At 46.6% G+C, this 70,905-nt stretch overlaps 3 protein-coding genes across 5 annotated transcripts in view; all 3 read left to right on the forward strand.

The window, feature by feature from the left end:
* Positions 1–3,085, forward strand: part of LOC120637967 (killer cell lectin-like receptor subfamily F member 1) — an 11,741-nt gene extending 8,656 nt beyond the window's left edge. The window contains exons 4-5 of the mRNA XM_029082921.1: positions 1–71; positions 2,117–3,085. The exon at positions 1–71 is cut by the window's left edge and continues 42 nt beyond it. Coding sequence (XP_028938754.1) covers positions 1–71; positions 2,117–2,225 — 180 coding nt within the window. The 3' untranslated portion in view covers positions 2,226–3,085. The remainder of the gene's footprint in view (positions 72–2,116) is intronic.
* A 10,659-nt stretch (positions 3,086–13,744) lies between these two features.
* Positions 13,745–41,454, forward strand: LOC103170991 (killer cell lectin-like receptor subfamily F member 1). Of its 2 annotated transcripts, XM_029082920.2 has the most exons (8): positions 13,745–13,931; positions 18,755–18,867; positions 26,621–26,736; positions 29,650–29,760; positions 32,293–32,400; positions 33,110–33,267; positions 37,146–37,258; positions 40,619–41,454. In XM_029082920.2, the coding sequence occupies exons 3-8, from the start codon at positions 26,664–26,666 to the stop codon at positions 40,722–40,724; spliced, it is 669 nt and encodes a 222-aa protein (XP_028938753.1). In that variant the 5' UTR covers positions 13,745–13,931; positions 18,755–18,867; positions 26,621–26,663; the 3' UTR covers positions 40,725–41,454. The 2 variants fall into 2 exon arrangements, with proteins under 2 accessions (XP_028938753.1, XP_039770527.1); XM_039914593.1 differs by lacking the exons at positions 13,745–13,931; positions 18,755–18,867 and having other exon boundaries at positions 26,464–26,736.
* A 6,323-nt stretch (positions 41,455–47,777) lies between these two features.
* LOC103165706 (killer cell lectin-like receptor subfamily F member 1) lies at positions 47,778–58,829 on the forward strand. 2 transcript variants are annotated; one of them, XM_007657629.3, is made up of 5 exons: positions 47,778–47,913; positions 51,620–51,718; positions 54,035–54,195; positions 56,199–56,308; positions 58,181–58,829. In XM_007657629.3, exons 1-5 carry the CDS (start codon positions 47,826–47,828, stop codon positions 58,287–58,289), a joined length of 567 nt encoding a protein of 188 aa, XP_007655819.1. In that variant the 5' UTR covers positions 47,778–47,825; the 3' UTR covers positions 58,290–58,829. The 2 variants fall into 2 exon arrangements, with proteins under 2 accessions (XP_007655819.1, XP_028937970.1); XM_029082137.2 differs by lacking the exon at positions 56,199–56,308.
* The last annotated feature ends 12,076 nt before the right edge of the window (positions 58,830–70,905 follow it).

Consider the following 70,905-nt stretch of genomic DNA (forward strand, 5'->3'; position numbering starts at 1 on the left):
ATTGGGCTGCACATTCCAAAATCTAGGGGAAACTGGACATGGCTGGACGGCTCTGCTCTTGACTGGAGCCTGTGAGTATTTCCTGGAGTTTGATCTCTGATCAGGGATGTGGGAATGACTGTGCGTTTCCATGGGCTCTGCATGCCAGTTTCCTTCCGTCTTTAATAATAATAATAATAATGATGTTGGTATTTGTTAAGCACCTACTATGTGCCGAGCACTGTTCTAAGTACACTGGGGTAGATAGAGGGTCATCAGGTTGTCCCACGGGAGGCTCACAATCTTAATCCCCTTTTTACAGATGAGGTAACTGAGGCACTGAGAAATTAAATGACTTGCCCAAAGTCACACAACTGACAAGTGGCGTAGCTGGGATTAGAACCCATGACCTCTGAATCCTAAGCCTGTTCTCTTTCCACGGAGTCATGCTGCTTCTCTTTCTTTGCCCCTAAGCCTTCCCTTGTGTTCCCTGCAGCTTTTCTCCAGCTTTCTTCCCCTCACCCAACAGCACTTATGCATATATCTGTAATTTTATTGTTCATATTAATGTCTGTTTACTTGTACTGATATCTGTCTACCCCCTTCCCACCCCCGATTGAATTGTGAGCTTGTCGTGGATAGGGATTAACTCTCTTTATTGCTGCAATGAACTTCCTCAAGTTCTTAGTACAGTGCTCTGTACACAGTAACCTCTCAATAAATACCACTGAATACATGAATAAATTAATGACTTTCTTCTCAGAGTCATTGCTAAAGGCACAGCCACATCTCCTCTGCTAAGCCCTATCCCTTTTTTATATCGACTCCATCCCATCTTCGATCCCCAAACTCATCTCCTTGACTCCAGTGCTACAGAAGATCCTGATCTTTTCCCCTCAGCCCCATCACACTGTTCAACCCTGTCCCCCCTGACTCTCCCTGCCTGCCCAGACCTTGGCTGAGCAGCAGCTCAGCTACCCTGGGGCTCCCCCCATCCCTGCCTCTCTGCACTCAGAGGGACCTAACCAGTGACTGGACACTCTGGACACCTAGAACCACCAGCAAGGGACCCTGGACTTGACGGATTCCGGGTCAGTCTGTCAGAAATCGTTTCCTCTCAAAATGATTTTGAGACTTCATATTTGCACATTTTCTAGGGAAGTACTCTTCCTTCCCCATGGCCCAGCCTTCCCCCTTGTCTTCCCGAACCCCTGTATCCATCCATTCATTCATTCAATCAATAGTATTTATTGAGCGCTTACTATGTGTAGAGCACTGTACTAAGCGCTTGGGATGAACAAGTCGGCAACAGATAGAGACAGTCCCTGCCGTTTGACGGGCTTACAGTCTAATCGGGGGAGACGGACAGACAAGAACAATGGCAATAAATAGAGTCAAGCCAAACATCTTTTCATTCCCCAAATTCCTGTCCTGGCTTCCTTCATTCCTCTGATGAAGCACAAACTCGCCACACACTCTTTCCCAGGTCATTGGCTCTCTTCAGCTCTCTCAAGCTAATAGTCTTACTATACCTCATTCTCTACTTCCCTACTTTCATCCTTCTCCCACACCCTTCACCCAAAATCCAACAGACCCCGGAGATGCCCAAATTTAACAGTCCTCCTAAAATCCCTCCTCCCCCAGTGAGTCTTCCTCTATTAATTCTCAGCACCCTGAATCATACAAACCCAGCCGTTCTTAGCCCTTATTTATGCCCTTATTTATGAGACCCTGCCCTAGTTGGGCACTTGCAGAAAAGGGGAAAATGGCAGATGGAGGAGGGGAGGAGAGAGATGAAGGTAAGATCCCCTTCCCCAGTCACCGGCCGAGGAAGAGGGGGAGACAGCTACAAAGCCTCTCCTAGCCAAGTCCACCTCAGTTTCCTCCTCCCTGGATCTCAAGGCTGAACAAATAAGGATCGGCCTGCAGAAAAAAACCCTCCATTTCTGCATACACAGACCCTAGGGAAGCCCAACCAAGATGGGAAAGAAAGGAGAGGTCATTCATTTTATTGGGTTTAGGCCCACTGCCTGATTTCACTAAGACAGGGTCTGACATTCTGGTTTTGGTGGCTTGTGGCCATTGTGGTTTTGGGGGCTGGCGTAAACTCACAGGGACTGTCTCCTTCTCTGCACAGGTTCCATGTAAAACCCCCAGGTGGCATGGACACATGTGCTGCACTTTCACGGGATGGGATTTACCAAAACAATTGTAGGGGTGAAAATCCCTGGATCTGCCAGCAGTAGAGTGGCCCCCTGAGTCCCAATAAGGTTCCTGCTCTCTGACTCTGGATCTGACAGAGGAGCACAGCCGGCATGTGCTCTCCATCTGTTCTCTAAGGTCCCAGCTTGCCCTGGACCAAGGAAATGGGACCAGGAATGTCCTTGGGTTTCATCCTTTTCATTCGGCATTGAGATGGGTGGTGACTAAAAAAAACCAGACTGTTCCAGCAAGAGAAGAAAATTGAGTTTTCAGTCCCATTCCTCCTTCTCGCTCTGGCATCGGCAGGAAGAACCTGAATCAAGAAAGAGGATGAGAAGTATTTGAATTCAGATCCTTGAGCTCCCCCAGATTTGTCTCCAACATCTCCTGAGCCTATTGGTGATTCTTCGGTGGATACATCTACCCAAAGAACACGGCAGGACATTTTAGTAATGAGAAAAAGACTAACAGATCTGGCCTATGGCTAAGTAGGGAAGGGCTAGCGGCCTCATTTTAATTCTAACAAGAGTAGACTTAGCAGGAACTTGTCAAGGAAGAACAACCGCCTAAGGCATTTATTTTTGCCACGGAAGTTGGTCTGGGAGTCTATATGATTTACAGCTGCTGTCCCGGTGTTCAGGCTGCTGTATGCTTCTTCCAGCAACACTGTCAACCTGAATCCTGAGATCTGCCCTGTGGATGCCCAAACCAGCAGTGAGGAAGGGATGGAAATTCCGGAACAATGTCTCTGAAGGTGAAACCAAACGTTCCTCGGCCGAGATGGGCGATGGGACCAGCACTGTAGAGAACTCTGTGTGACCTGTCCATAACATTCTATGGTTAATATCATGTTCTGTCAACTTGGCTTATAGAGACACGATCAATGAAGTACTGCTTAATTTCAGGCCTCAGTACGTGTAAAGAAGACAAGTGAAAACAAGATCTTCTAAAAGATTGTTACAGGTTGCCTGTAGAAGTATGCAGCTTCCAAAAGAGCCCTTACAGGTCTGCTACTGGACAGAATTTGTGGGTTTTGTTCAGAAGGCATAGGCTGACAGTACGATTTGTGTTGAGAACAGGGATGTTGGCATACTTTCCCAGCATTTTATATCTCCCTCTTCCCTTTTAGTCACCTATCCCAAGTCTACAGAGATCTAGGGTGTCTTTAATCGATGTCCCAGAATGAAGACAACTGCAGTGGCTGGACACCAGAACCTTAAATTAGATCCAGAGTTAGCTACCTCTCTCCAATCTGGTACTTGATCCCAACTGAACAGCTTCACTAAGGTCACCACTACAATTCCTTTTGCAGTTCTTCTGTGGAAACATTCTCTATGGGGCTCCCAAGTTACTCTCCTTCCCTAGAGAACCCTGGCTCCACCCGACTCCTCTAGGCAGACATCCAGTTGGAATCCACACCAATACATCCCTTTCTCTCAAATTCCTAAATTCTACCCTTCATGAACGGCCGCCCCAGCCAGGCAGTCAGAAGCACAGGTGGGAGGCTGGCCAGAGGGTGGAGGTGGGGACTTGGGTCAAGACTGGTCCTGCTGGTCCTTCCTGATCCAGGTCCTCTTGGGCCAGACCCTGGGAAGCAGAGCCACCATCCAACCGGAGAAAGTCAGGCAGCATGGCTTTGTGGACAGAGCATGGGCTTGATAGTCAAAAGGACTTGAATTCTAAACCTGGTTCCACCACTTGCCTGTGCAAGTCACTTAAATTCTCTGTGTCTCAGTTTTCTCATTTGTAAAATAGGGGTTAAGACTGTGAGCCCCATGTGGGAAAGGGACTGTACCCAACCCTATCTGCTGGTATCCACCCTAGCTCTTAGAACAGTTCCCGGCACATGGTAATTGCTTAACAAATAGTGCAATTATTATTATTATTATGAACAAATGTTTTCTGCTCCTATCTTAGCACTGATTTTCCTGCCCTAAGACTACCACAGGACTGGCTGAGTTTCCACTGATGTTAGGAGGAGAATGACACCACATGCAAAACAGCTTCTCTTTCTTCTAATGGCTGTGAGGAATGAGCTTAGTTCTCTTTTCAGACCAGCACTAGTATTGGCTGAAATCCCCCGATGACATCAAATGATTGACACCACCCAAAAAGCAGCTTCTCTTCCCGGTAAAGGCTCTGCTCAGTGAGTTTCTTCCTTTTTGCAGACCACTGTCCTCATCTTCAAAGCCCTGTTGAAATATCTCTTCCAGGAATCCGTCCCTGACGAGTCTCTGGTTCCCCACCCTATGCACCCTCACTTCCCCACTGCCTTAGCACTTGGGGGTATAACCTTTTAAGCACTTCAATAACCACTCCACCCCAACAACATTCATGTACATATTGTTATACTCTACTCTTTCCTCTTTGTAATTTAATGTCTACTTCTCCCCAGACTCTAAGCTCCTGAAATTAAGCAGGGCTTCATTCATCATGCACTGCAGCTATACATTCATTGATTCATATTTATTGAGCACTTATGGTGTGCAGAGCACTGTACTAAGTGCTTGGGAGAGTATAACATAACAATAACAGCACATTCCCTGCTGCAGAATTACGGCAACAGAAAAACAAGTTGATAAAAAGCAAAGTTAAATGAAAGCCCCCGATAGAGCAGTTATAGGCAGGCTGGGCTGGGAACTGAGGCAAGACAAGGGGAAAGGGGAAGTCTTATAAGGAAGCTTTCCAAAATCTTTAAATACCAATAATAACAATTGAGGTATTTGTTAAGCCCTTACTATGTGCCAGGCACTGTACTAAGCGCTGGGGTGGATACAAGCAAATCAGGTAGGAAGCAGTCCCTGTCCCACGAGGGGCTCATGGTCTCAATCCCCATTTTAAAGATGAGCTAACTGAGGCACAGAGAAGTAAAGTGACTCAGCCAAGATCAGGCAGCAGACAAGTGGCAGAGCTGGGATATTAAAGTTGGGGGAAGGTGGGTGGGAGCACAAAGGAGATTGAGAAAGGTGGGGCTGCAGATTTAGCCAATCACCTACACCAAAGTGTCATTCATCAGGAAGCAAACCCCAAATGTTTACATTTTCCATGAGCAGTAGAAGGAAATCCCCTCGAGTCTGTAAACTCATTGTGGAGAGGGAATGTGTCTGTTTATTGCTGTACTGTACTCTCCCAACCATTTAGTATAGTGCTCTGCACAAAGTAGACACTCAATAGAATTAAATGAATGAATAAATAGTAGGGCTATTCATTCACAATTTTAGTAGGGCCGAATAGTGATCTGTTGGACGTGAAGGGAAGAGAGTTCCAGCAGGAAGCAGGGGGTGAGCAAGGCGTCAAAGGTGAGGCACAGTGATTAGTGTGAGAGCTGCGCTGTAGTGGAAGAGGAAGGAGTAATGGTATTTACCGAGTGCTGACAGCGTACAGAGCAACCTACTATGCACTTGGAAAAATACGATACAGCATAGGTGGAAGACAGTTTTCCCTCCCACAACGAGCTTACAACCTAAGCAGTAACTCAGAGCACTTATGTTGAAGTGGTAATAGCCCTTATGAAGCACTTACTGGGAGAAAAACACTACGCTAACTGCTTGGGATGTACAAAATAGGGCAGTGAAATGTTTTCTAACAACATGGAACTTACACTCAAAAGGGGGAGACAAACGTAAAACTGTTCAAATAGAGTCATAGAGGTAAATAATGGATTGTAGATTTGAATAAGCACATATACAAAAGTGCTCAGTATAGATGTAAGTACGTTTGTAAATGCTGAAGACGGCTGGTAAGTTTCTTTGACTTGGGATGCAGGCATTAATCGGGGAAGGCTGTTTGGAGGAGGTGGGATTTGAGAAGGGCTTTGAATGTAGGGTCTGAGAACTGTCATATTTCATGAGGAGTGAATTCCAGGCTGGGAGGAAAGTGAGGGAAAGGGGACAGAGACAGGAGAAACCAGAATGAGGAAGATTTCTAAGGTGAGCTTGGGAGGAATGTAGCCAAGGAGCTGGGGAGTAGTGGGTGAAGAGACCAGAAAGTTGTTGGGGAGCCTTTAAAGCTGAAAGGGAAGAGTTTCAGCCTGATGTTAAGGTATGCAAGAAGCCAGTGGAGAGTTTTTTGGAGCAGAGAGATGTACGCCAAGTGGTGTTTGAAAAAGATGATTTGAGGAGCAGCATCATGGAGTATAGGGAATCGAGGAAAGAGGGTGGAAGCAGAAAAACCAGCAAAGAAGCTGATGGGAGACCATGGCTGTGATCTAACCAGAGCTTAGAATTGGGTGGCAGCAGTTTGGGAGGAGAGGAAGGAGCAGATCCAGGAGATGTTCTGTAGGAAGAATCAGCAGGATGTGGGCATCGACTGAATGGGAGAATTGAAGGACAGTGAAAAGTTCAGGATTCATTCATTCATTCAATCATACTAATTAAGCGCTTCCTGAGCGCAGAGCACCGTACTAAGCACTTGGGAAAGTACAATACAACAATAAACAGCAACATTCCCTGCACACAATGATCTCACAGTCTAGAGGCGGGGAAAACAGACATGAATACAAGTAAATAAAATGACAGATAAATATATAAGTAAATAAAATTACAGATAAATATATAACTGCTGTGGGGCTGGGAGGGGGGAAAGAGCAAAGGGAGCAAGTCAGGGCAATGTAGAAGGGAGTGTGAGATGCGGAAAAGTGGGGCTTAGTCTGAGAAGGCCTCTTGGAGGAGATGTGCTTTTAATAAAGCTTTGAAGGAGGAGAGAGTAATTGGTAATTATTCAATTCTTGGTCTAATCAAAGGGGAAAATGCATACACATACACATGCACACTCACATTAGCTCTCCATCTGACTATTTTCCCCAAGCTTACGTAGATGGTCCCACATCGGAGGAGTTCCAGGAGTCGGGCTAGGTGCAGTATGGCATCTCAGGGCAGGTCTTAGGTGATTTCCAGCAGCCATAATGTAGGCGTTTCGGCGTGGGTCTTCAGTGGTCTTTGCCACTGCCTCGGGTATGGTTCTTTCCCTCTTTTTACCCACTCATGACAATTTTGGCGGAGGTTTGAGGTGGGTTCTGTTTTGTTGCTTTGATTATCTGCTGTCTCAAGACCATTATTGGGTAAAGCCAAGATCCGCCCTTTCCTCTCCACCCAAACGGCTACCTTACTATTACGGGCTCTCGTTATATCCCGCCTAGACTACTGTGTCAGCCTTCTCTCTGACCTCCCTTCCTCCTCTCTCGCCCCACTCCGGTCTATTCTTCACTCCGCTGCCCGGCTCATCTTCCTGCAGAAACGATCTGGGCATGTCACTCCCCTTCTTAAACAACTCCAGTGGTTGCCTATCGACTTCCGCTCCAAACACAAACTCCTCACTCTAGGCTTCAAAGCTCTCCATCACCTTGCCCCTTCCTACCTCTCCTCCCTTCTCTCTTTCTACCGCCCACCCCGCACGCTCCGCTCCTCTGCCGCCCACCTCCTCACCGTCCCTCGGTCTCGCCTATCCCGCCGTCGACCCCTGGGTCACGTCCTCCCACGGTCCCGGAACGCCCTCCCTCCTCACCTCCGCCAAACCGATTCTCTTTCCCTCTTCAAAACCCTACTTAAAAATCACCTCCTCCAAGAGGCGTTCCCAGACTGAGCTCCTCGTCCCCCTCTACTCCCTCTGCCATCCCCCCTTTACCTCTCCGCAGCTAAAGCCTCATTTTCCCCTTTTCCCTCTGCTCCTCCACCTCTCCCTTCCCATCCCCACAGCACTGTACTTGTCCGCTCAACTGTATATATTTTCGTTACCCTATTTATTTTGTTAATGAATTGTACATCGCCTTGATTCTATTTAGTTGCCATTGTTTTTACGAGATGTTCTTCCCCTTGACGCTGTTTAGTGCCATTGTTCTTGTCTGTCCATCTCCCCCGATTAGACTGTAAGCCCGTCAAACGGCAGGGACCGTCTCTATCTGTTGCCGACTTGTTCATCCCAAGCGCTTAGTACAGTGCTCTGCACATAGTAAGCGCTCAATAAATACTATTGAATGAATGAATGAATGAATTCTTCCTCTATGCCCATCCCGTGGGATGTTTTTGCAAAATAGCTTATCTATTACTATAAATCTTTCTTCTGCCTGACAGCATGGTAATTCAGTTCCTTTTCAAATTCCTCCTTTGACGTTGTTGTTCACGGAATCCAAGAGCAGTGTCTTATAAAATGGCTTCTGGATTCACTCTTCCTCACCACACGCCCTCATTTCTTCTTCACCCACTCACTGGGACATCAACCTTGTACTGGGATTTGCACCCTTTATTCACACCTCCATCAGCCCTCCAGCCGCCTCTAGACTTTAAACTCACTGTGGACAGGGACTGTGTCTACCACCTCTGTTATATAGTATTCTCCCAAGAGCTAATTACAGTACTCTGCACATATTAAGTGCTCTATAAATGCAACTGATTTATCGATCGACTGATTGAATGGGAACACTGATGTCAAGGTGAGAAGGCAACAGAGTCACCAGTGGGTTGATCGGCTGTCCAGTGGTGAAAGAGGCTTTAGGCAGTCTCGACCAATTTGTGTGTATGTGTGTGCATTTGTACACACTTATGGTGCTGACTGGATATAGAAGGTTTTGGAGCTCTGCCATCCCACTCTGTCACCTCAGGCCCACGGTCCCCTCAACCCAACGGGGTCAGGAGGCTCACACCCTCCCCTTAACTCTCCTCCATCCCCCCACCCATTCAGTAACTCAGGCTTCTCCCCAGTTCTGCCCCAGTTTCCTCTACTTGGACATGACTTTGGGATGGTCTCCCCGGGATGCTCCCCGGTCGAGAGTCTATGAAGCCCCGGCGAGGTGTCATGCCCAGCTCATCTGCATCGACCTCCATGGCTGACAAGTGTCCTTTAGCTGACCATCTGGGAAGGGTGTCCTCTTCCTGTCTGGGAAGTGCTCAATAGAAAGCTCTACATATGGTTGACTAACCCTTCCAGTTAGACAATCCTCAGCCCTTGAGCATTCATGGGTAGATTCAATATTTCTCTGTTTCTCCTGAGAGAGGATGAGCTCTCTGTGGACAAGGAAAATGTCTGTGCTTTGGTTGGCATTTCCAAATGTTTGATTGAGTGATTGGCAAACTTCATTTACTTAATAGGCACTCAGTAAATTCCATTGCTCCTATCAAACAATCAACCAATCAATTGTTCATTTTTATTAATCATCTCTTGGGCACAGAGCACTGTGAGGTACTTGGGAGAGTGTAATAAAATTAGAAGACACTATGATATCTCCCAGCTCACAATGACTATGGTGAAACAAATTGAATCCCCAGGAGAATGAAACCTTCTTGTTGTAGAAACTTTAAGCAGTTAAAAGCCAATCCATTTGAAAATTTGTTGAAACATTTTCATTTTCTGGTTTTGAAAGAGCAAGAGGAGGGACTGCTGATGAGGTCATTAGTGTTTGGACTTCACAAAGCCCTCATTGTGGTTTCCATTTTCAGTTCCTCCTAAGTGGAATCGGTCTGTAGGAGCTGCGATCAGGCATCCGCCACAGTGTCTGCTCAGGCTCCCCTCACTGTGGCTGCAGGTGGTGTCCTGGGAGACTCTCTCTCTTTCCCTAGGTGACCCAGGCCCAGCAAACCCAACCTGAGGTGAGAGTAGGAAGATGCAGGATGAAGAAGGCTACAGAGTGCTCCATCAGTGGTCTAAACAGAGGGAGTTTTACCGCCTGCCTCCAGGTACTGCCAGTTTTCTCCCACTCTGCGCAAGGCATCTCAGCTCTCTCACACTCCAGGCCTGGGCTGCCGGGGGTTCGAGAAAAAGGGAGAATGGGGAAGGGAAAGAGGTGGTCTCTTCTGTCTGTCTTTGACTGTGTGATAGGATGGTTAAGTAGCACACACTGACCTGCAGAGCTAAAGCTCAATGTCAGCAGATGGGTATAATCAATCAATCAATCATCTTCAATGAATGCTTGTCATGTACAGAGAAGTATATTAAGGGGCTGGGCAAGTACAATATAAGAAAGTTGGTAGAATGGATGAGCATACAGGCAGAACAACAGTGTATTGTGTGTGTGTGGGCACACAAACACTCGCTTGTGTGGGAGGGAGAAGTATCTGTAAATCAAGTCCAGTGTAAAATACATAACGCTAGATATAACACCTTTATAGTGGGGCTAATGTATCCTTCGTTTTTCCAGGTGGAAGGATGGCAGTGAGGCAGTTTTGGCTGCAGCTAGAGGTGTTGGTGGGGACCCAGATTTGGGCTGAGATCTCTGGGGTTTCCTGTGAGTGTTTGGACTGGGCTTGTGGCCCTGGGAGCTGGTTGTTCCACTTGTCTCTGAAATGGCCACAAGGTTGCCTCTTCACGGAGTCTTTTCCTGTCCATCCTTCCCTCTTTACCTTTGAGTTCTTCTTGTCTGTGATTCCCCAACTGCTGCCTGCATTCTTCCAAAATCAACCTTCTAACTGTACTTTGCTCTTGACTCTCCCAGCTCCATCCTCTCTCTCTCACTCTGTTCCTCCTGCTTGGAAATCCCTCTGCCACACATCGGACACAACACAGCTCCATATCTTCCAGAAGATCCTACCTCCACTTACAAACTTTCCGCAATTAGCTTTCCAGTTCCCTGAACCATACCATCTCCAGCCAACAATCATGCTCATAAATGTATTTACACTCTCCTTAGCACTCATGTAAATATAATACTAATTATGGTATTTTTTAAGCACTTACTATGAACCAGACACTGTTCTAAGCACTGGAGTAGATACAAGATAATCAGGTTGGACAAAGTCCCTGTTCCACATAGAACTCAGAGTCTTAATCCTCATTTTACAGAGGAGGGAAACGAGGCACAGAGAAGTTAAGTGACTCATCCAAGGTCACACTGCAGATGAGTGACAGAACTGGGATGAGAACACATGACCTACTGCAGCCTGTGCTCCATTTACTGGACAATGCTGCTTCCCCTAATATGTCCATTTAATTCATTCTTAGAGAAGCAGCGTGGCTCAGTGGAAAGAGGCCGGGCTTGGGAGTCAGAGATCATGGGTTCAAATCCCGGGTCTGCCACTTGGCAGCTGGGTGACTGTGGGCAAGTCACTTCACTTCTCTGTGCCTCAGTTACCTCATCTGTAAAATGGGGATTAACTGTGAGCCTCACATGGGACAACCTGATTATCCTGTATCCACCCCAGCACTTAGAACAGTGCCTTGCACATAGTAAGTGCTTAACAAATACCAACATTATTATTAGTATTAAGACCCCCACAGCTGCCCATCCACCTCCACATCAAACAAAAAATCCTTACCATTGTCTGTAAAGCACCCAATCAGCTTGCCCCATCCTAACTCACCTCACTTGTCCCCTCTATAGCCCAACCCATACACTCTGCTCCTCTAGTGCCAGCTTACTCACTGTGTTCCAATCTTGTCTATCTCATAGCTGACCCTTTTTCCATTTTCCATATCCTCCTCCTACCCTGGAATTCCCTACCTCTCCATAAACACCAGACCACCCCTCTCTCCACCCTCAAAGCATTATTAAGGTCACATCTCCTCCTAGTGGCCTTCCCCCATTAAGACCTCTTATTCCCAGCTCTCTCTCCCCACTGTGTCTCTTCGATCCGTGACCTTTGGACATTCGGTATTCACCCCACCCCGAACTCCACAGCACCGATACACATATCTTTAATTGCTATATTATGAATTCCTTTTTCATAGTAATGTTTGTCTCCCCTTCTAGACTGTAAGCTCGTTATGGGTAAGGAAAGTGTCTACTAATTTTGTTCTGTTGTTCTACCCCAAGCTCTTAGGACAGTGTTCTGCACATAGTAAACACTCGATAATATCTCTCCTTATTTTGTACTACCCAATGTTTAGTACAGAACATTGCAACAGCTGGGCGATCAATAAATGCTGCTATTGCTTCTATTATTACTAATAGTACTGTGGCTCGATCCCCATTTCCATGTTCCTCATCTCATCTCATCTATCTCATCACTGACCCCTCGCCCACATCCTACCTCTGGTCCGGAACGCCTTCCCTCCTCAAATCTGACAATTGCTCTACCCCTTTAAGAGCTTTCCTGAAGGCACATCTCCTCCAAAAGGCAGAATGGTTTAGTGGGAAGAGCCTGGGTTTGGGAGTCAGAGGACATGGGTTCTATTCCCGGATCTGCCATTTGTTTGCTGTGTGGCCTTGGGCCAACCACTGAACCTCTTGGTGCCTCGGTCACCTCATCTGTAAAATGGGGATTAAGACTGTGAGCCCCACGAGGGACAACCTGATTACCCCATATCTACCCCAGTGCTTAGAACGGTGCTTGGCCCAAAGTAAGCACTTAACAAATACCATTATTGTTGTTATAATTCCGACAGCCTTCCTTTCCCCTTCTCCCACTCCCTTCTGCATCAACCTGACTTGCTCCCTTTATTCATCTAGCCCCACAGCATTTATGAAATATCTGTAATGTATTTGTATTAATGTCTGTTTCCCCTTCTGGACTGTAAGCTTGTTGTGGGCAGGGAATATTGTCTGTTTATTGTTATATCGTACTCTCCCAAGTTTTTAGTACAATGCTCCGCACCCAGTAGGTGCTCAATAAATTTGATTGACTGAACAGATGAATAACACTATTCTTGCTACTATTACCCCTATTATCACGATTACTGCCTCTATCACCATTTTTGGGAGAAGGACATGTTATCCAGTCATTTCTGAAAATGGAACGGACGATCCTGGGGCTGTCCACTGCCCAGGGCGGTGCTCATCCCCCAGGATCCATAGTGGCTGTGAAAACTGAGGTGATTTCTCTCAGGGCCCCAGACAGGAGAATTCCCCCCACCCACCTGTCGGAATGTCAACATTAAAACTCACTGTGACTCGAGGACTTCGGCCCTTCTGAGACTGCATTCCCATCCCCAAGCTGGTAAATGTTACACTTTAAGTTTCACACTCCTCTTTTCCCCTCCTGTCCTGTGACCACAGGAAAGATTATTCAGAAAGATCCCACACTAAAACTTCCCCTCTGCTCGTCTCCTCAAACTAGCAGAACTGGACCCAAACAGGAGCTTCAGAGCCAGAGAACTGCCATCCACCAATCCAGCTGGCCTGCTGATCTGTGGCAACTATTCAGATCCCTTTCCAATGAGAAATGTGTGGTCAATAATCAATTCTCACAAGGCTGAACCGTTTTCTTCTTGATTTGGCAACTCATGGGCTTGGCCTTCACCACTCCCCAGCCTTGTCTAATTGGTATAATTCAGATAAGGAGCTGCTCTTTTCCCTAATCCCTTCAGAACCCAAAACCTATCTTCAAGGCAGGGTCGCTTAGATTGTGAGCCCCATAAGGGTCAGGTACTATGTCTGACCTGATGATCTTGTCTTCCCCAGTACTTAGTGTAGTGCTGTGTGCATAGTAAGTGCTTAACAAATTCCAAAATTAATAGTAACTATAATTATTGGCACCAAAAGGGGAGTGGCTAGCCTAAACCTCACTGATGAGGTCATCACTGGTTGATTTTGTTGCTGTGAAACTATTGTCTGCTTTCAAATCCCAGGACACCTTGCTTGGGTTCAGAGTCCAGGACTTTGGTAGGCACTCCAGTATCTTTAAGAAAGATTTCCAGGACTCCAGGTCAGGACCCTCCAAACAGGATTTACCCCAGGAAACCCATGACCTGAGGACAGGCTGTCAGCAAAATGTCTCCTGTTGCAGATTCCCGTGGATGCCCCCAGTGGCAGGGGACCCCTCTGAAAGTGGCCTACACGGTGATCCTCATTCTCCAGGTAGCGATGTTGGTGCTGATTTGTTTAGGTAAGTCATTACTTCCTGCTGAGTTAGGGATGCCTGTGTGAAGGGTGGGTGTCCTGAATAATCCCCTGGTACCCTACTTCAATTTCTTTTAGTCTCTAAGTGACAGTGACATGATGTGTCTTGACTTCTAGCCATGTTTCCTGTAAAAGAGAGGTAAAAACTAAAACCTCCAAAATAATGGTGTATATTTTCCATAGTCAATAACCAGTCATTCAAGTAATGGTATTTTTTGAGCAATTACTGTGAGCAGGGCGCTATACTATGCACTTGGAAGAATGCAATACAGTAAAGGTGAAAGATGGATCCCTGCCCACAACAAGCTTACAGTCTAGAACAACAAATCAGAGCACGTATTTTGAAGGAGCAATAGTTCTTATGAAGCACTTACTGGGTACAAAAAACACACTATACTAATTCCTTGGGATGTACAAAATGGGATGGTGAAATATTTTCTGAAACCATAGACTCTACACCCTAAAGGGGGAGACAGACATAACATCTCTTCAAATAGAGTAATTAAAGTGAATAATGGATTGTAGATTTGAATATGCACATATACAAACGTGTTTAGGATAGATATAAGTTCATAAGTAGTGAAGATGGCTGGTAGGTTTAACTTGGGATGTGGAATTAATCAGGGAAGCCTGTTTGGAGGAGTAGGGATTTGAGAAGGGTTTTGAATGTCCGGTCTGTGGACTGTCTTATTTCCTGAGGAGTTAGTTCCAGTCTGAGGGAAGAGTGAGGATGAGGGGACTAAGACAGGAGAGGCAAGAGTGAGGAAAGTTAAAGGTGAGTTTGGCAGGAATGTAGAGAAGGAGCTGGGGATTGTGAGTGACGAGATCAGATGTTGTCGGGAAGCCTTTAGAGCTGAATGTGAAGAGTTTTGGCTTGATGCTGAGGGATGTGGGAAGCCAGTGGAGGGTTTTGAGGAGAGGAGAGATGTATCCACGTGGTTCTTCAAAAAGATGATCTGTGGAGCAGCCCCACTGAGTATAGAGAGAGGGGAGGGTGGAGGCAGAAAAACCAACAGAGAGGCTGCTGGGAGAGCACAGCTGTGATCTAATCGGACCTTAGATCTGGGTGGCAGCAGTTTAGGGGGAGAGGAAGGAGCAGAGCCAGGAGCTACTGTGTAAGAAGTACCTACAGGATTTGGGGGCAGATTGAATGGGACGATCGAAGGATGGTGAAGAGTTCAGGATGACACTGAATTTACAGGCTTTTGGGAGAGGAAGAGTGTTGGTGTTACTACTGGAGATGGGGAAGTTGGAATAAGGAGCATGGCAAGGGGGAACAATGGGATATCTGTTAATAATAATAATAATGATAATAGCATTTGTTAAGTGCTTACTATGTGCCAAGCACTGTTATAAGCACTGGAGTAGATACAAGGTAATCAGGTTGTCCCACGTGGGGCTCACAGCCTTAATCCCCATTTTACAGATGAGGTAACTGAGGCACAGAGAAGTGAAATGACTTACCCTAAATCCCACAGTTAAGTGGCGGAGAGGGAATTAGAACCCACAACCGCTGACTCCCAAGCCCGTGCAGCCCGTGCACTTTTCACTAAGCCAAGCTGTTTCTCTAAGTTTTGTGTGTATTATGTTTTAGACATAATAAGTTTGAAGGCCTGGTGATGTTTTGCAAGCCAGATGAGAGGTCGGGGCTAGATAGGTAGGTTTGGTATTTTTCTATAGAGAGGTGGTAGCTGAAGCCATGGGAGAGGGTGAGCTGTCTAAGGGAGGGAATACAGACCTAGAAGAGAAGAGACCAATAAGAGATCTTTGCAGAACACTCACAGTTAGAGAAGTAGAAGAGGAGCCATAAAGCAAAACTGTGAGCAGTCTGAGTCAGAAAACTGGGAGAACCAGGGGGCTCATTTTTCAAGAAAACTGAGGGCAGATATTGGGTCGAGGATAGAGGGAATGGTCCACTGTGTGAAAAGCAGATGAGATGTACTGTGGCCTAGAGGAACGAGCACATGGGTGTGTCAGAGGATGTGGATTCTAATTCCAGCTCTGATACTTGCCTATTGGATGACCTAGGGTAAGTCACTTAGTTTCTCTGTGTCTCAGTTTCTTCATCTGTAAAATGGGAGTCCAATACCTGTTGTCCCTCCCCTGTAGACTGTGAGCCTCATGAAGCAGAGCATTTAGTAGAGTGCTTGGTATGTATGAAGGACTTAACAAATACCACGTATCATTATTAGGTGGATTAGGACATAGTATAGCTCTGTGGATTAGGCTTCATGGAGGTCTTTGGTACCCTACATCGTGTGTTACTTGTGGATGAAAGAGTCAGGAGCCTGACTGTAGTGGGGAGACAGGAGAGTCGATGGAGAGGAAATGAACGTTGGGAAGCAGCGTGGCTCAGTGGAAAGAGCCGGGGCTTCGGAGTCAGAGGTCATGAGTTCGACTCCCTGCTCTGCCACTTGTCAGCTGTTTGACTGGGCAAGTGGGCAAGTCACTTCACTTCTCTGTACCTCAGTTACCTCATCTATAAAATGGGGATTAACTGTGAGCCTCATGTGGGACAACCTGATTAGCCTGTATCAACCCGAGCGCTTAGAATAGTGCTCTACACATAATTGCTTAACAAATACCAACATTATTATTATTATGTAAGAACCATTCCAGGAGTTTGGATAGGAATGGAAGTAGGGAGATAGGGTAGTACCCGGAGGAACACTGGGGGTTAAAATATGGCTTTTGAAGTATGGGGAAGCTTGAGCATTTTTGAAGGCAGAGCCAGTAAGCCATGAGAGAGTGGGTGGTTGTAAATAGAGTGGGGAGAAGAGGAGTAGTACCTGCTTTTGGGAAATGAGCTGGGACAGCCAGAGATGAGGGTAGTGGTGGATTTAGAGGGCAGGAGGAAGACAGAGGGTCAAGTGGATCATCAACATGGAATCTACCAACTCTGTTGTGTTGTACTCTCCTAAGCCTTAGGTATAGTGCTCAGTATATAGTACGTGCTCAATAAATACCATTGCTTGATTGATTGACTGAAGTTCCCAAGTTTCAGAATAGGAGAGGGAAGTGAAAGCGGAGGTGAGCACAGAATATGTGCTCTCTCTTGGTCAAAGGGAAGAGTTCTCTGGGGTAGGTTTACTGACGAGAGGTCAGGGAGAGCGGGGCCTGAGGTCCACATCTGGGCTGGGGGAAGGTTGTCCCACTTGTACCCCGAGCGGCACTGAGCGGTTGTAGTTGAATCAGCAGCCACAGACAGGTCAGGCAGGGCCCTTCGTGGTTGATTCCTCTCAGTGTTGGATTCATCTCTGGGCTTCACTGCGAGCCCCACCTGCTAACCACATATCTGGTGGCTCCTGGGACACTCTGGCTCCAGCAGTCGGCTTTCTGCAGGCTTGGACTCCCCTGGGACGGGCTCGTTGTCCAGGGTTTTGATCCCTGCTGGGGGAAAAAGGCATGCCCCCTAACCCTGCCATCTTCCAGCCACCTAGAAGACATTGAGTCTTGGACAAGGAACCAGGACCCAACCAGAGAAGACCATCTAACAGAACGCGCCTTCTCCCTTTTCCACTGTCTTATTTTCAATTCTTTGTCCTCTGAAAAACTCCATGAGTTAGGTTCCTTTTTTCCCCAACAACCCTTTGGAGGGATACTTGTGAGGGAAAATTGGCATGTGTTTTCTTCCCTTAGCTGATCTACACTTATCCATTTCAGAAATCAAAATTACTATTACGTTGTTGGATCAGAAAGAAACACACAAAAAAGCCTTCTCGGGAAAAGAAGGAACAAAACATTTCAGTGCTGTGTTTCTTGGGCAGACAATCTTTTTGACAGGGAACATGTCTACCAGCTCTATTGTACTCTCCCAAGTGCTTAGCACAGTATTCTGTGAACACGAAGTGATCACTAAATATCTTTGATTGTTTGATACTAGCAACAGCAGAAGTAGAGCTGTGCTAGACACTTTAAACTCTGAATTCATTCATTCAATCGTATTTATTAAGCGCTTACTGTGTGCAGAACAGTGTACTAAGCACTTGCAAAGTACGAGAGACATTCCCTGCCCACACCGGGCTTACATCAATAACTCTTAAAGGAAGATGTCAACAGATACCATGAGGAAGGTCAGTTGGGAATCAGTGATTTCAGGCAAATTACAGTGTCTTCATCCCTAATGCTCCCTTTAATCGCTGTTTTTACTGAGCTCTTCCTGTGGTAGAACACTGTGCTAAGCACTTGGGAGAGTATAGTACAACAGAGCCATACTGTCCACAGTGAGCTTATATTTTCGAGGGAGAGACAGAGTAATATAAATGAATGATTTATAATAAAAATGAAATTAAAATGTAATTAAAATATATTTTTCAACAGAAAATCATTTCTGAATGTTTCCCCATCAAATCCCTGTCTCTCTAACTCACACATGGATAGGACAGAACTCAGGGGTAATATCTGGGATTTGCTTAACTCTCCCTGTGACATTAGCCTTGGATCCTGAACACTGTCAGTCTCCTGAGTTTCCATGACAACTTGCTGCTTCTCTGGCATCCCTCAGTATCCGGGTGCCTATTCAATTTCCCATCCCTTTGCCCCACAATTGGATTACTGTAAATGACACGCTGTCTCTCTCATGTGCAGATGCCATTTCCTCACTAAGAATTAAGCTCCAATATCTACTCTGCTGGTGATGGGAGGAGCTGCAGTGGCTTTTGCCAGGGTATGGGATTGGGCATTTGGTCATTGTCTCCTGGGTCCAGAAATTCCCCTGTGGAGGTCAGGGGACTTCAGGGAACCTGTTTGTGCAAAGAGAAGCCACCAGAGTCTCAAATTTCCACTGACCCTTTACTATTCCCTCTCCAGAGCTGCATCTGGACACAGATCTCACCCTCAATTGATTATTGGCTCGGGTTGCGCATTCCAAGCCCTGGGAGCAAATGGACCTGGGTGGACGGCTCTGCCCTTGAGTGGAACCTGTGAGTACTTTCTGGAGTTTGGTCTCTGAACGGGGAGGAGGGAATGATTGCCCATTACCACAGGCTCCACATGCTGGTTTCCTTCAATCTTCCTTGTCCCCTGGAGTCTGGTCCCCTGAGAACCCTGCAGCTCTTCTCTGGCTCTGAGGGGCCACTGAACTGCTGGGGTCAGCAGTGACAGTGACTTTTCCCCACACCAGGCGTCTGGGCCAGGACACAGCCTGGTTGGGTCTTAGCCCCACTGGCCCCGTCCTGACTGGCACAGGGATTGGGGAAGAGTCAGCAGCAAACCCACAGAACATCCTGGTCCCCAGGGCCAGTAGGAACTGGATTGGCTGGGATGTTGCCTCCTGCCAGATACCACTGGGGACAGGAATAGTGACCCTGTCACGTTTCCTCTCAGAGTCGTAGCTAAAGGCACAGTCCCATCTCCTCTGCCTGACCCTGTCTTATTTCCAAATCACCCCCAACCCATCTGTGATCCCCAAACTCATCTCCTTGACTCCAGTGCTCAAGAAGAGGCTTCTACTCTTCTCTCAGCCCCACTTCACCTCTCATCCCTGTCTCCGGTAACTTCCCCTGCCTGACTGGGCCTTGCCGGGAGCAGCAGTTCAGTTGAGCTGGGGCCGTCCCCATCCCTAAATCTCTGCACTCAGAGGGACCAAACCCCTGAATGGACACACTGGTCACCTAAAAGCATCAGCAGGGATAGCTGAGGGTACTTTGGTGGCCCTTTGGAAACCCTGATGTGTCACCACAGTTGTCTGTCTGGTCCAGAGGGCTTATTAAAGAGGGGCCACTGCGGCTCTGGTTCTATCATTTCTGGTCCTTCTAGATCTTCTGCCCCCTTTCCAGCCTAATGGCTGCCCTTTGACCTGAACTGTGAACTCACGTCCTACTGGTGGATTTCACTGTACCCCACTTTTACCCTGTCCCACTGTCTCAAAACCCAACCCATTACTCACCCCACTACCTCCTCAAAGTTGGCACTAAGACCTCCTGGGGCAGGGTTGGCTTCCGAAGGCGAGATTAGCCATAGCCCCCATGCACCTTGCCAGTGGGAACAGCAGTGCATCCCCCACAAAGGTGGGGGTGGCAGCAGTGTTGCCCCTCACAAAGATAGTGACTACCCAGGGGTTGCCAAAGATGGCTGCCACTTGGTCCTTCTCAAAGATGAGAGCTGTTCACTTCTCTGAAATTAAAGTGGCTCTGCTGTCTTTCGAAATGATGGCTTTGGGATCAAAATGACAATTAGCAGGGCAAACCTCATGGTCCCTGACCCAAACCTGCCCAGGGTGTTTGAAACCAGACCTTCCCTGGGGCTGTGTCAGCGAGGGATCTCTGAAGAGCCCCAGCACTGAGCACATGGGTCAGAAGTCCTGCCCCATAATGGCCCTTACCAGTTCAGCTGCAGCAGGGAGGGGCCGAGGTCAGAGCAAAGGGGGTTTGAATGGTTTCCCTCCACTCCCTCCCCAACCTTCCTCCACCTCCCCTCTTCCCTGGCTCCAAATGACTCTCCCTCTCCATTGCCAGAGAAGCAGTTTGGCCCAAGTGATAGAGCACTGAACTGGGAGTAAGAAGGATTTGGATTCTAATTCAAGTTCCACCACTGGTCTGCTGCGTGACCTCGAGCAACTCGCTTAACTTCTCTGTACCTCACTTCCCTCATCTGTAAAATGGGGATTAAGACTGTAAGCCCCGCATGGGTCAGGGACCGTGTCCCACCTGATTGTCTTATATCAACCCCGGCACTTAATACACTGCATGGAACAAAGTAAGTGTTTCATAAATACCATAAAAAAGGATGGTGGGCAGGAAGGGTAGAGGGATGGATTCCTTTGCCCACTGGGGACCCCTTGGACTATCACTGGGACACCCACCTCTCAACCCAGCCTCTTTGGGCTCCTTTGCTTCTGAGCAGATGGACCTTTTGGTCTCTGGCCCCTCGCCAACCTCTCTGTGGGCTTAGAGACTGATTGAGGGAAGATGGGGAGGAGGTTCTTGATGATTCCCCCCACCGACCTGGCCTCTCCTGGGTTACAGAAAGAAAGGCAGGAATGTCAGGAGTAGAATTTCCTCCTGGAAACAGGGCAAGGGAGAGAAACAGAAATAAAATCTTTTCCAATTGTCCCCCTGCCCCCACTTTCTCCTGCTTCATGAGTAGAGGATCTTTCTTACCAGACCCTCACCATTCACCTAAAGACAGATTCCTATTAATACAAATCCAAAGGATAAAGAAAGTAAAGCTTGTTAGTTTCATTGAGTTTGGGCCCGTTGCCTGATTTCACCTAGAAAGGGTCTGATGTTTTGGTTTTCATGGCTGTGGTCATGTATGGTCTGGGGGATCAGTGTAAACACTAAGAGAGATTTTCTCCTTCTCTGCACAGGTTCCTGGAAAAAGGTTCAGCTAGAAGGCACACATGTGCTGTGCTCTCGCGGGATGGGATTTACCCTCTAATCTGTGAGGATGTAAATTTCTGGATCTGCCAGAAGTAGTGGGACCCCCTGAGCCTCTGTGAGTTTCCTGCTCTCTGACTCCTGATCTGACAGAAATGCACAGGCATCACCTGGCCTTCCCCTGAGCCCTGATGTCCCAGCATGTCCCGGGGCTTGGGTGAGGGGATGGGGCCTGTCCTCTGGGTTCTTCCTTTGCATTCTGTAGGTGAGTTGGGTGATGACTCAGGAAAAAGATTGTTTCCCTAGGAGGAGAGAATTTAGTTTCCACCCTTGTCCCTCCTTCTTCCCTATCTGGCATCAGCCAGAGGAGGCTGAATCCTGAGGAAGAGGACTGTCCAACTCTTTGAATTCTGACAGACTTCTCTTCAACCATTTCCGGGCCTGCAGGTGGGAATGAGATGGACACCTCTACCCCCGGAGCACTGGGTGCTGTAGGATAAAGAGAATTAGAATTCATGGATCTGGCCTCTGGTGAAGTGTGTAAGCCCTAGAAGCTTCAAGTTCATCCTTAAAGTATCCCAGTGTGATTTAGGTTTCACACAGTCTTGTGAGCTCCACATGGGACAATCTGATAACCTCGTATCTATTCCAGCGCTTAGTATAGTGCTCGGCATATAGTAAGCGCTTAACAAATACCATCATCATCATTATTATTATTATTAGTCTAACATAGCTAAACTAGGACCCTTAGGTTGATTTGGTAGAATTATGTCTGGAATTACTGTCATGTTACTGGTGATTTGTGGTTAGCCTGTCCCAAGCAGAAAGGAATCCAAAGCAATATTAGAATAGAAAATGTATCTGTCCTAAACATCCTCTCCCCTTGCAGATAAGATCAATGAAGCCCATTTTAATTTTCGAAACTTACAGAAATTAAATTGAAAACAAGGTCATTTCCAGGGGATGGTTACTTAACCTGCTCACCTCGATTACCAGTTTACTTAAACTGCTCACCTCGATTACCAGTTTGAATAGACAGTGCTTTTTCCATTCTTCAGAAGGTGCCTTTATGTGTCTCAAACTGAGCAGTTATGAACAATTTTGCCTAGAATGTATAGATTGACTGTGTTATTTGTGGGGAGAGAAGGGATAGTGGAATCTCATCCCCAACTTCTTTGCTCTCCTCTTTCCTCTCCATCTGGGAAGGCCCTTTGCTGTGTCCCAAATGCTTTGGGGCCTGAATCTGAGCACATTATGAGTAGGGAATCAGTTTGGGTAAGGATATTCAAGCATTTAAGATGAGCAAGATTTAACATGACCAATCCCAGCTCCCTGGGATATTTATATAATATTCAAATTATGCAGGACACGACTCCACAAATGTGGAGTAGCTCTCTGATGGACCAGAAAATGTGTCCAGGATTCAGGGAAGGAAGGTTTTTGCCAATTATATATTTACATATTTTTTCCAAAATTTATACTTCTATCTATAGATGTGAACATTACTTTTTCTGATCCTAGAGAAAGAAAATATTAGCCCCTTGACTTTCAATCCTTTCTTTTCTGGCCCATCCCAACCAAATTGCAAAATCCATCAGGTAGTTCTCAAGAAGTCCTTGGTTTCAGTGGTTTTTTTTGGTTGCATTAATATAGCATGTTTGCCCTGCACCTCTTAGCAGTTTCTACTCAAAATTTCTACCTGAAATGGTACCAATTCTTTTAAGCATAATTTTCAAGGTATCCCTTTTTTCTACTTGCATTCCACCTTCATCACTTTGCATATGAGATAGGGGTATTTTATTATCTGCATTTATATTTTAATAGCTGCAGAGAGGAATAGTTGCAAACTGAATTTAAGATAATAGATGGGGAGGATTTAAGGATCCAATAGTGGCCACTGAACCCTAGGAGTGGGAATTCTATAACACTTAGAACAAAGGGATGATTGGGGTAGTTTTAAACCACGATCTGTTGTCTTGGAGCAATGAGAGACCTAAATAACATCAACTCCTTCCAAGTACTGTTTAGCAAATATCTTTTACCTGGAGATTCTTGATTGTGAAATTTCCCTTTATTTTCATTATGCCTGTCCTCCCCAGTGTAGGCTGGGGGTCCATTGTGGGCCAGGGGGCATGAGTCTCAGACAATTTTCCTGCAGTTATGCTAACACTCTGTACCGTGGTTTGTAAACTATCTTTAATAAATGACAAACAATAAAAATAATGAAATGCCAAACTGTGTTTTTAAAACCCTGTTGTCATAAACATCTGCTATAATTGATTCTCACCTGTGTATTCTCTCCTCAGCTGCACTGACCTCCATGACTGGTGAGCTCCCTTTACTGACCACCCAGGGAGGGAATCCTCTTCCTGTCCCTCCAATAATTGTCATAGTCCTCAAATCCTTCCCCATCAAAGATTCTTTCCCATGGACTTTGAAGCTCTCCACCAGGTCAATCCACTTCTCTTCCTGGCTGTCCTAACCTGCTATTCCCCTGTTCACATGTCCCTCATCTCAAGTCTGCCTCCTTCCTATATCTTGTTCTCATTTGCCACCTCCATCTCCTTACTCCCTTGGTCCCCAGGGCCAGAAACTCCCTTCCCTTCCAAATCCTGCAGATCCCAGCCCTCTGCACCTTCAAAGCCCCTCTAACATTCCACCTCCTTCCCAATAAGCCTTTCCCAACTCTCAGCAGTTTAAGGACCCTTTAGCATCCTCTTACAGTTAAGCTCTTCCTCAGCCCTTAAGCACACCTGGGTAGATTCAATAGTGCTCTGTTTCTCCCTATAGAAGATGAGCTCTTTGTGGGCAAGGAACCTCTTGTGCTTTTGTTGAACTTCCCAAACACTTGTTGGATTGTTTGGAAAATTTCATTGCACTTACTAGGCCCTCAGTAAATTCTATTGCTACAACCAATCAATCCACCAAGCCATTGATCATGTTTATTAAGCATCTTCTGGGGACAGAGTGTTGTGAAATGCTTGGGAGAATGCAATGAAGATAGAAGACACTATCCTATCTCTCAAGAAGCTTACTATGACTGTGCTAAAACATTTGAATCCCCAGGAGAATAAACCCTTCCTACTATAAACCTTAAACTGTATAAATCCAACTTAGTTTGGAGATCTGTTGAAACATCTTCTGGCTTTGAAACAGCAAGGGGAAGGACTGCTGCTGATGACATCACCAAGTGTTTGGATTTCACCAAGTCCCTACTGTGGTTTCCATTTCTGGTTCCTCAGGCTGACAGCCTCTAGGAGCCATGATCAGGCATCTGCCACAGTTTCCCCTCACAGCAGCTGCAGGTACTGGCCTCGGGGACCATTTCTCTCTCCCCTTCCATGACCCAGGCCTGGCAAACATACTCTGCCACGGGGGCAGGACGATGCAGGATGAAGAAGGCTCTATCTCCGTTCCAAACAGAAGGTGTCTTCCTGCCTACCTCCAGGTACAACCAGTTTTCTCCCTCTCTGCAAAAGGCATCCCAACTCTCTCGTACTCCAGGCCTGAGCTGATGGAGGCTCGAGAGAAGGGGAGAATGGGGAAGGAGAAGAAGGTGTTTCTGATAACAATAAGTTGGTAGTACTCAGAGTCCCAGTTACCTACAGCTCAGAGTAAGGAGAAAGCATAATCACTCAATAAATCTATTAGAGTTACTGAGTGCTTACTATGTGCAAAGCACAATATAATAGAGTTGGTACATATTCCCGGCCAACAACAAGCTTACAGTCTAGAGGGCTAGCATATAGTTAGGGCTGCATTGTGTGTGATTGCTTGTGTGCATCTACACACACACACACACACACATATGCTTGTGTTGTTTGGGAGAAGTATCTGTAAAACAAGACCATTTTCAAATACAAAACATCCAGATCAATTCTCAGTGGGGAGAAAATATCCCAGGTTTTCTCAGAGCAGAAGGATGGCAGTGAGGAGGTTCTGGCTGCTTCTACAGCTATTAGGGGAGACCCGAGGTTGGGATGAGATCTCCTGGATTTCCTGTAAGGGTTTGGGGTGGGTTTGGGGCCTTGGGAGCTGGTTGTCCCCCATGTTCTGAACTGGCCTTGAGGCTGCCTCAGTGACTACTCAAGGTATCTCTTCCCATCCCTCCTCCACTCTTTACCTATGTGTTCTCTCCTGACATTCCTCAATTTGCTACCTTAATTTCTCCAAAACCATCCTTTTAGCTCCCTCTCAACTCTTCCATTTACATCCCCTCACTAATGCTTTCCTCCAGTTTGAAACTCCCTCTGTCCTCACTTCAGGCACACCCTGAATTTCAAATGCTCCATAAAATCCCACTTCCTCTTAGAAGCTTTCCACAAGCTCTCATCTTCCTGAACTGTACTATCTCCATCCAACAATCACACTCACCATCTTATTTACAACCTCCTTAGCACTCATGTACATGCACTGCCAACTCTACAGTTTGTATAGCTTTTGCTTGTATCCCCTTTCAGAAGGTTAGGTCCTTGTGGGCAGGAAATATGTCATTTCATTATTCTGTACTTCCCAAGTATTTAGTACAGTGCATTGCACCAGGTGAGTAGGACTCTATAATTGTGAGAGAAAGATAGGGTGATAACTGGGGGGAGCTATAGGATCACCGGAGGGTTTTTTTTAGGATGGGGGGAAGACATGGGCATGTTTGAAGGCAGTGGGGAAGATGCCACTGAAGAGTGAAGGCTTGAAGATGGCTGTTATGGAGGGAAGGAAGGGACAAGAGTTTTGATAAGATACAAAGGAATGGGGATGGATGCGCATGTGGAGAGGGTGTCTTCTGAGAGGAGGCAGGAGATCTCGCCTGTAGATACTGATGGGAAGGATGGGAAAGTTGAAGAGGGGGCCAGGAGAGGGAGGGACTGATGAAGACGAATGGTGATTTTAGGGAAGTTATACCTGATGGTATTAATCGTCTTAATGTAAATGGCCAAGTCATTGATCAATTTTATTAAGCTTCTGTTGGGTGCAGAGCACTGTGAGGTGCTTGGGAGAGTGTAATAAAGTTAGAAGACACTATGCTATCTCTCCAGGAGCTTATTATGAGTCTGGTGAAACATGAATGCCCAGGAGATTGGCCCTCCCTATTGTCCAACTTCAAACAGTTAGAAGCCCACCCATTTGGAAATCTGTTGAAATATCTTCTGGTTTTGAAAGAGAAAGAAGAAGGACTGCTGCTGAGGTCAAAAGCGTTTGGATTTCATGAAGTTCTCACTGTGGTTTCCATTTCCGATTCCTTCTAAGTGAACTCAGTCTGTAGGACCTGAGATCAGGCATCCACCACAGTGTCTGCTCAGACTCCCCTCGTTGTGGCTGCAGGTGCTTCCCTAGAAGACCCTTTCTCTCTCCCTCTCAGTGACCCAGGTCTGGCAAACCCACCCTGAGCCGGGGGCAGGAAGATGCAGGATGAAGAAGGCTACACAGTGCTCCAGCTCCGGGCCAAGCAGAAGGCATCTTTCTGCCCACCTCCAGGTACTGCCAATTTTCTCCCACTCTGCATCAGGTATCCTAGTTCTCTCCTACCCCAGGCCCGGGCTGCCGGAGTTCAAGAAGAGGGGGGAATGGGGAAGAGAGAGAAAAGGTGATCTCTTCTGTCTTTGAGAGTGGGATGGGATGAGTTGGTAGCACCCAGAGATCCAGTCAGCTAAAGCAAATGTAAGGAGATAGTGTCATCAATCAATCATATTCAAGGAGTGCCGACATATGCAGAGCAGTTTACAAAGAGCTTGGGCAAGTACAATAATACAGAACTGGTAGATAGGTTTCCTTCCCACAGTGAGTTTACAGTCTAGAGGACGAGCATACAATCAAGACATCAGTGTGTTGCTCTGGGTGTGTGTCTTTGTGCACATACATCCATTTGTGTGGGAGGGACAACTGTCTGTAAATCAAGGCCAGGTTGAAATACATAACACCGAGGTCATTTCATAGGAAGGGAGGGGAATGTAACCCGGGTTTTCTCCAGGTGGAAAGAGGAGAGTGAGAGAGTACTGGCAGTGGCTACAGGTGTTGGTGGGGACTGGGTATGGGCAGGAATCTCTGGGAATTCCCTTGAAGGTTTGGGTTGGGCTTGTAGCTTTGGAAGCTGGTTGTCCCTCTTATTCTTGAAATGGCCATGGGGATACCTCCTCAGGGTGTCTCTTATTGTTTGTCCTCCCCTCTTTACCTGTGAGTTCTTCTCATCTCTTATTCCCCAACATACTGCGTCCATTCTTCCAAAATCAACCTTATAGCAGTACCTTGTTCTTGAGGTTTCACCTTTACAATATTGCCAAGATCCGCCCTTTCCTCTCCACCCAAACGGCTACCTTACTGCTACAGGCTCTTGTTATATCCCGGCTAGACTACTGTGTCAGGCTTCTCTCTGATCTCCCTTCTTCCTCTCTCGCCCCGCTCCAGTCTATTCTTCACTCTGCTGCCCGGCTCATCTTCCTGCAGAAACGATCTGGGCATGTCACTCCCCTTCTTAAACACCTCCAGTGGTTGCCTATCAACCTCCGCTCCAAACAAAAACTCCTCACTCTAGGCTTCAAGGCTCTACATCACCTTGCCTCTTCCTACCTCTCCTCCCTTCTGTCTTTCTACTGCCCACCCCGCACGCTCCGCTCCTCTGCCGCCCACCTCCTCACCGTCCCTCGGTCTCGCCTATCCCGCCGTCGACCCCTGGGCCACGTTCTTCCGCAGTCCTGTAACGCCCTCCCTCCTCACCTCCGCCAAACTAATTCTCTTCCCCTCTTCAAAACCTTACTTAAACCTCACCTCCTCCAAGAGGCCTTCCTAGACTGAGCTCCTCTTCTCCCTCTACTACCTCTACCGCCCCCCCCTTCATCTCTCCGCAGCTAAACCCTCTTTTCCCCTCATTTCTCTCTGCTCCTCCCCCACTCCCTTCCCATCCCCTCAGCACTGTACTCATCTGCTCAACTGTATATATTTTCTTTACCCTATTTATTTTGTTAATGAAACGTACATCACCTTGATTCTATTTAGTTGCCATTGTTTTTACGAGATGTTCTTCCCCCTGACTCTATTTATTGCCATTGTTCTTCTCTGCCTGCCTCCCCTGATTAGACTGTAAGCCCATCAAATGTCAGGGACTGTCTCTATCTGTTGCTGACTTGTTCATTCCAAATGCTTAGTACAGTGCTCTGCACATAGTAAGTGCTCAATAAATACTATTGAATGAATGAATCAATAAATACAACTGATTGTGAGCAGGAAACATGTCGCTTTATTATTCTGGACTTCCCAAGTATTTAGTGGAATGCCTTGCACCAGGTGGATGCTGTATAAATGCTGCTCTTTCAACTACCATTTTTTGGAGAAGGACACATAACCCAATCATTTCTGACAGCAGAAAGGCCAATGCTGGGGCTGTCCATTTCTCAGGGCTGCACTGTTCCCCCATGATTTGAGGTGGTCACGAGCACTGAAATGATTTCTGGCAGGGCCCCAGTAGGGAGAACTCTTCCCACCGGCCAGTCAGAGCATCAGTATTAAAACCAGTAGTGACTTAGGGGCTTCAGCTCTTCTGCGGCTTCTCTCTGGACTCCCATCCCCTTGCCAGGAAATGTTAAGCTTTCATATTCTCCCTTAGCTTCTCCCTCTCTTCCTCTTTCCTTTCCTGTCCTGTGACCATAGGAAAGATGATTCAGAAAGGTTGCACACTGAAACTTCCCCTCTGCCCCTCGGCAGGACCGGGCCCAAACAGGAGCTTCAGAGTCAGAGAACTGCCATTCACAAATCAAGCTGACACGCTGATTTTTGGCAACTATTCAAATCCCTTTGCGATGAGAACGGGGTGGTCGATATCGATTATCACCACGCAGAACAGTTTTCTTCTTGTTTTGGCAACTCACGAGCTCTGCCCCGACCCCTCCTCAGCCTTCTCTGATTCGTTTAAGGCAGCTAAGGAGCTGATCTTCCCCCTAACTCTTTCATGTCCCAACACCCATCTTCCAGGCAGGGTCCCTTAGGCTGTGAACCCCATGAATGTCTGGGAATGGGTGTGACCTGATGCGCTTGCCTCTTCCTCAGTGCTTTGCACATAGTAAGGGCTTAAATTCCACAATTAATAATAATTATAATGGTTGGCACCAATAGGGAAGTGGCTAGCCTAAAGCTCACAGCAAGTGCTCCATAAACACGATTTAATGAATGAATGAAAGCTGCCATAATCATCAATTAGATCAAAGTTGGCTCCGTTGCTGTGAAACTCTTCTGTGCTTTCAAATCCCAAGACACCTTGCTTGGGTTCAGAGTCCCGGACTTTCTAGGACATTTAAGAGTGATTTTGAGGTTGCCAGGTCAAGACCCCACAAAAAACGATTGACCCCAGTGAATCCATGGCTTGAGGACAGGCTGTCACTGAAATGGTTCCTGTTACAGATTCCCATGGATCCCCTCAGAGGCTGGGGATGTGGATGGGGATCCTCCCGAAAGTGGCCTACACTGTGATCCTGATTCTCCAGATAGTGGTGTTGGTACTGATTTGTTCAGGTAAGTCATTTCTTCCTGCTGAGTTAGGAGTGCCTGATTGAAGCGGGGTGAACTGAATCTCCCCTAAAACCCCACTCAATTTGTCTTAGGTTTTAACTGACCGTTATGTAATGTAGCTTGATCTCTGAGCCATGATTCTTGTACAGGAGTGGTAAAAATTAGAAACCCTAAAATAATGGTGCCTACTTTCCAAGGTAAAGAATCAAATAATCAATCAGTGGTATTTATTGAGTGTTTATTGTGTGCAGAGCACAGTACGATGCACTTGGGAGAATACAACACAGCAAAGTTGGAAGTCAGGTTCCCTACCCTTATGAGGTTACAATCCAGGGCAATAAGTCAGAGCATGTATGTTGACGTAGAAATAGTTCCTATGAAGTTCTTATAGGGTGGAATACACTCTACTAATTGCTTGGGATATACAAACTAGGGAGGTGAAATGTTTTCTAAACCACATGCAACCAAACCACATGGACAGACATCAAAATATTTTCAGAGTAATCGAGGTAAATAATGGATCGTAGATTTGAATCAGTGCATTTCTATTGAGAAGCATCATGGCCTAAAGGCAAGAGCATGGGCCTGGGAGTCAGAGGATGTGGGTTTTAATGCCAGCTCTGCACTTGTCTGCTGTGTGACCTTGGACAAGTTACTTCACTTCTCTGGGCCTCAGTTACCTCATCTATAGAATGATGATTAAAAATGTGAGGCCCAGCTGGGCCAGCCTGATTACCTTGTATCTATTTCTGCACTTAAAACACTGCTTGGCACATAGTAAGTGCTTAACAAATACTTCAATTATTATACAAAAATGATCAGGATTGCTAAAAGTAGGCTCAAATACGAAAAATGGCTGGTAGGTTTGTTTGACTTGGGATGCAGGAACTAATCAGGGAAGGCTGTTTGAAGGAGAGGGTATTTTAGGAGGGCTTTGGTCTGTGGTCTGTGGTATTTAATGAGGCGTGAGTTCTGGGCTAGGAGAAGAGCAAAGATGAGGGGATGGATACAGGAGAGACAAGAGTAAGGAAAAGTTAGAAGGTGATCTAGGGGGGAAATGTAGAGAAAAAGCTAGGGAATGGAAGGGGAAAAGACTGAAAGTTGTTGGGAGCCTTTAAAGCTGAATGTGAAGCATTTCAGCTTGATGCCAAAGGATGCGAGAAGCCAGTGGAGGGTTTTTGTTTTTAGGAGAGGAGAGTTGTATACTAAGTGGTACTTCAAAAAGATGATCTGGGAAGCAGTACTAAGGTGTATAGAGTGGAGAGGGGAGAGGGTGGAGGCAGAAAAACCAGCAAAGAAGCTGATGGGAGAGCACAGCTGTGATCTAACCAGAGCTTAGATCTGGGTGGGAGTAGTTTGGGTGGAAAGGAAGAAGGAGATCCAGAAGATATTTTGTAGGAAGAACTGGAGGGATTTGGGAGTAAATTGAATGACTGAATTGAAGAACAATGAAGAATTCCGGATGACACTGAGTTTGCAGGCTTTTAGATCAGGCAGGATGGTGGCATTATTATTGGGAAAGTTGGAATTTGGAATGTGTTGTTGGGGGACTTGTTGGGGGTCATTGAGAAGCTCTGTTTTAGAATACTGAATTTGAAGGGCTGGTTATGTTTTGCAAGCCAGATGGGAGGTCAGGACTCGAGAAGTAGATTTGGAAACCATCTGCATAGAGGTAGTAGCTGATGCGTGCGAATGGGTGAGCTTCCCAAGAGAGTGAATACAGAGTGAGAAGGTTAGAGACTGAAAAATGAACTTTGCAGAACTCCCACACTTAGAAAGGTAGAGGAGGAACCACAGAGCAATTACTGTGAGAAGGCTCAATCAGAGAGTTGGAAAAAGCCGGTTGCTTCTTTGTCAGAAAAACCGAAGCCAGATATTAGGTTGAGGATGAAGGAAATGGTCCATTGTGTCAAAAGCAGATGAGATGCATCATGGCCCGGAGGAAAAAACCCAGGGCTGTGAGTCAAAGAATGTGCCTTTTAATCCCATGTCTGATACTTGCCTGTTGCAATATCTGGGGCAAGTGACTTAATTTCTCTGTCAGTTTCTCTCTGCAGGCCTAGACTCTCCTAGGGCAGACTCATTTTGTCCAGGGTTGTACTCCCTGCTAGTGAGAAACAGCACATCCCCTTCCTTTCACCCTCAACTCCTCCCATCCTTCCAACACACCAACCGTGAGTCCTGGAGAAGAAGTCAGTGCCCATCCAGAGAAGACCACCTGACAGGAGCTCTAGGCTCCACAGTTCGGGGCTCAGTTTTTCCTGCTTTAAAACATTAACACTTACAAAGCCATCCCAGAGGGCTCAGAGAACACATCTTCTACCTTCTCCACTATCTTGCTATGTTCCCAGAAAAACTCCAGGAGTTTCCAATCAGTCCTTGGGAGCATCTCCCACTGTGAGGAATAATTGCCATGTGTTTCCTTCTCTTTTCTCCTATTTCATTAAATGCATTTTTCCATTCAGGACTCTCACAGGACCACCAAAACCTATGGTTGGAATTTCACTTTTTCAAATGTCTCTCTTCCCTTCCTAGTTCTCATTCAAATGAAAGGGATGAAAAGTCAGGCAGCAGAATCAGGAAATGTGGCACAAAGCAACAACTGCCTCGAGAAAGGTCTGGGAGGAAAGTCCATTTCAACAGGTAACTTCACTTAGCCCTACCTTAGAATAGGACACCTCCATAACTAAAAGTAAGATGTAACTGCCTGGGAAGGCTTAGGATACAGAAGACAGGTGGAGGGCCTATCAATAAATGGTATTTATTGAGCGCTCACTGTGTTAGCTCCTTATGGGTAGGAAAGGTGTCTTCTAATTCTGTTGTATTATCCTCTCCCAAGCATTAGTACAGTGGTCTGCAAATAGTAAGTGCTAAATAAATACTATTGATTGACTGATTCCAGAATATTTTAAGTGGTCAGTGCTCCCCTATTTTGGAGGTCTATATCTTATACCTTTAGGGAGTCACTAATATTCACTAGACTAAGCTTCTTGAGGGTAGGGGCCATGTCTACCAACCTTATTATACTGTATTGGCCCAAGTATTTTGTACAGTGTTCTGCACACCAGTGAGTATGAGTACTCAATGAATACCACTGATCGATTGACTGTCACCCTCTAATCTCATTCCCTTTGAGAATCCATTGCCATCAGCCTGTTAGAAAAGCCTCGGTCTTCCACTTTATCTGTCCCAACTGCTTCGTAATAATGATAATAATCATAATTACGGCATTCGTTAAAATGAGACTTTGAGCTGTGGACCTTGTTTAGCGATATTCACCCCATCCAGGATCCAGGGAAGATGGTTCTGGTTTCAGTGACCTGAGAACTGCTGATCTCCTTTCTCTTCCCAGCAACACCCAGGGTGAAAACATGCCCAGCAGACTGGAAGTGGCACCAAGGGAAATGCTATTGGATTTCTAAGACCGAAAAGAAAACTTGGAATGAGAGCAAAGTAAACTGTACACAAAAGCACTCAAATTTGGCAATGATTCGGGACATGTGTGATCTGGTAAGGGAAGAAACTTGGTTCTAAGTCTCTACTAGGCCTGAGGGCTCTGTCATTAAGTGGCACAAAGGTATTGCTATTGGTTTTCTAACAGGACCTAAAAGAAAACTTGGAAAGAGAATAAAGCCAAGAAGGCCAGTCTGATAATGATTTAGAGCAGTTGTGACCTGGCGAGGGAGGAAGCTGAAAGCTAAAACTTTCCTGGGGACTGAGGTTTCCACTATTATGGGCACAATTTGTCTTAAGTGCTAACAAAGATCTCCCAACTCCCAATGCAGCGTGGCTCCCAATGCAACTCCCAATGGAGAAGCAGCGTGGCTCAGTGGAAAGAGCACGGGCTTTGGAGTCAGGGCTCATGAGTTCGAATCCCAGCTCTGCCACTTGTCGGCTGTGTGACTGTGGGCAAGTCACTTAACTTCTCTGTGCCTCAGTTCCCTCATCTGTAAAATGGGGATTAAGACTGTGAGCCCCACGTGGGACAACCTTATTCCCCTATGTCTACCCCAGCGCTTAGAACAGTGCTCGGCACATAGTAAGAGCTTAACAAATACCAACATTATTATTATTATTATTAATGCAAAAATCAGTCCCCAGATAGGATGGACTTCCTTGTGGACACTGTATCCTCCATTGTAGCATCTGTAAAGTGGAGATTAAGACTGTGAGCCCCTTGTGGGACATGAATTGAGTCCAACCTGATTAGCTTGTATCTAACCCGGTGCTTAGCACATAGTACATACTTAGTCAATACCATTTAAAAAACAAATACGTGACAAAGAGAAGACAGGCAGTGTAGCTTTCTGGGATTAACCCTGAAGAACTGCAATGTTAGGCGTGGACTTCAGTTTGGGGCATTCTAAAGGGTATTATAAAGGCAGTCATTCCCCAGTGTTTCCTTAAAGTGACTGTTAAATGTTGAGAAGATAGAACCAGTAGGATTTATTGACTGGCTGACAATGCCTGGTGTGAAGGTGAGAGGGTTGATAAGGATAATGAAGCAGTGTGGACTTGGTGGAAAGAGCATGGGCTTGGGAGTCAGAGGATGTGGGTTCAAATCCCAGCTCCACCACTTATCTGCAAGCCACTTCATTTCTCTGTGCCTCAGTTTCCTCACCTCTAGAGTGGGGATTCAATATCCGTTCTCCCATCTACTCAGGCTTTGAGGCCTAGGTGGGGCAGGAACTGTGTCCTACCTGATTACCATCTACTCCAGCTCTTTCTTAGAACAGTGTTTGTAACGTATTAAGTCCTTAATAAACACCATAGTCCTCATAATGCAACAGTAATGGGAAGGTTGGTGGGAAGGAGGTTTTTTGAAGGAAAGTGTGGAGTTCAACTCTATGTGTAATGTGTCTGTTGTATTGCTGCATCGCACTCTTCCAAACACTTAGTGTCCTGCACACAGTAAGTGCTCAATCAATGAGTGATTGATTGATTTCCAACTCTGCCTTGGGAATTCTGACCCTTGATCCCTCTCCTTTTCTGCAATCCTGAATCTCATCCTGCCTCAAAGTCATCTCCACATGGATGTTGCACCAGCATCTCAATCTCAAGTTGTCCATAGCAGAACTCATCTCTTTCTCTCCAGATCCCTCCATCTAAATTTCCCAGTACAGTTTTCAAAACCGCCCTTCCTGCCTGTCAATTTCGCTAACCATTCATTCATTCCTTCATTCATATTTATTGAGTGCTTACTGTGTGCAAAGCACTCTACTAAGCCTTTGGGAAAGTACCCTATGACACATTCCCTGACCACAGTGAGCTTACAGTCCTGAGGCGAGCTGACAGTTTTGTCTCTATCCTTGACTCATCCTCCTTTTCAGCAGTGTAGTCAGTCTGTCACCAAATTTGGTCATTTCTTCTGCCACATTTTCAGGATCCACCCCTTCCTCTCCATCCAAATAGCCACAATATTCATCCAGCTGCTGGTTAGACTACTTCATCACCAATCTGTCCCCGCTCCAGTTCCTACTTTACTCTGTTGCCTGATTCATTAAAACCTCATCCTGCACACATTTCCCCACTCCTCAAAAACTCAATGGTTTCTCTTTTCTCCTCACATCAGCAGGAACTCCTGACCATTGACTTTAATGCACTCCTACTTACCCATTCTCTTTTCCCACCACCCTAGCTCACACTCTTGGTTCCTCTCAAACTTACCTACTCACTGTGCTTTATTCTAGTGCTTCTTCAGATCTGACATATCAGCTATCCTCTTTTCCAAAACCCTTCTGAAACCACCCATCCTCCAGGAGGCTTGTCCAGATTGATTTCCAATATCTCCCTCTTTGGTCACCCAAGTGCTACTTCAGACCTCCTTCACCATAGAAGAACTTTAGTTCTCCTAAGCACAATCCCTCTTAGCACCTTTGTATTTGATATATTCTATCATTTCCTGCCAACTGTAATTTATTGTAAAGTCTGTATTCTAAACTAGATTGTAAGCTCCTTCAAGGCAGAGATGATGTCTATTACTACTATGGAACTCTCCCAAGTGTTTTTTACAATGCTGTGCACAGAGTAGATACTTAACTCCAGGCAGACTATTGTACTAAACGTGTGGGAGAGTATAATACAATAAGGTTGGTAGACATGATTCCTGCCCTCAAGAAGTGAAAAGGACTGGGGTGACTCCCAAAATGCAACAAAGACAACCTGATTTGAGGGTGTGGATAGTTAAGAATCTATTTAGTAGCTCGCCCAAGAGAACTCTGACTATGGCCCTACTAGAAATGGAGATTCATGAAATGCCACAACCATGTCCACATCCCACATGGAGCTCAGTCATATCCCCTTGATTCTATTTATTGCGATTAAGTTGTCTTTTTTTGTCCATCTGTCTCCCCCGATTAGACTGTAAGCCCATCAATGGGCAGGGATTGTCTCTATCTGTTGCCGAATTGTACATTCCAAGTGCTTAGTACAGTGCTCTGCACATAGTAAGTGCTCAAATACTATTGAATGAATAATCCCCATTTTACAGATGAGGTAACTGAGGCACAGAGGAGTTAAGCGTTTTGCCCAATGTCACACAGCAGAGAAGTGGCGGAGCCTGGACGAGTACCCAAGTCCTTCTGGCTTCCAAGCCTGTGCTCTATCCATTAGGCCGCTGCCCCTATGCGAAAATATACCATGAGGAAGGTTGGTTGAGAATCAATCCTTTCAGTCACATCTCTAGATGCAGTGTCTCCATCATGAGTGTTCCCTTTCTTCACTGATATTCTGTGAGCTCTTACTGTGTGCAGAACACTGTGCTAAGTGCTTGGGAGAGCACGATACAGAGTTCAATTGCCCACAGTGAGCTTACAGTTTAGAGGGGGAGACTGACAATATAAATGAATAATTCAAACTACAATTAAATTGCCATATTTTTTCCAACCCAAAATTAGCTCTGAAAATATCCCCAACAACTCCCTGTCTCCCTGACCCACACAGGGATAGGATACAACTCAGGAGGCGATATCTGGGATTTGCTTAGTTTTCCCTGTGATATGAGCCTTGGATTGTGAGTGTGTGTCAGGGTCCTGAGTTTTCATGACAACCCGCAGCTTCTGACATTACTCAGTACCCAGGTGTTTCCTTATTCTCTCATCCTCTGGCCCCACAAACAGACTATGGTAAATGACACATTGGTACTCTCATGAGAAGGTGCCATCTCCCCACTAAGAATTAAGGTCCAAAATCTGTAATGCTGGTGATGGGAAGAGCTGGAGGAACTTGTGCTGGGGTGTGGGATGAGGGAGTTGGTCATTCTCTCCTGGTCCAGAAATACCCCTCTGGAGGAGGGGAGGAGGGGGCACTTCAGGGACCCTGTTTGTGCAGAGGGAGAGACCACCACAGTGTCATGATTTCCACTCACCCTCTGTTGTAACTCTCTGCAGGGTTTCCTGTGGTCGCAGATCTCATATGCAGGTTATTTCTGGGTTGGGCTGCACATTCCCAGCCCTGGGAGCAACTGGACATGGCTGGATGGCTCTGCCCTCGACTGGAAACTGTGAGTATTTCCTGGAGTTTGATCTCTGATCAGGTAGGCAGGAGTTACTGTCCATTACCACAAACTCTACAAGCCGGTTTCCCCCCATCCTTTCCTGGCCCTCTTGGGCCTGGTTCCATGGCTTAGTGGATAGAGCATGGGCCTGGGAGCCAGGATGACCTGGATTCTAGATCCAGCTGTACCATATGCCTATTGTGTGACCTTGGGTAAATAAGTTAATTTCCATGGGCCTCAGTTACCTCATCTATAAAATGGAGATTAAGAGTGTGAGCTCCCTGTGGGACAGGGACTGTGTCCAGCCTTAATAACGTGTATCTGCCCTAGTGCTCAGAACAGCTTTCAACAAGTACCATTATTATAATACCTGCAGCTCTTGACCCTGCCAGGGTCTATAGTGACAGTGACCCTGTCTCATGCAAGGAGTCTGGGGCAGGGCACAGCCTGGTTGTGCCTCAGTCCCCATGGCCCCTTTCTGACTGGTTCAGGGAGGAATCACCAGCAAACTCACATAGCATCTTGGTCCCCAGGGCCAGCAGGGACTCGACTGGTTGGGATGTTGTCTCCTGCCAGATAGCACTGGGGACAGGATTAGTGTCCCTGTCCCATTATCTCTCAGGGTTGTAGCTAAAGGCACAGCCCCATCTCCAGTCAGTCCCACCCTTTTCCAAATGTCCATACTCCTGTCTCCGATCCCCAAACTCGATGCCTCGATCCCAGCAATCCAGAAGAAACTGCTTCTCCTCCATCAGCCCCCACCACCGCTCATCCCTGTCCCCCATAACTCCCCTTGCCTGACTGGGCCTTGTCTGGAGCAGCAGCTCAGCTGCTCTGGGGCTCTCCCCATTTCTGACTCGCTGTACCCAGTGGGACCAAACCCCTGACTGAACACTCTGGATAGCTAGAGCCACCAGCAGGGATCCCTGTGGATAGTTTAGTGGTCCTTTGCAGACATTAATGGGACACTAGAGTTGTCTTTCTGCTCCTGACAGGTCTGTGAAGAAGGGCAAATGAGGCTTTAGTTCTATTATCACCTAGACCTTCTTTCTTTCTTCCACCCTAATGACTGCCCTTCAACATGAACTGTGAACTCACTTCCTATTCCTGGATCTCGCTGCACCCCAATTTCTCTGTCCTGATCTCTCAGCACCCAAACAATTACCCTATTGCTTCCTGGGAGGTGGTACTCAGACCATTCATTCATTCATTCAATAGCATTTATTGAGCGCTTACTATGTGCAGAGCACTGAACTATGGGCTTGGGGTTGGCTTCAATCACTTGAGATCAGCTTAGCCCCCTGAAACTTTGCCAGTGGGGACAGCAGAGCATCCCCCACAAAGCTAGTGGGAGCAGAAGTGTTAACCCTCTCAAAGGTAGTAGCCACCCAGGGCTCACCAAAGATGGCTGCCACTTGGTCTTTCTCAAAGATGAGAGCTGTTCTCTCCTCTGAAATAAAGTGGCTCCACTTTCTTTCAAACAGATGGCCCTGGGGAAAAAATGCCAATTAGCAGGGCAAAACTCAGAGTCTCACATCCAAACCATCCAGGGTGTGTGAAGCCAGACCTGCCCTAGGACTGTGATAGTGAAGGATGGCAGAAAAACCCCCGTCCTGGGCACAAGGGTTAGTGGCCCTGCCCCATAATGGTGGTCACCATCTCAGCTGCTGCAGAGAGGGACAGAAATCAGAGCAAAGGGGGTTTGAATGGTTTCCCCTCCACTTCCTCCCCACCCTCTTCCACCCGTCAAAATGACTCCCTCTCCACTGGCATCAGGCCAAAGATGCAGCATGACCCATGAGATACAGCATTGGCCTGGGAGTAAGAAGGATTTAGATAATCATAATGATGGTATTTGTTAAATTCTTACTATGTGCCACACACTGTTCTAAGCACCAGGGTACTTACAAGGTAATCAGGTTGTTCCACATGGGGCTCACAGTCTTAATCCCCATTTTACACAAGGGAACTGAGGCACAGAGACCTTAAGTGGCTTCGCTGAATTCCCACAGCAGTCAAGTGGCGGAGGCAGGATTAGAACCCATGTCCTCTCAATCCCAGGCCCATGCTCTTTCCACTAAACCACATTGCTTCTCATAATTATAGTATTTAAGCCCTTACTATGTGTCAAGAACTGTTCTAAGCGCTGAGGTAGATACAAGGTAATCAGGTTGTCCCACATGGGGCTCATAGTCTTAATCCCCATTTTCCAGAGAAGTTAAGTGACTTGCCCAAAATCACACAGCAGACAGGTGGCAGAGCAGGGATTAGAATCCATGACCTCTGTGCCCCCAGCCCGTGCTCTTTCCACTAAGCCATGCCTAATTCAAGGTCCGCCACTTTTCTGCTGTGTGACCTTGGGTAAATCACTTAACTTCTGTGCCTCACTTCCATCAGCTGTAAAATGAGGATTAAGACTGTGAACCCCATGTGGGACAGGGAAAGTATCCCACGTGATTGTCTTGTATGGGTTCAATTCCGGCTTTGCCACTTGTCAGCTGTTTGACTGTGGGCAAGTCACTTCACTTCTCTGTGCCTCAGTTACCTCATCTGTAAAATGGGGATTGACTGTGAGCCTCACGTGGGACAACCTAATGACCCTGTATCTACCCCACCGCTTAGAACAGTGCTCTGTACATAGTAAGCGCTTAACAAATACCCACATTATTATTACTCCGGCACTTTACTAAGTGTTTAATGAATACCATAAAATGGATGGTGGGTAGGAAGGGTAGAGGGAAGTGACACCTTCCTTGTAGACACTGGGAAAGGAATTTCTCTGCACTTTGCAGACTCCTTGGTCTCTCACTGGGACACCCACTTCTCAAACCAGCCTCTTTAGGCTTCTTCAATCCTGACCAGCTGGACTTCTTCGCCTCTGACCCCTCACCACCCTCTCTGTGGGCCTAGAGACTCTTTGCAGGGGAAGATGAGGAGGAGGTCTTGGCCAGCAGAGGCCTTGGCTGAATTCCTGGATGGTTAGGGGTTTATCCCTCCGCCGACTTTGCCTCCCCTGTGTTACAGAAGGAAATGCAGGCATGTGGGAGGTAGAATTACTTCCTGGAAACAGGGCAAGGGAGAGAAACAAACAAAATCTTTTCCAATTGTCCCCCTGCCCCCACTTTCTCCTGTTTTCTGGGTAAAGGATCTGTCTCACCAGACCCTCACCATTCTCCTAGACATAGAGTGCCATGAAACCAAAGCCAAAGGAAAGAGAAAGTAAAGGCTGTTAATTGCACTGAGTTTGGAAGCCCTGCCTGATTTCACTTAGACAAGGTTTGATGTTTTGGTTTTCGTGGCTTTGATTATGTGCGGTTTGGGGGGCATATATAAATACTGACAGAGACTTTCTCCTTCTCTGTACAGGTTCAAGGTAAAAGGCTCAGACAAGGGCACATGTGCTGTGCTCTCAAAGGATGGGATTTATCCCGAGGACTGTAACAATACAAGACCCTGGATCTGTGAGCAGTAGTATGGCCCGCTGAGCCCCAGCGAGGTTCCTGTTCTCTGCCTCTGTGACTGTTGGAGTCACACAGGCAACAAATGCCCTCCCCCTGAACCCTGATGTCCCAGCAAGCCCCAGGGCTTGGGAGAGGCGATGGGGACTGTCCTCTGGGATCTTTCTTTTCATTCTGTAGCTGATCAAGGAAAATGATTAAGGACACAGAGTATCCCAGCAGAAGGAGAGAATTTAGTTTCCACCCTTATCCTTCCTCCTTCCCTCTTGGTATCAGCAAGAGGTGGCTGAATCCCGAGGAAGAGGACCGTCCCACTCCTTCAATCCAGATGGAATTCTATTCAACCATTTCTGTGCATACGGGTGGAAATTAAAGAGACACATCTACCCCAAGAGCATTGGAGGCTGTATGACAAAGAATTAGAGGTCATGGATCTTGCCTCTGGCTAACCGTGCAAACCTTAGAAGCTTCATGTTCATCCTTGAAGTGGCTCCATGTTACTCAAGTTTCCCCTAGTTCAGCACAGCTCATTCAGGAACTCTAGATTGAGTTGGTAGAATTACTCTCTGGAATTACTGACATATTATTGGTGCTATGTGACTAGCCTGTCCCAAGGTGAAATGAAGCCAAAACAATATTTGCAGTACAAAGGTTATCTTTTCTAAACACCCATTCCTCATACAGATGTGAACAATGAAACATGTTAATTGAAAACTTACAAAAATTAAACTGAATCGAAAACAAGGTCGCTCAGAGGGGACAGTTACTTAAACCACACATCTCATTTACCAGGATGAGTAAGCAGTGCTTTGCTTCCTTCAGAGGGTGCCCGTATGCTTCTCTCACTGAGCAGGTGTGAGCAATTTTGCCTAGAATGTATAGATTGACTGTGTTATTTGTGGGGAGAGATAAGATAGTTGGATCAGATTCCATCCATATTTTCTTTCCATCTGGGATTTCCATTTACTGTGTCCCAGATTACTTTGGGGCCTGAATCTGAGCTTGCTCTGAGCAAGACTCAGTCTGGACAGGGAAATCCAAGCATTTGACGTGAGCAAGATCAGATGTGAAGTTCAGTGCAAGGTAGGCTGACCAGTAGCCTGACTAATCCCAGGGAACTGGGACGTTTGTATAATCTAAATATTGTGTAGGACATATCCCTACAAACACAAGATATCATTCAGCCATATTAGGAGATATGATCAGTGTTCAGGAGTAGAAAATTTTTGCCAATATTTTTACAAATTTTTTTAAAAATATACACTCTCATCTATAGATGTGAACTTTCCTTTTTCTGATCCTAGCGAAAGAAAATATTAGTTCCTTGACTTTCTGTCCTCTATCTTCAAGTCCATCCCAACCTAATTGCAAAAGCCATCAGGTAATTCTCAAGAAGACAATCATTTCATCTGGGTTTTTTGGTTGCATAATATACCATGTTTGCCCTGCACCTGTTGGCATTTCCTACTATTTGTTTCTGCAATTTTTTTTAATCAGTTAAGCATGATTTTCAAGGTGTCACTTTTTTCTGCTTGCTTTCTACTTTAAATCACTTGATGTATGAGATAGGGATATTTCAGTGATGAGCTACAGAGAGGATTAGTTGAAACAAGATATAATATGGGGAGGATTTAATGATCCAGTAGCAGCCATTTATCCCTGGGATGGAAACTCTACAGTGACTAGAACAACAGGAAGATTGGGATAGTTTGTAATCTCTCCCTTCTAGACTATAAACCCAGTGTGGGCAGGCAATGTCTCGCTTTATTGTGGAATTATACTTTCCAATCACTTAGTACAATGCTGTGCCTACAGCACTCAAATAAAATTGAATGAATCATGGCCTATTGCCCTGGAGTAGTGAGAGACCTTAATACCATCATCTCCTCGCAAGTACTGTTTGATATATTTTACCTGGAGATTCTTCAATGTGAAATTTCACTTTGTTTTCTTTGATGAATGACATACTTTCAGTCCTATATGCCCATCCTCGCTGACAAACTGGGGGTCCTTTGTGGGCCAGGCAGCATAGGTCTTAAGTGATTTTCCTGCAATTATACCAACAAGTGGTAGAGTGTTTTTGTACACTTTCCTTAATAAATGACAAGTAATAAAAATAATGAAGTGCCAAGCCATGTTTTTAACACCTGTTGTCATAAACATCAGCTATATTTGATCCCCATCTGTGTAATCTCTCCCAGAACTCAGTAAAATGATCTTCACACAGTAACCACTAATCAAATGCTATTACATCTACTATTACGACTAACAATAAGTATAGTATTTTTTAAGTGCTTACTGTGTATCAAGTACTGTTCTAGGCACTGGGGAAGATACAAATTCATTAGGTAGGATACAGACCCTGTCCCTGTCCCACATGGGGATCACAGTTTTAGAAGGGGTCAGTCATATTTATTGAGTGCTTACTTTGTGCAGAACACTATACTAAGCACTTGGGAGAATACAATATATATAACAATATAGCTGACACATTCCCTCCCCACAGGCTTACAGTTTGGAGGGGGGAGACAGACATTAATATAAATGAATGTTACAGATATGCAATAATTTCCATGGGGCTGGGAAGAGGGATGAATAAAGAGAGCAAGTCTAGGGCACCGCAGAAGGGAGCTAAAGAAAAGGAAAAGAAGGCTTAGTCAGGGAAGGCCTCTTGGAGGAGGAAAAATAGGGATCGAATCCCCATTTTACAAATGAGAAAATGGAAGCACTGAGAAATTAAGTGACAGGCAAGAGGTGCAAATTCATATCCTCCCCTAGATCCCACCTCTACTCACAAGCTTCCTAGAATCAGTTCCCAACCTCTTGAACTATTGAGTGCATTTATAGCATTTCACCTACTCTGTTCCTCTACCATCCTAACTTTCAGACAAGAGTCCAATCAGCAAAGAGACTTTTCAGGTTTTCAGCCAGCCAGACACTGCTTTCAGAAGGCTGATGATGGCCCAACACCCCTGTCCCCAACTGCATGGCTCTTCCTCCAGAATCCCCTTTCACACTGGTTTCTCATGGATGATGGCGTAGTGGATAGGACAATGGCCTGGGAGTCAGAAGGTCTTGGGTTCTAATCCCTACTCAACCGCTTATCTGCTGTGAGACCTTGGGCAAGTCACTTCACTTCTTTGCCTCAATTGTCTCATTTGTAAAATGAGGATTGAGAGTGTGAGCCCCATGTGGGACAGGGATGGTGTCCAACCCAATTTGCTTGTATTCCTCTCAATGCTTAGTACAGTCCCTGCCAAATAGTAAGCACTTAACAAATGCCATTATCATTATTATTAGAAGCAGCATGGTGTAATGGAAAGAGCACACACCTGGGAGTCATGGGTTCTAATCCTGGCTCCACCCCTTGTTTGTGGTGGGGCTTTGGGCAAGTCAGTTCACTTCTCTGGGCCTCAGTTACCTCATCTGGAAAATGGGTATTAAGGCTGTGAGCCCACTGCGGGACAGGGACTGTGTTCAACCCAATTTGCTTATATTCATCCCAGTGCTTAGTACAGTGCCTGGCACATAGTAATGCCTGACAAATACCACAGTTAAGATTATTATTATTATTATTACTATGCTTCTGATTTGGTCTAGTCCTTTAATTAATGGCATGTTCATGATTAAGTATGAACTATCACACATGAGAACACTTGGATATTTCCAACAGAGATGATTTCTTCACTTATTAAACAGTTGAACTTTCAGTATACCATTTTTTTCTTAAGGAAAACATCAGAACTTTTTAAAAAAAGTCATACATCCTTTTTAGCATTACTTCTCATTACAGCAACTAATTTTCTTATTATTTGGGTTTATAATGGTGAGGTTTATAAATGCCCCTATTGCCGGTTCAAATGTTAAGTGAACAGGACTCTTAAGGTATTAGATTTTTTTCATCATTTTTATTATCTCTAGGTTTACTATTCATTCTTCTCTCATTACAGCTATTTCTTTTCATTTGTTAGCCTTTTGTGTGGGGATTTATAAATGCCCCAGGCTGGATAATAAGCCCAAAGTTTACCAGACAAATGAAGACTAAGCCAGTCTAAGGTGTCAATGGCAGCTATAGCCTAGCACAATTTCTCTATTTCTCTTCCGTTGCCCTTGAATGTGTTTGGTGATGTTAAGCAGAGCGAGGCCAAGCTCTTGCTATGGTCACAGGCGCTTGAATATGATAGCTGGGAGTGGGCTAGCACATGTTGCCGCTGATATTCACCGTTCCTCAAGAACCCCCAAAGCCCCAGCATCCCATTAGGACTATCCACAGATCAAGCCAAATGTTGAGAGGCCCCAAGAGAGGCAGATGGTAAACCTTGGGGCTTGCGATCATCCCACACGGGGGCTGGACAGTGGTCCCTGACCTGTGGGGTGGAGTGGAGTTGGGGCCAGAAAGACCACAGCTCACCAAGCCCCTTCTAGCCACCCCCAGCATCCCTCCCACACTCCTCTCTGGTTCAGCCTCTAGGGAGGTCTGATGGTCCAAAGAGGGTGGGGGACGCCCCCTTTTGTTCTGGTTTGCAGTCATATTCCAATAATAATAATGATAACTGTGGTATTTGTTATGAGTTTACTATATGTCAGGCAAGGTACTAAACGCTGGCATAGATACAAGCGAATCAGGTTGGACCCAGTCCCTGTCCCACATGGGCTCACAGTCTCAATCCCAATTTTTCATATGAGGAAACCGAGGCACAGAGCAGTCCAGTGACTTACCCAAAGTTACAAAGAGAAAATTGACAAAGTTGGGATTAGAGCCAGGTCCTCATAGACCTGTGCTCTTTATCCCCACTTTACCTATGAGGAAACTGAGGCCCAGAGCAGTCAGTCAGTCAATCATATTTATTGAGCACTTACTGAGTACAGAGTACTGTACTAAGTGCTTGGGAGAGTACAATATAACAATGCAGTAGACATTCCCTTCTCACAATGACTTTACAGTCTAGGAGGGAAAAATTCATTAATATAAGTAAATAAATTATAGATACTACATAAGTACTTGGGGCTGCGAGTGGGGAATGAATAAAGGGGGAAGGTCAGGGAGGTGCAGAAGGCGGTTGAAGGAAAGGAAAAGAGGGCTTAGTCAAGGAAGGCCTCCTGAAGGAGACATGCCTTCAATAAGGCTTTGAAGGAGTGGGAAGAGTAATTGTCTGTCGGATAGGAGAAGTGAGGATGTTTCAGGCAAGAGAGGCAGGACATGGGCGAGGGATCGGTGCTGAGATAGATGACATTGGCATACAGTGAGAAGGTTGGTATTAGAGGAGGGAAGTGTGTGGCTGGGTTGTAGCAGGAGAGTAGTGAGGTGAGGGAGGGGTGGGCAAAGTGCTTTAAAGCCAATGGTAAGGAGTTTCTGTTGGATGTGGAAGTGGTCAGGCAACAGCTGGAGGTTTTTGAGGAGAGGGGAAACATGGCCTGAACGTTTCTGTAGAAAAATGATGCAGGGAGCAGAGTGAAGTATGGATTGGAGTTGGGAGAGAGAGGAGACTGGGAGGTCACCAAGGAGGCTGAAACAGTAATCAAGATGGTATAGGATAAGGGGATAATGTCACTAAGAGACAAGTGATAGAGCTGGGATTAGAACCCAGGTCCTGTCAGGCCCATGCTCTTTTCACTAGGCCACACTGCCTCTCTTTTGAATGCTGAATAAATAATTGCTGTCTTGGTTAACCTATTCCTTTCCATCCCACCACTTCTTTCCCATCCTTTGCCTGTCCACTCTCTGGAAGCTAACCAGACTCAACAGTGATTGGTGGAAAATGGTTTGGAGAGAAAGGAGGGTCTGCCACTTAGCAGGTTTACGGGCTACTTCTGTTAAAAATCACAAGCAGTACCTGCCATCCTTGGCTGGCACCCTGCAGTGTGGACTGGGCACAGAACACCAGGTTAGAGAGTGTGGATGACTCAGTGTTAACCTTCACCACTAATAACAATTACGGTGATGATACTAGCAATGATAATAATAACTATAATAAGAATAATAGCTGTGGCATTTGTTGAGCACTTACTATGTGCTATGTTCTGTTCTAAGCATTAGGCTACATACAATACAAGCAGATCAGACACAGTACCTGACCCACACAGGGCTCACGGCCGAAGAGGATGAGAGCATTGGTATTTTATCACCTTTTACAGATGAGGTAATTTGCTGCCCAGAACACTTAAGTGAATTGACCGAGGTCGCCCAGCAGACAAGTGGTAGAGCCAAAATTAGAACCCAAGTCCTCTGACTCCCAGGCCTGAGCTCTTTCCACTAAGCTATGCTGCTTCTCAAACACTATGATTCACTCCAACTTCCAAAACAAATCAAGTGCACGGCCTGCTGGGGGTAGGGCATAAATTTATCCTTCCCTATTTCTAAATTAAAACTTTGTGGAATATGAGCAGTTCTATTCTGGTCTCTACATTACAACATCTTTGCTATCCAAGCATCTCTACATTACAGCATCTTTGCTATCTAAGCACCATATTTATCATCAACAGGATTTACTGAGAAACAACTGGTACTTGGTTACAATATGAGTGAAATACACAATCCCTGTCCTCTAAAAACATACAATCTAATAGGAGCAGCCCTTCCTAGCAACGATCACCCTGTTGGTAGAAAGAAGGAAAGGGTGTTTGACTCTGTTTCCATGGGTCCAGGGTCCACTCACACACAAGAAGGCCATCTCATCATCAGCAGCTTGTCTTCAAACATGAAGGACACTGAGGCATATGTAACTTCCGTCTAGTGAGCTGTGTCAACTTCCAGATCCCTTAGATTTCTTAAGGTTTAGTGCTTCTCTTCTGGATTCTTACTCAAACCCATCAAGGAGGAGGATCTTTTCACATCACAGGAGTCCAATGTCCCAAGTCCCTTTGCAGATAGTAGGCTTGGTTTCCTCCCTGTGCTCCAGAGGAGCAGGGTTTCTCAAGAGTCTAGTGCACAGAACCTCTGGTTTAACAACAGACCCTGTACCTCATGTGAAGTTATGAAGGAAGTCCATCCCCCTGTCAGCATGACAATTGCAACATTTCCTTATTCAGCCTGAGCTTGTCTTGTTGACGCACAGAAGCCCAGAGGAGCCTTCAGATCAGGGCCTTTCTCTCCATTCTCCGTCCTGCCCGGAGTGATGTCTGGAGAAATAGTCTACGCCGATGTACAACTTCCCAGAAAAAATTCTACCCCTTCCAGCCCTTCCGCCCCAATACAATCCCAAGGTGAGTTCACTTTGTACTGCTTCACGTATCCTTTGGCGTCTAGGATTAGTGTTTGGGAGACTCAGAATATTGATTTCCGTTTCTTACGTGGAGATGAGTTGGTGTGAGTGTGTGTGTGTGTGTGTGTGTGTGTGTGTGTATGTTTGGACTTAAACAATGAAAAATACATGGGTTGGGGCCTGGGTTGTAAGCAGACAGTTTTTAAAGGAAAATCTGGCATGTGAATAAATTACTTAGTAAACCTGCCTCTGGAAATCAAGAACTCTTCTGTCACAGGACTGCAGATAAATCTCCAGTCTGATTTACTTAGTCTAGGGGCAGCAAAATAAACACAGAACAGTTTCGTCTGACTTTGTAAAGAATTCTGGGAATGTTACTTTCCATTTCCGCATTGCCTTTAATTCTTTCCAGAACTGAAATTCTTCCTTTACTGGGTGGCTGGAGTGAGGGCACCGGGGAAGAAAACTGAACCCTAATACCTGTCTCCAGCTCCCTCTCCCCTTATATTCTTTTACTGTAAGCCCTTCGAGGGGCAGGGACTGGGTCTAATTCCTCCCTGTGTACTTTTTCCCAGTGCTTAGTATGGTGCTCTGCATATAATAAGTCCTTAATAAATACCGTTTCTACTATTATTACCACACTACGTCTCACCACCCCTTTGTAGTTTAGCATAATTTCCCCTCACACACTTGAAAAGCAAACCTTCAATGAAGACTGCCAAGGGGGTCTCAGGACCCAGAGGTGAGGGAGGGGGTTGCAGTGAATGCTAGAGGGATCCTCTCTGGAGAGAGATAAGGAAGAGACAGGGGTTGCAGGCATAAATAACCCCCAATCTGCTTCCCCTTTCCACCCACCCGCAGGTCCAGTTAGGATGAGGGACACATCAGCTGCTCCAGGAGAGACTGAGTCATTTCAAATAATCTGGAAACACTCCCTCTGACCAGGCCCTTTTTTCATTAGGGCAGGATCAGAAGTTAATATAGGAATAGCCTACAATAGAAGGCATATTGAAGGTGCATCTCCTCCAGGAGCCCTTCCTCGACTAGGCCCTTCCTTTCCTCTTCTATCACTCCCTTCCGCGTTACTTCCTTTGCTCCCTTTGTTCTTCCCCCTTCTCAGCCACACAGCACTTATGTACATATCATTCATTTATTTATTACTTATAGTAATCTCTGTCTCCCTCCTTCTAGACTATAAGCTTGTTGTGGTCAGGGAATATGTCTGTTTCTTGATTCAGGGACTCTTTCAAGTGCTTAGTACAGTAAGTGCTCAATAAATACAATTGATCGAATGAAAGAATAGCAGTAATAGCAGTAACAGTATTTGTCTAGTGCAGAGTGCAGTACACTCAGAAGGTATTTGGAGGTGGCAATTAAGCACAGTTCCTATCCCTCAAGGAGGTTTGTTGTTGTTTTTTTTTAAATGGCATTTGTTAAGCATTTACTACGTGCCAGGCACTGTACTAAGCACTGGGGTAGATACAAGATATGGGGCCCACAATTTTAATCCCCCTTTTTACAGATGAGGTGCCTGAGACCTAGAGAAGTTAAGTGAATCGTTCAGGGTCGCACAGCAGACAAGTGGCAGAGTCAGGATTCAAACCAAGGTCCTTCTGACTCCCAGGCCCGTGCTCTACCCAGTAGGCCAAGCTCTTTCTCACAAGCTAAGAATAAAAGGGGAGAGGGGACTGGTGATTGATAAATAAGAAAGGGCAATAAACCCCTCAAAATATAAAAGAGAAGGCTAAGAATAGGTAAGACAAGCGAGGTAGGGACCGTGGTTAGAGGAGCAGAGTTTTGTGCTTTTCACTACTAAGAGTCCACAGACACAGCCACTTACTGCTGGAGAAGCAGCAGGTTATAAAAAATGAAGATGTTGCTGACCAAGCCAGAGCAAAATGTGAAGGAAGGACTTCTAAGAGCCCTGAAGGCAGACAGCTCCCGCCTCAAGTAACAACTGTGGTTTGGTCACAATTCACTAATTAAGGCAATTGTGAAATATATGTACTTTAAATAGACACTCTGATCTGATTATTTCATTTCCATTCTAAGCTTATAAAACCTCGAGGGTACTAGGTTTCGGGAATAGGAGACCTAAGTGTGTTCACTCCACCTCCTGCTATGTGTTCCATTCAGCATTAACAATTACAATAAGTGCCTGAAAAGCTGCTCAGGGAACGAGTATCATCCAAGTATTTATTAGTGGTCCCGTGCTGGGCTCTGTACAACCTGAGGTAAAGTCCTTTTCTCAAGGCACTTCATCTTGGGCCGTTCTGTGCCATGCATAATGGGGAAGTTGAGCTAGTATTAGCACACAGTACACAAGCAGGTGACGATTTCACCCCAAAAGAAACTCTCTGAACAGGAAACAGGTTGAGATTTTGCTCTGCTTCATAATCAGCCACAAAGCATGGTGCAGGGGAGGTGTTCTGTGGGAATCACTGCACCCTTAGCAGCTGATCATTCCCTAGCAGGACCAGGATGAGCCATTCTGACCCCAAGGAGCCCTCACTCCCCACTATCCACCTATCACACAATCCCCCATCATCAAAGCTAGTTCCTCGCACCCTGAGGCCAGCTAATGTTTCCCCAGCTCTCACCTCTTACCCAGGTAGGAGAGGGCAGGGTGGTAATGAAGATAGCAGCACATGCAGAAGAGGCAGGTGGACAGAATCCAGGAACTGTAAGTGGCTAAAATGGCAGGGAGGGAGTCCTCAGTTGCACAAATATACCCCTCTGACAGACCACCTCATTATGACTGGGTATTTATTAAGGGCTTACTCCATGCCAAGCATTCTACTAAGCACTGGGGTATATAGGAGATAGATTACAACCAGCCCCTGTCCTACATCAATCAATCAATGGTATCTATTGAGCACTTCCTATGTGCGGAGCACTGTTGTAACCGTGTGGAGAGTACAATCCTACAGAATTAGCAGAAATGTTCCCTTCCCAAAATGAGCTTACTTGGGCAAGTCACTTAACTTCTCTGTGCCTCAGTTACCTCATCTGTAAAATGGGGATTAAAACTGTGAGCCCCACGTGGGACAACCTGATCACCTTGTATCCCCCAGTGCTTAGAACAGTTCCTAAAAACACATAGTAAGCGCTTAACAAATACCACCATTTAGAGGTGGAGACTGATGTTAATATGAATAAGTAATGTATAATGAATAATTTAAAGATCTGTACATAATTAATAATGACAACAATAATAATAATACTTGTTAAGCTTGGTGGTGGGGGAATATCAAATGTTTAAAGGTCACATATCCAACTGCAAAGATGATGCAGATCTCCAGGCTGGGGAGAGGATGTGGGAAAGGGGACTCACAGCCTAAGGAATAATAGGGATATTTGTTAAGTGCTTTCTGTGTTCTGAGCACTTTACTAAATGCTGGGGTAGATATAAGAAAATCAGGTCCTATATGGGGCTCATATTCAAGGTAGGCAGGAGAACAGGAATCGAATCCCCATTTTGCTGTTGGGGGAACTGAGATCTAGAGAAGCGAAGTGACTTACCCAGGGTCACACGGCAGATTCATGGCAAAGCCGGGATTAAAACCCAGGTTCTCTTACTCCTGAGCTTGTGCTTTTTCCACTAGGCCACACTCCCCCTCCATCCATCTACCTTAATTTCTGTGCTTCCCCCTCCCCCTCCCCTGGTCTCCTCAAATGTGTTTTTAATGAAATGTCGCACGTTACAGACTCCTCCAAAGCTGGGCTGAGGCCTGGGACTGCTCTGAAAGTGGCATGTGCTGTGATCATTCTCCTCCTGGTGGCAGTTATCACACTGAGCGTTTTAGGTAAGTGTAAGGATGGGGGGGTCACCCCTGCTCCCCATCTCCTAACCACAGCTCACCCAGGATGTGATCTGAAAGTACCAAAGGGCAGATTCCCTGAAAAGTGTGCTGGGACATGAGGAGACCGGGCAGCTGCCCTGGACCTTCCAAAGATGGCAGGCATGTCCCAGGCAGCTCAGCAAAGGCTGCTGGCAAGGATGACCTGGCACCCATCCTAAGAAGAAATGTCCAGCTTGTCATCACGTTATGTTGTGGGCAGGCAACATGCATTCGGGGCATCACTTGGAGTGTGGAATATCCTTCTGAGCCCTCAGGGCCAGGATGAGCCATTCCAAGCCCAAGGAGCCCCTCACTACCCCATAATTCTCCATCATCAAAGCTAGTTCCTCTGCCGCTGAGGCCTGCTAACATCCAATCAGCCCCTGAGCAGCACTGAGCAATTGTAGCTGAATGAGCAGCTGCAGGCAGGGCTTTCAAGAGCTGTTCCCCCTCAGTTCAGTGTTGGATAGGTCCAGCAGCTGCCTCAGGCCTTCACTGAGAGCCTTGGCTACAAACCCCTTATCTGGTGGGAATTAATTGTCCCCAAGCAGGCAGATCTGGGGACAACAGTACCTGCAGAATGGGTCAAAAATGGAGAAATAGGAACCATCATTGGAAAGTAACATTCCCAGAATTCTTTACAAGGTCAGACGAAACTGTTCTGTGTTTATTTTGCTGCCCCTAGACTAAGTAAATCAGACTGGAGATTTATCTGCAGTCCTGTGACAGAAGAGCTCTTGATTTCCAGAGGCAGGTTTACTAAGTAATTTATTCACATGCCAGATTTTCCTTTAAAAACTGTCTGCTTACAACCCAGGCCCCAACCCATGTATTTTTCATTGTTTAAGTCCAAACATACACACACACACACACACACACACACACACACACACACTCACACCAACTCATCTCCACGTAAGAAAGGGAAATCAATATTCTGAGTCTCCCACTGGCCTTTCTAACTTGGGCAGGGTTGGGATCTGAACTCAGATCACTGATAGATCTAAGGACCCCAGGAAGGAGCATTGCAAGGGGTGATGGTCCCCTCTGTTTGGTTCTTCTTTTGCCTTCCCCTCCCTGACTCCCAAATATTCTTTAAATTGCCTTAGAGGATCAATTAATCAAACATATTAATTGATGATGTCCTGTATTTAGAGCACTGTACTGAGGGCTTTATAGAATGCATTCGAGTTAGCAGACACGGTTCCTGACCTCAAAGAATTTAAAATAAGTTCAGGGGAGACAGACACTAAAACAAACTACAGGAGGAGAGGAGCAAACACTAAAACAAACTACGGGAAGAGGAGAGCCAAAGAGTTTTATGATAGGTCTCTAAGTGTTACTGGGGAGAACTAGAGGAGGTCAATACACAGTGTTTGGGTGACACACAAGTGCCAAAGTGGCAGTAAGGGAGGAATGGAGGTAGGGAGATGGGCGATTAATCAGGAAAGACCTACTAGAAGAGATGTGATTTCAGAAAGCCTTTGAAATTAATGAGAGTAAGTCGTCTGACAGACATGAAGGAAGACAGAGTGTGAGGCAGAAGGCAGAGCTTAAGGTCAACTCCAGGAAAGATGAGAGCAAGGCACAATGAGTAGGTTGAGATGAGAGAAACAAAATGGGTGAGCTGTAGTGTAGTGGGAAGGGAGTGTGGATACGAGAGAAGAGAGCTGATAGTGCCTTAAGGTCAGTGTTGAGGAGCTTCTGTTTGATGGGGAGGGGAAGGGATGGCAGTTGGAGATTTTGGAGCATGCAAGAGATGTTTGTAAAACAAAAATGTAGAAAAATGATCTTTGCAGCAGCAAAGTATGAACTGGAGGGAGAGAGAGGCTGAAGGCATGGAGATCTGCAAGGAGGCTGAGACAATAGACAAGTACTTGGACTCAGACGGTGGCAGTGAGGATGGAGAGGAAGGGGTGGATTCTGGAGATGTAAAGAGAATGGTGACAGGATTTTGTGCTAGACTGAAATATGAGGGATGAAGGAGAGAGAGAAGTCAAGCATAACACAAGATTGCAGGCTTGAGAGATGGTGAAGATGGTGGAGTTTTCAATTATGAGAGGAAAGTTGGAAGAAAAGGAGGTTTTGGGTGGGAAGACTGGTGGATCAGCTCTGCCAGTCTCAGGCCCTTCACTCTAGAGAAATCCCTCTCAGTCGATGGAGGCCCTAGAAAGAGGACTTTGAGCTAAGACTGTCCTCAACGACGTTCAACCCAAGATCCAGAGAAGATAGTTCTGGTTTCAGAGACCCGAGAACTGCTCATCTCCTTTCTCTTCCCAGCGGTACCCAGACGAAGAACGTGCCCAGCGGACTGGAAGCTGAACCATGGGAAATGCTATTGGATTTCCAACTCAAATCATACAAAAAACTGGAGCAGAAGTAATGCATTCTGTGTGGAAAACAAGTCAAATCTGGCAAAGATTCAGGACTTGTGTGACCTGGTGAGAGCTAAGTCTTCCCTGGGAACTGAGGGTTCCACCATTAAGGAATGTGGTTTGTCACGTGTTTACAAATAGGTCCCGATGCAGAATTCAGTTCCCAGATAGGACAGACTCTCTGGTGAGGCCCGGACCCTCCATTATTCATTCCATTATATTTATTGAGTGCTTACCATATACAAAGTACTGTACTAACTACTCCCGAGAGTACAGTACACAATTAACAGATACATCCCCTGCCCACAACAAGCTTGTAACAGGAAACAGCCAGGATAAGCCGTGGGAGAAACGGGTTGGATGTGTGGGAGATCTCAGGGGAATGTTTCAGAAAGACAGGTCTTAATTAGGTTCAGTAGATGGCAGTCACTAGGACTTGAATAGGCTGATCCATGTTTGGGTAGTCCCTGACCTTCCCTGCCCTCAAAAGCTGGGGCAGATCCTGGGCTGGTGCAAGAGCTGGTCTTACCCCAGTCTAGCTTTGGCCACAAATACAATTTCTTTTCTGATTCCCAAAATGATTTCCTGGGAAGGCTGCTTTGTCCTTAGGAAAAGGGACAGGTGTCTTTCAGGATCCCCTCTCCCCTCCCACCCACCAACCCCAACGCTGACATCCATGGACCCCAGAACAGGCCACTCCAGAGAAGCAGGTATGAGAGTCAGAGAAAGTTAGTCAATAGTTCTGCCCTCCTCCTTCATTCTTTCCTATCAATCCCCACCAGGGTGGCCAACTATCCATAAATCCATGAATAGTCCATAAACATGGGTTTATTTGTTTGCTTATGGTATTTGTTCAGCACTTACCACGTGCCAAGCACCGTACTAAGTGCCGGGATAGATACGATCTAGTCGGGTTGGACACAGTCCATGTCCCACATGGGCTCACAGCTTTAACACCCTTATTTACAGATGAGGTAACTGAGGCCCAGAGAGGTTGAGTGATTTGCCCAAGGTCACACAGCAGACACGTAGCAAGGCTGAGATTAGAACCCACGTCCCCCGACTCCCAAGACCGTACTCTTTTCACTAGAGCGTGCAATTGGTTGGGCCTATAAAGCCAGAAACAACATTTCAATGTCTGTGAGTTTCACAGCTTTTGGGGATAGTAGCGGGAGTGGGCAGGGCAGCAGCAGAGAGGCTGCTGTGCTGGGGTGAAAGAAAAAGACACGGAAAACTACCCAGCATGGTAGAGCAGCATCATTCACCTGAAAAGCCCAAGTCCTCACCTGCCATTATCATATGAACAACTCCTTCTTTCTCCTCCCCAGGAGTGAATCCTCTCTACCCCTCCTGTCTGTCGCTCTCAGACATATTAGGCTTTTGTTAGTAAAAGATGTTTGAAAGTCAAATCATTTCTAGACATCCCATTTGTAGGAATCATTCTTGGCAGTTGGCCCCCCTCCCCGGCAGCTACCCCTCCCGCCTGTAGGCTGAGGTCAAGGTGCAGGGCCCAGGCAGGGAAAAACAGGTCTCGGCAGATGGCCGCTGGTGCCAGGGAACGCCCTGGACTAGGATGGTGTTAGGTTTACTCAGATGCTCCTGAGATGAACCAGAGGAAGGGAGTCAGATGTTCAGGGGCTGGAGGGAGAACCAGACCTACTTTCCTGACATGAGTCTGCTTGGCTTCTCTGCACCCAGACATCATTTCTTTTGTTTCCTTTTCCTCCTATCCTCACTCTGCCCCCTCACCTGTGCAGGTTATGTGAGAATCAAGGTCTGACATCTGCTGTGTTCGTGACAAGAGGCACTGGAGGAACTTTTGCTGGGCAGGGGATATAACTGTTTATCATTGTATTGTGCTCTTCCAAGAGCTTAGTACAGTCGTCTGCACACAGTCAGTGCTCAATAAATACAATTGAATGAATGAATGACTGTGAGATGGGACAGAGGCACCGGTCATTCTTTCCTGGGTTTGATAATGCCCCCAGAGAGGTCAAGGCAGTTGTTTCAGGGACTCTGTGCAGAGCGAGAAGTCACCGGAGTCTCTGGATTTCACTTTCCCTCTCCAGGGCTTCATTTGGTCACAGATACCAGCATCAAAGTATTGGATCGGGCTGCACATTCCAAAATATAGGGGAAACTGGACATGGCTGGACGGCTCTGCTCTTGACTGGAGCCTGTGAGTATTTCCTGGAGTTTGATCTCTGATCAGGGATGTGGGAATGACTGTGCGTTTCCATGGGCTCTGCATGCCAGTTTCCTTCCGTCTTTAATAATAATAATGATGTTTGTATTTGTTAAGAACTTACTATGTGCCAAGCACTGTTCTAAGTACACTGGGGTAGATAGAGGGTCATCAGGTTGTCCCACGGGAGGCTCACAATCTTAATCCCCTTTTTACAGATGAGGTAACTGAGGCACCGAGAAATTAAATGACTTGCCCAAAGTCACACAACTGACAAGTGGCGTAGCCGGGATTAGAACCCATGACCTCTGAATCCTAAGCCTGTTCTCTTTCCACTGAGTCATGCTGCTTCTCTTTCTTTGCCCCTAAGCCTTCCCTTGTGTTCCCTGCAGCTTTTCTCCAGCTCTCTTCCCCTCACCCAACAGCACTTATGCATATACCTGTAATTTTATTGTTCATATTAATGTCTGTTTACTTGTACTGATATCTGTCTCCCCCCCTCCCACCCCCGATTAAATTGTGAGCTCATCGTGGTAGGGATTAACTCTCTTTATTGCTGTAATGTACTTTCTCAAGTTCTTAGTACAGTGCTCTGTACACAGTAACCACTCAATAAATACCACTGAATAAATGAATAAATGAATGACTTTCTTCTCAGAGTCATTGCTAAAGGCATAGCCACATCTCCTCTGCTAAGCCCTGTCCTTTTTTTATATCGACTCCATCCCATCTTCGATCCCCAAACTCATCTCCTTGACTCCAGTGCTACAGAAGATCCTGATCTTTTCCCCTCAGCCCCATCACACTGTTCAACCCTGTCCCCCCTGACTCTCCCTGCCTGCCCAGACCTTGGCTGAGCAGCAGCTCAGCTACCCTGGGGCTCCCCCCATTCCTGCCTCTCTGCACTCAGAGGGACCTAACCAGTGACTGGACACTCTGGACACCTAGAACCACCAGCAAGGGACCCTGGACTTGATGGATTCTGGGTCAGTCTGTCAGAAATCGTTTCCTCTCAAAATGATTTTGAGACTTCATATTTGCACATTTTCTAGGGAAGTACTCTTCCTTCCCCATGGCTCAGCCTTCCCCCTTTTCTTCCCAAACCCCTGTATCCATCCCTCACTCCACAAACATCTTTTCATTCCCCAAATTCCTGTCCTGGCTTCCTTCATTCCTCTCATGAAGCACAAACTCACCACACACTCTTTCCCAGCTCATTGGTTCTCTTCAGCTCTCTCAAGCTAATAGTCTTACTATACCTCATTCTCTACTTCCCCACCTTCACCCTTCTCCCACATCCTTCACCCAAATCCAAAAGGCCCCGGAGATGCCCAAATTTAACAGTCTTCCTAAAATCCCTCCTCCCCCAATGAGTCTTCCTCTATTAATTCTCAGCACCCTGAATCATACAAACCCAACCGTTCCTAGCCCTTACTTATGCCCTTATTTATGAGACCCTGCCCTAGTTGGGCATCTGCAGAAAAGGGGAAGATGGCAGATGGAGGAGGGGAGGAGAGAGATGAAAGTAAAATCCCCTTCCCCAGTCACTGGCCAAGGAGGAGGGGGGAGACAGCTACAAAGCCTCTCCTAGCCAAGTCCACCTCAGTTTCCTCCTCCCTGGATCTCTAGGCTGAACAAATAAGGATCAGCCTGTAGAAAAAAACCCCTCCATTTCTGCAGACACAGAACCCCAGGGAAGCCCAACCAAAATGGGAAAGAAAGGAGAGGTCATTCATTATATTGGGTTTAGGTCCACTGCCTGATTTCACTAAGACAGGGTCTGACATTCTGGTTTTGGTGGCTTGTGGCCATTGTGGTTTTGGGGGCTGGTGTAAACTCACAGGGACTGTCTCCTTCTCTGCACAGGTTCCACGTAAACCCCCCAGGTGGCATGGACACATGTGCTGCACTTTCACGAGATGGGATTTACCAAAGCAATTGTAGGGGTGAAAATCCCTGGATCTGCCAGCAGTAGAGTCGCCCCCTGAGTCCCAGTAAGGTTCCTGCTCTCTGACTCTGGATCTGACAGAGGAACACAGCCAGCATCTGCTCTCCATCTGTTCTCTAAGGTCCCAGCTTGCCCTGGGCCAAGGAAATGGGACCAGGAATGTCCTTGGGGTTTCGTCCTTTTCATTCGGCATTGAGCTGGATGGTGACTAAAAGAAAACAGACTGTCCCAGCAAGACAAGAAAATTGTGTTTTCAGTCCCATTCCTCCTTCTCGCTCTGGCATCGGCGGGAAGAACCTGAATCAAGAAAGAGGATGAAAAGTATTTGAATTCAGATCCTTGAGCTCCCCCAGATTTGTCTCCAACATCTCCTGAGCCTATTGGTGATTCTTCGGTGGCTACATCTACTCAAAGAACATGGCAGGATATTTTAGTAATGAGAAGAAGACTAACAGATCTGGCCTATGGCTAAGTGGGGAAGGGCTAGCGGCCTCATTTTAATTCTAGCGGCCTCATTTTAATTCTAATAAAAGTAGATTGTAGCCAGAACTTGTCACAGAAGAACAACCGCCTAAGGCGTTTATTTTTGCCATGGGAGCTCTCTCACTGGTCTGGGAGTCTATATGATTTACAGCTGCTGTCCTGGGGTTCAGGCTGCTGTGTGCTTCCTCCAGCAACACTGTCAACCTGAATCCCGAGATCTGCCCTGTGGATGCCCAAACCGGCAGTGAGGAGGGGATGGAAATTCGGGATCGATGTCTCTGATGGTGAAACCAAACTTTCCTCGGCCAAGATGGGCGATGGGACCAGCACTGCAGAGCACTCTGTGTGACTGTCCATAACGTTTTGTGGTTAATGTCAATATCTGTCAACTTGGCTTATAGAGACACGATCGATGAACTCCTGCTTAATTTCAGGCCTCAGTACGTGTAAAGAAGACAAGTGAAAGCAAGATCTTCTAGAAGACTGTTACAGGTTGCCTGTAGAAGTATGCAGCTTCCAAATGAGCACTTACAGGTCTGCTACTGGACAGAATTTGTGGGTTTTGTTCAGAAGGCATAGGCTGACAGCATGATCTGTGTTGAGAACAGGGACGTTGGCATACTTTCCCATTATTTTACATCTCCCTCTTCCCTCTTAATCACCTACCTCAAGTCTACAGAGATCTAGGGTGTCTTTAATCGATGTCCCAGAATGAAGACAACCGCAGTGGTTGGACACCAGAACCTTAAATTAGATCCAGAGTTAGCTACCTCTCTCTAATCTGGTACTTGATCCCAACTGAACAGCTTCACTAAGGTCACCGCTACAATTCCCTTTGCAGTTCTTCTGTGGAAACATTCTCTACGGGGCTCACAAGTTACTCTCCTTCCCTAGAGAACCCTGGCTCCACCCGACTCCTCTAGGCAGACATCCAGTTGGAATCCACACCAACACGTCCCTTTCTCTCAAATTCCTAAATTCTACCCTTCATGAATGGCCGTCCCAGCCAGGCAGTCAGAAGCGCAGGTGGGAGGCTGGCCAGAGGGTGGAGGTGGGGACTTGGGTCAAGACTGGTCCTGCTGGTCCTTCCTGATCCAGGCCCTCTTGGGCCAGACCCTGGGAAGCAGAGCCACCATCCAACCGAAGAAAGTAAGGCAGCATGGCTTAGTGGATAGAGCATGGGCTTGAGAGTCAAAAGGACTTGAATTCTAAACCTGGCGCCACCACTTGCCTGTGCAAGTCACTTAAATTCTCTGTGTCTCAGTTTTCTCATCTGTAAAATAGGGATTAAGACTGTGAGCCCCATGTGGGAAAGGGAGTGTACCCAACCCTATTTGCTGGTATCCACCCTAGCTCTTAGAACAGTTCCCGGCACATGGTAATTGCTTAACAAATAGTCCAATTATCATTATCATTATTAACAAAAGTTTTCTGCTCCCATTTTAGCACTGATTTTCCTGCCCTAAGACTACCATAGGACTGGCTGAGTTTCCACTGATGTTAGGAGGAGAATGACACCACATGCAAAACAGCTTCTCTTTCTTCTAATGGCTGTGAGGAATGAGCTTAGTTCTCTTTTCAGACCAGCACTATTATTGGCTGAATTCCCCCGATGGCATCAGATGATTGACACCACACAAAAAGCAGCTTCTCTTCCCAGTAAAGGCTCTGCTCAGTGAGTTTCTTCCTTTTTGCAGACCACTGTCCTCATCTTCAAAGCCCTGTTGAAATATCTCTTCCAGGAATCCGTCCCTGACGAGTCTCTGGTTCCCCACCCTATGCACCCTCACTTCCCCACTGCCTTAGCACTTGGGGGTATAACCTTTTAAGCACTTCAATAACCACTCCACCCCAACAACATTCATGTACATATTGTTATACTCTACTCTTTCCTCTTTGTAATTTAATGTCTTCTTCTCCCCTAGACTCTAAGCTCTTGAAATTAAGCAGGGCTTCATTCATCATGGACTGCAGCTAGACATTCATTGATTCATATTTATTGAGCACTTATGGTGTGCAGAGCACTGTACTAAGTGCTTGGGAGAGTATAACATAACAATAACAGCACATTCCCTGCTGCAGAATTACGGCAACAGAGAAACAAGTTGATAAAACGCAAAGTTAAATGAAAGCCCCCGATAGAGCAGTTATAGGCAGGCTGGGCTGGGAACTGAGGCAAGACAAGGGGAAAGGGGAAGGGTTATAAGGAAGCTTTCCAAAATCTTTAAATACCAATAATAACAATTGAGGTATTTGTTAAGCCCTTACTATGTGCCAGGCACTGTACTAAGCGCTGGGGTGGATACAAGCAGATCAGGTAGGAAGCAGTCCCTGTCCCACGAGGGGCTCATGGTCTCAATCCCCATTTTAAAGATGAGCTAACTGAGGCACAGAGAAGTAAAGTGACTCGGCCAAGATCATGCAGCAGACAAGTGGCAGAGCTGGGATATTAAAGTTGGGGGAAGGTGGGTGGGAGCACAAAGCAGACTGAGAAAGGTGGGGCTGCAGACTTAGCCAATCACCTACACCAAGTGTCATTCATCAGGAAGCAAACTCCAAATGTTTACATTTTCCATGAGCACTAGAAGGAAATCCCCTCGAGTCTGTAAACTCATTGTGGAGAGGGAATGTGTCTGTTTATTGTTGTACTGTACTCTCCCAACCATTTAGAATAGTGCTCTGCACACAGTAGACACTCAATAGGATTAAATGAATGAATAAATAGTAGGGCTATTCATTCACAATTTTAGTAGGGCCGAATAGTGATCTGTTGGACGTGAAGGGAAGAGAGTTCCAGCAGGAAGCAGGGGGTGAACAAGGCGTCAAAGGTGAGGCACAGTGATTAGTGTGAGAGCTGCGCTGTAGTGGAAGAGGAAGGAGTAATGGTATTTACCGAGTGCTGACAGCGTATAGAGCTATCTACTATGCACTTGGAAAAATACAATACAGCATAGGTGGAAGACAGTTTTCCCTCCCACAACGAGCTTACAACCTAAGCAGTAACTCAGAGCACGTACGTTGAAGTGGTAATAGCCCTTATGAAGCACTTACTGGGAGAAAAACACTACGCTAACTGCTTGGAATGTACAAAATAGGGCAGTGAAATGTTTTCTAACATCATGGAACTTACACTCAAAAGGGGGAGACAAACGTAAAACCGTGTTCAAATAGAGTCATAGAGGTAAATAATGGATTGTAGATTTGAATAAGCACATATACAAAAGTGCTGAGGATACATGCAAGTACGTTTGTAAATGCTGAAGATGACTGGCAAGTTTCTTTGACTTGGGATGCAGGCATTAATCGGGGAAGGCTGTTTGGAAGAGGTGGGATTTAAGAAGAGCTTTGTATGTAGGGTCTGCGAACTGTCGTATTTCATGGGGAGTGAATTCCAGGCTGGGAGAAGAGTGAGGGTAAGGGGACAGAGACAGGAGAAACCAGAATGAGGAAGATTTAGAAGGTGAACTTGGGAGGAATGTAGCGAAGGAGCTGGGGAGTAGTGGGTGAAGAGACCAGAAAGTTGTTGGGGAGCCTTTAAAGCTGAAAGGGAAGAGTTTCAGCCTGATATTAAGATATGCAAGAAGCCAGTGGAGATTTTTTTGGAGCAGAGAGATGTACGCCTAGTGGTGCTTGAAAAAGATGATTTGTGGAGCAGCATCATGGAGTGTAGGGAATCGAGGGAAGAGGGTGGAAGCAGAAAAACCAGCAAAGAAGCTGATGGGAGAGCATGGCTGTGATCTAACCAGAGCTTAGAATTGGGTGGCAGCAGTTTGAGAGGAGAGGAAGGAGCAGATCCAGGAGATGTTCTGTAGGAAGAATCAGCAGGATGTGGGCATCGACTGAATGGGAGAATTGAAGGACAGTGAAAGGTTCAGGATTCATTCTCATTCAATCATACTAATTAAGCACTTACTGTGTGCAGAGCACCGTACTAAGCACTTGGGAAAGTGCAATACAACAATAAACAGCAACATTCCCTGTGCACGATGATCTCAGAGTCTACAGGTGGGGGAAACAGACATGAATACAAATAAATAAAATTACAGATAAATATATAACTGCTGTGGGGCTGGGAGGGGGGAAAGATCAAAGGGAGCAAGTCAGGGCAATGTAGAAGGGAGTGTGAGATGCGGAAAAGTGGGGCTTAGTCTGAGAAGGCCTCTTGGAGGAGATGTGCTTTTAATAAAGGTTTGAAGGAAGATTCAGTAATTGGTAATTATTCAATTCTTGGTCTAATCAAAGGGGAAAATGGATACACACATACACATGAACACTCACATTAGCTCTCCATCTGACTATTTTCCCCAAGCTTACGTAGATGGTCCCACATCGGAGGAGTTCCAGGAGTCGGGCTAGGTGCAGTATAGCATCTCAGGGCAGGTCTTAGGTGATTTCCAGCAGCCATAATGTAGGTGTCTCAGCGTGGGTCTTCAGTGGTCTTTGCCACTGCCTCGGGTATGGTTCTTTCCCTCTTTTTACCCACTCATGACAATTTTGGCGGAGGTTTGAGGTGGGTTCTGTTTTGTTGCTTTCATTATCTGCTGTCTCAAGACCATTATTGGGTAAAGCCAAAGGAGACGGCTACTTCTTCCTCTGTGCCCATCCCGTGGGATGTTTTTGCAAAATAGCTTATCTATTACTATAAATCTTTCTTCTGCCTGACAGCATGGTAATTCAGTTCCTTTTCAAATTCCTCCTTTGATGTTGTTGTTCACAGAATCCAAGAGCAGTGTCTTATAAAATGGCTTCTGGATTCACTCTTCCTCACCACAAGCCCTCATTTCTTCTTCACTCACTCACTAAGACATCAACCTCGTACTGGGATTTGCACCCTTTATTCACACCTCCATCAGCCCTCCAGCCGCCTCTAGACTTTAAACTCACTGTGGACAGGGACTGTGTCTACCACCTCTGTTATACAGTATTCTCCCAAGAACTAATTACAGTACTCTGCACATATTAAGTGCTCTATAAATGCAATTGATTTATCAATCGACTGATTGAATGGGAACACTGACGTCAAGGTGAGAAGGCAACAGAGTCACCAGTGGGTTGATTGGCTGTCCAGTGGCGAGAGAGGCTTTAGACAGTCTCGACCAATTTGTGTGTATGCGTGTGCATTTATGCACACTTGTGGTGCTGACTGGATATAGAAGGTTTTGGAGCTCTGCCATCCCACTCTGTCACCTCAGGCCCGCGGTCCCCTCAACCCAACAGGGTCAGGAGGCTCACACCCTCCCCTTAACTCTCCTCCATCCTCCCACCCATTCACTATCTCAGGCTCCTCCCAGTTCTGCCCCAGTTTCCTCTACTTGGACATAACTTTGGGATGGTCTCCCCAGGATGCTCCCCGGTCGAGAGTCTATGAAGCCCCAGTGAGGTGTCATGCCCAGCTCATCTGCATCGACCTCCATGGCTGATGAGTGTCCTTTAGCTGACCATCTGGGAAGGGCGTCCTCTTCCTATCTGGAAAGTGCTCAATAGAAAGCTCTAAATATGGTTGACTAACCCTTCCAGTTAGGCAATCCTCAGCCCTTGAGCGTGCACCCACAGCTACTTTCAAGTGTGGCCTCTGGAACCCCCACTCTATTACAGGTAAGCTACCTTTCGTCCATGACCTTTTCCTCTCCCGCTCTCTCCTCCTCCTCGCCCTTTCGGAAACGTGGCTCTCTCCCGAAGACACGGTCTCCGCCGCCGCTCTCTCCAGCGGAGGCCTCTCCTTCTCCCACTCCACCAGACTCACCGGTAAGGGAGGAGGTGTCGGCTTCCTCCTCTCGCCCCGTTGCCGCTTCCGCACTATCCCTCCTCCTCCCCCCTCCCTCTCCTTCCCCTCCTTCGAAGCCCATATCATTCGCCTCTACCACCCCCTCCAGATACTTGTCGCTGTCATCTACCGCCCTCCCGGTCCCACCTCCGACTTCTTCAACCACCTTGACCCCTTTCTCACCTTCCTTCTCTCCTTCTCTCTGCCCACTCTGATCCTTGGAGACTTCAACATTCATATGGATGTACCCGACGACTCCTCTGCCGCCCGCCTGCTATCCCTCCTCCACTCTGCCGACCTCCTCCTCCACCATACCGCGCCCACTCACCGACTCGGTCACACCCTTTATCTTGTCATCTCCTACCGCTGCACTATCTCCTCCCTCACCAACTCTGAAATCCCTCTCTCTGACCATAACCTTCTCACCTGCCTCATCTCTCACACTCCCTCCCCTTGCAAATCTTCGCTACTGCTCCACAGAGATCTCCGCTCTCTCAATCTCATCCGTCTTTCCAAAAGCATCTCTCCTCACCCTGCCGCCCTGCCCTCACTTCCCACTGTCGATGATCAGGACTCCGCTCTCAACTCCACCCTCTCTACTCATCTCGACTCTCTCGCCCCCCTTTCCCTCTGCCGCTCTCGCTCCACTAACCCACAGCACTGGATCACCTCCTCACCACGCTCGAGCTGCTGAGCGCTGCTGGCGAAAGTCCAAGCACCAAGCCGACCTCACACACTTCAAATTTATCCTTTCCTGCCTTAACTCTGCCCTCTCCCCCGCCAGGCAAAACTTCTTCTCCTCCCTCATCGACACCCATCCCCGTCACCCCCGCCGACTGTTCCAGACCTTTAACTCTCTCCTTAGGCCCCCTCTTCCTCCCCCTCCCCCATCTCTCACCCAGAATGATCTGGCCACCTATTTCCTCACGAAAATCAACACAATCAGGTCTGAGCTCCCCAAAGTCACCCCTCCACCTCTCCCCTCCCCCCCCACCAACCCCCTCCCCTACTTTCCCATCCTTCCCTGCAGTATCCTCAGAGGAGATCTCCTCCCTCCTCGCAAGTGCCACCCCCTCCACCTGCGCCTCGGACCCCATTCCCTCTCACCTTATTAAAACCATCGCCCCTGCCCTCCTCCCTTCCTTAACTTCTATTTTTAACCACTCAATCTCCAATGGCTCCTTCCCCGCTGCCTTCAAACATGCCCACGTCTCCCCCATCCTAAAAAAACTCCGCTCTTGACCCCACTTCCCCCTCCAGTTATCGCCCTATCTCCCTACTACCTTTCCTTTCCCAAATCCTAGAACGAGTCGTCTACAATCGCTGCTTAGAATTCCTAAACTCCCATTCTCTCCTAGACCCCCTCCAATCTGGCTTCCGTCCCCTCCACTCTACCGAGACTGCTCTCTCTAAGGTCACCCGTGACCTCCTTCTTGCCAAATCCAATGGCTCCTACTCCATTCTAATCCTCCTTGACCTCTCTGCTGCCTTTGACACTGTCGACCATCCCCTCCTCCTCCATACCTTATCTCACCTTGGCTTCACGGACTCCGTCCTCTCCTGCTTCTCCTCTTACCTCTCTGGCCTGTCATTCTCGGTCTCCTTCGCTGGCGCCTCCTCCCCCTCCCATCCTTTACCTGTTGGAGTTCCTCAAGGGTCAGTTCTTGGCCCTCTTCTGTTATCCATTTACACTCACTCCCTCGGTGAACTCATTCGCTCTCACGGCTTTGACTACCATCTCTAGGCAGATGACACACAGATCTACATCTCCGCCCCTGTCCTCTCCCCCTCCCTTCAGGCTCGCATCTCCTCCTGCCTCCGGGACGTCTCCACCTGGATGTCGGCCCGCCACCTAAAACTCAACATGAGCTAGACTGAGCTCCTCATCTTCCCTCCCAAACCCGGTCCTCTCCCAGACTTCCCTATTGCCGTGGATGGCACGACCATCCTTCCCGTCTCTCCGGCCCACAATCTCGGTGTCATCCTTGACTTGTCTCTCTCGTTCACCCCACACATCCTATCCGTTACCAAGACCTGCCGGTTTCACCTCTACAATATCACCAAGATCCGCCCTTTCCTCTCCACCCAAACGGCTACCTTACTACTACAGGTTCTTGTTATATCCCGGCTAGACTACTGTGTCAGCCTTCTTTCTGACCTCCCTTCCTCCTCTCTCGCCCCACTCCAGTCTATTCTTCACTCCGCTGCCCGGCTCATCTTCCTGCAGAAACGATCTGGGCATGTCACTCCCCTTCTTAAATAACTCCAGTGGTTGCCTATCAACCTCCGCTCCAAACAAAAACTCCTCACTCTAGGCTTCAAGGCTCTACATTACCTTGCCCCTTCCTACCTCTCCTCCCTTCTCTCTTTCTACCACCCACCCCGCATGCTCCGCTCCTCTGCCGCCCACCTCCTCACCGTCCCTCGGTCTCGCCTATCCCGCCGTCGACCCCTGGGCCACGTCCTCCCGCGGTCCTGGAATGCCCTCCCTCCTCACCTCCGCCAAACTGATTCTCTTCCCCTCTTCAAAACCCTACTTAAAACTCACCTCCTCCAAGAGACCTTCCCACACTGAGCTCCTCTTCTCCCTCTACTCCCTCTGCCACCCCCCCTTTACCTCTCCGCAGCTAAACCCTCTTTTTCCCCCTTTCCCTCTGCTCCTCCACCTCTCCCTTCCCATCCCCACGGCACTGTACTCGTCTGCTCAACTGTATATATTTCCATTACCCTATTTATTTTGTTAATGAATTGTACATTGCCTTGATTCTATTTAGTTGCCATTGTTTTTATGAGATGTTCTTCCCCTTGACTCTATTTATTGCCATTGTTCTTGTCTGTCCGTCTCCCCCAATTAGACTGTAAGCCCGTCAAACGGCAGGGACTGTCTCTATCTGTTGCTGACTTGTTCATTCCAAGCGCTTAGTACAGTGCTCTGCACATAGTAAGCGCTCAATAAATACTATTGAATGAATGAATAGGTAGATTCAATATTTCTCTGATTCTCCTGAGAGAGGATGACCTCTCTGTGGACAAGGAAAATGTCTGTGCTTTGGTTGGCATTTCCAAATGGTTGATGGATTGATTGGCAAACTTCATTTACTTAATAGGCACTCAGTAAATTCCACTGCTACTATCAATCAACCAATCAATTGTTCACTTTTATTAATCATCTGTTGGGCACAGAGCACTGTGAAGTACTTGGGAAAGTATAATAAAATTAGAAGACACTATGATATCTCCCAGATCACAATGACTATGGTGAACAAAATTGAACCCCCTGGAGAATGAAACCTCCTTGTTGTACAAACTTTAAGCAGTTAAAAGCCAATCCATTTGAAAATTTGTTGAAACATTTTCATTTTCTGGTTTTGAAAGAGCAAGAGGAGGGATTGCTGATGAGGTCATTAGTGTTTGGACTTCACAAAGCCCTCATTGTGGTTTCCATTTTAAGTTCCTCCTAAGTGGAATCGGTCTTTAGGAGCTGCGATCAGGCATCTGCCACAGTGTCTGCTCAGGCCCCCCTCACTGTGGCTGCAGGTGGTGTCCTGGGAGACTCTTTCTCTCTTCCCCTAGGTGACCCAGGCCCGGCAAACCCAACCTGAGGCGAGAGTAGGAAGATGCAGGATGAAGAAGGCTACACAGTGCTCCATCTCCGGTCCAAACAGAGGGAGTTTTACCGCCCACCTCCAGGTACTGCCAGTTTTCTCCCACTCTGCACAAGGCATCTCAGCTCTCTCATACTCCAGGTCTGGGCTGCCAGGGGCTCGAGAAAAAGGGAGAATGGGGAAGGGAAAGAGGTGGTCTCTTCTGTCTGTCTTTGACTGTGTGATGGGATGGGTAAGTAGCACACACTGACCTGCAGAGCTAAAGCTCAATGTCAGGAGACGGCATAATCGATCAATCAATCATCTTCAATGAATGCTTGCCATGTACAGAGAAGTATATTAAGGGGCTGGGCAAGTACAATATAAGAGAGTTGGTAGAATGGATGAGCATACAGGCAGAACAACAGTGTATTGTGTGTGTGTGGGCACACAAACACTCGCTTGTGTGGGAGGGAGAAGTATCTGTAAATCAAGTCCAGTGTAAAATACATAACGCTAGATATAACACCTTCATAGTGGGGCTAATGTATCCTTCGTTTTTCCAGGTGGAAGGATGGCAGTGAGGCAGTTTTGGCTGCAGTTAGAGGTGTTGGTGGGGACCCAGATTTGGGCTGAGATCTCTGGGGTTTCCTGTGAGCGTTTGGACTGGGCTTGTGGCCCTGGGAGCTGGTTGTTCCACTTGTCTCTGAAATGGCCACAAGGTTGCCACTTCACGGAGTCTTTTCCTGTCCATCCTTCCCTCTTTACCTTTGAGTTCTTCTTGTCTGTGATTCCCCAACTGCTGCCTGCATTCTTCCAAAATCAACCTTCTAACTGTACTTTGCTCTTGACTCTCCCAGCTCCATCCTCTCTCTCTCACTCTGTTCCTCCTGCTTGGAACTCCCTCTGCCACACATCGGACACAACACAGCTCCATATCTTCCAGAAGATCCCACCTCCACTTACAAACTTTCCGCAATTAGCTTTCCAGTTCCCTTAACCATACCATCTCCAGCCAACAATCATACTCATAAATGTATTTACACTCTCCTTTGCACTCATGTAAATATAATAATAATTATGGTATTTTTTTAAGCACTTACTATGAACCAGACACTGTTCTAAGCACTGGAGTAGATACAAGATAATCAGGTTGGACACAGCCCCCGTTCCACATAGAACTCAGTCTTAATCCTCATTTTACAGAGGAGGGAAACGAGGCACAGAGAAGGTAAGTGACTCATCCAAGGTCACACTGCAGATGAGTGACAGAACTGGGATGAGAACACATGACCTACTGCAGCCTGTGCTCCATTTACTGGACAATGCTGCTTCCCCTAATATGTCCATTTAATTCATTCTTAGAGAAGCAGCGTGGCTCAGTGGAAAGAGGCCGGGCTTGGGAGTCAGAGATCATGGGTTCAAATCCCGGGTCTGCCACTTGGCAGCTGGGTGACTGTGGGCAAGTCACTTCATTTCTCTGTGCCTCAGTTACCTCATCTGTAAAATGGGGATGAACACTGTGAGCCTCACGTGGGACAACATGATGGCCCTGTATCTACCCCAGGGCTTAGAACAGTGCTCTGCACATAGTAAGTGCTTAACAAATACCAACATTATTATTCATTTTTGACCTCTCTAGCCTGAAGAGTTGTTTATGCTTGTCTCCCCTCTCAGTGGGTAAGGTCCTTATCAACCAAAATGTTTGGTCCATGTCTCCCCACTCCTCAAGACTCTGTGGCTCAGAGGAAAGAGCTTAGGCTTGGGAGTCAGAGGTCATGGGTTCGAATCCCTGCTCTGCCACTTGTCAGCTGTGTGACTGTGGGCAAGTCACTTCACTTCTCGGTGCCTCAGTTACCTCATTTGTAAAATGGGGATTAACTGTGAGCCTCACATGGGACAACCTGATTACCCTATATCTACCCTAGCACTTAGAACAATGCCTTGCACATAGTAAGTGCTTAACAAATACCAACATTATTATTAGTATTAAGACCCCCACAGCTGCCCATCCACCTCCACATCAAACAAGAAATCCTTACCATTGTTTGTAAAGCACCCAATCAGCTTGCCCCATCCTAACTCACCTCACTTGTCCCCTCTATACCGCAACCCATACACTCTGCTCCTCTAGTGCCAGCTTACTCACTGTGTCCCAATCTTGTCTATCTCATAGCTGACCCCTTTTCCATATCCTCCTCCTACCCTGGAATTCCCTACCCCTCCATAAACACCAGACCACCCCTCTCTCCACCCTCAAAGCATTATTAAGGTCACATCTCCTCCTAGTGGCCTTCCCCCATTAAGACCTCTTATTCCCAGCTCTCTCTCCCCATTGTGTCTCTTAGATCCTTGACCTTTGGACATTCGGTATTCACCCCACCCCGAACTCCACAGCACCAATACACATATCTTTAATTGCTATATTATGAATTCCTTTTTCATAGTAATGTTTGTCTCCCCATCTAGACTGTAAGCTCGTTATGGGTAAGGAAAGTGTCTACTAATTTTGTTCTGTTGTTCTACCCCAAGCTCTTAGGACAGTGTTCTGCACATAGTAAACACTCGATAATATCTCTCCTTATTTTGTACTACCCAATGTTTAGTACAGAACATTGCAACAGCTGGGCGATCAATAAATGCTGCTATTGCTTCTATTATTACTAATAGTACTGTGGCTCGATCCCCATTTCCATGTTCCTCAATCTCATCTATCTCATCACTGACCCCTCGCCCACGTCCTACCTCTGGTCCGGAACGCCCTCCCTCCTCAAATCTGACAATTGCTCTACCCCTTTAAGAGCTTTCCTGA

This window comes from Ornithorhynchus anatinus, chromosome 17, assembly GCF_004115215.2.
Source record: "Ornithorhynchus anatinus isolate Pmale09 chromosome 17, mOrnAna1.pri.v4, whole genome shotgun sequence".
Classification (NCBI taxonomy): Eukaryota; Metazoa; Chordata; class Mammalia; order Monotremata; family Ornithorhynchidae; genus Ornithorhynchus; species Ornithorhynchus anatinus.

What these genes read in the sequence shown, in the direction of transcription:
- LOC103170991 (XM_029082920.2), top strand. Translation starts at nt 26,664, where the DNA reads ATGCAGGATGAAGAAGGCTACACAGTGCTCCAGCTCCGGGCCAAGCAG. An exon ending in ATCTTTCTGCCCACCTCCAG is followed by an intron (nt 26,737 to 29,649) that starts GTACTGCCAATT and finishes TTCCTGTTACAG; the next exon opens with ATTCCCATGGATCCCCTCAG. An exon ending in GTTGGTACTGATTTGTTCAG is followed by an intron (nt 29,761 to 32,292) that starts GTAAGTCATTTC and finishes TTCCCTTCCTAG; the next exon opens with TTCTCATTCAAATGAAAGGG.
- LOC103165706 (XM_007657629.3), top strand. Translation starts at nt 47,826, where the DNA reads ATGTCTGGAGAAATAGTCTACGCCGATGTACAACTTCCCAGAAAAAAT. An exon ending in CGCCCCAATACAATCCCAAG is followed by an intron (nt 47,914 to 51,619) that starts GTGAGTTCACTT and finishes CGCACGTTACAG; the next exon opens with ACTCCTCCAAAGCTGGGCTG. An exon ending in TATCACACTGAGCGTTTTAG is followed by an intron (nt 51,719 to 54,034) that starts GTAAGTGTAAGG and finishes TTCTCTTCCCAG; the next exon opens with CGGTACCCAGACGAAGAACG.